Here is a 72,089-nt window from a genome sequence, read left to right as displayed (position 1 = left end):
AATGCCCACCCAGCTCACGTCCTGACCAACACTAAAACAAGGAAAACACACACAAACGATTGTCAGAACGTGACAATACTATTGTTTAACATGATTTTTGAATCCTATAACGCTGAAAGTAGCAGAGATCACAGTCTGGAACATAGGTATTGGTGTAAGTTATATTATGAGTTGAACCCCCTTTGGCACTTCGAACACCCTCAATTTGTCGGGGTATGGAATCTACAAGATGTCAATTGCGTTCCACAGGGATGCTGGCCCATGTTGACTCCAACGCTTCCCACAGTTGTGTCAAATGGTCTGGATGTCCTTTGGGTGGTGGATCATTCCTGAAACAAACAGGAAACTGTTGATCTTGAAAAGCCCAGCAGTGTTACAGCTCAAGACACACACAAACAAATGTGCCTGGCACCGCCTACGATACCCCGTTCAAAGGCACTTAAATATTTTGTCTTGCCCCCTCTAAACGTCACACATACACAATCCATGTCTCAATTGTCTCAAGGCTTAAAAATCATTCTTTAACCCGTCTCCTCTCCTTCATCTACACTGATTGATGTGAATTTAACAGGTGACATCAGTAAGGGACCATAGCTTTCACCTGGATTCACCTGATCATTCTATGTAATGACCTGAAAAAGTTCCTAATGTTTTGTACATTCAGAGTATTTCAGAAGTCCTTCCTCCAAAGGACCATTCTATGGAATATATTTAGTGAAAATCCCAAAGAGTTATGAACTTCTTTGGTTATAGTTTCATGAGGAATCACCCCAGTGCTTTGTCTGTCCACACAGGCCCACCAGTAGAGATACCAGTGTTTACTTTGGTTAGCGAGGGGAGGAGCATGGATGAAGCCCAGAAGTTCTGCAGGGAGTACTATGAGGAACTGGCCACCATCTTCAATGCTGAGGACCAGACAGCAGCTCTGAGAGCAGTGTCAGCACAGAGCCTCACTGACGCAGTCTGGGTCCACTCCCAATACCATGCCTTTTGGCCCCAACTGGCCTATTGGAATACACCAAATGCAAAGTGTGTTGTTCATGGACATAAAGCAAAAGTTTGGATTTTGAGATATTGCACAATTTCATGTCACTTTGTGTGCCAGAAAAGTAAGTTGATTTTGCATCCCTTCTCTCCCTTGTCTGATATTTGTAAACTACTACATCAAAGTAACGTTAATACTTTACTTGAAGGGGGTTATTCATTCTTAACACCTTGGTACAGTACATAGTACATTTCATATCATATCACCTTTATGAGTTACAGTATCCTTTGACAACCGTCTAGGTACATTTATTTAACATCAATGTCCATGTCTTTCAGGGCACTTTAAGGACAATTATGTATTTTCTGTCCTTAGGCACACATTTAAACTCAGAGCTTAAATACTACATGGGTCAAGGTTCATTGACGTGGGAGGAGGCACAGACGGCTTGCCGAGCCAGTGGAGATGACTTAGCGAGCATCCTCACCCAAGAAGATTACACAGCATTCCAAAGCATAACAGAGACACGGCAGTTTGAAATGTGGATTGGACTCTACTGGAAGACTTCTACCAGAATGTGGGAGTGGTCCAATGGGGACCCCTTTCCATACTGTGTGTCTGAGCCTCAACTAGGTGCTAGTAACTGCTGCTCCCTGACCCATAAGGGCCATTGGCAGACTGAAAATGTCACCCTGGAGAAGACAGACTGCTCTCTGAAGAGACCGTTCCTTTGCACTGGAAGTAAGACTGACATATTTTATTGAACAGATAGAGAGAGGAAAAGATAGACAGAGGTTGTGTCAAAGGTCACTAGGCTGGATTCAAACCTATTCTGACACCATAGACATGTGTGCCAGAGGCTGTGGCATTTCCACTAGACCAGCCAGGCCACAAGACTGCCATCTTATTGGGGTTACTATGGGTCGTAAGACAGGGACAGGGATGGCATTTTAGCCCCAATAGGGTCCCACTGCAGCAAACACTGTCACATGTCAGACACAGAGATGCTACATGTAGCCTACTCCATCCACCTCTCTCTCTCCACCTTTCAGATATATATGTGCTCATGTGGTTTCTATTATGAGATAATATTTCCATGCTGGTAAACATCGAACACAATGGCTTGCTACTACACAGTTCCAAAGAAATATAGAGCCTTTAAAAGAACATTGGAAGAAAAATGAATTATTTATTGTAAATAAGGTGAACCTCATTTGAGTGAATCATACCATTTCTATGTCCTTCTAGAAAGGAGAATCAAGCAGACCATTGTAAGGATGTCTCTGAAATCTAACACAGGAGCTGAACTCAATGACCCAGTGGTAAAGGAACAGATGTTGGAGCAGGTACAGTAGTCCTACATCTCCCACATCAGAAATCAATGTTATCCTCACTCATTTCACTGTTTTCAGGATTAGGAATAGAAACCTGACATCACATGGTATTACATTTATGATGCTCAATTAAAATGGGTGTTGCTGGCTTCATCTAGTTTGATCATATCTCATAGATAAGAAAGGAGTTTGTGAAGAATGGTAACTTCATCCAAGGCCTAAGTTGGAGAGAACTGCCGAATGGAGATGTTTTTCGCAAAACAGTTGAACTTGGAAGCCCTGATGAAGGTAAGCACTTTTTGGTGCTACAGTTATAAAAATGACCCTACTTTTGTTTAGTCTTGTGCAGAGTCCCTTGTACAGTGTGTTTTTAGGTTTTGCATCCCACTGACAGTTTGGAAATGAAGTAAGGTGTTCATGAACTATTTCTTTGTACTGTTGTGTTTGTTTTCTTAGGTCAGTGTGGTTCTGGATGAAGAGGACCAGTAAAGGCAATGCAGAAGGAGAGGCATGGAAGGTCCAAGGAAACCACATTATATATTATATACCTTATAATACGTAATACAATATTATTCTTGTTAATGTCATTCAAGTTATGATAGTTCGATTTGTCGTATGAAGGTAAAATTATGTAATTTACATTAGGATTGATTTAGACTTTACAATGTTTGACTAATATAACACCAAATTATAATCTAAGATATTTGTTGGTGTATGAATGTAATGTAATAATGTTTGTTGTACATCAGGGCAATTTGGTTAGTGAAGAGAAGAGGAATTTAAAGGACATTTCTGGTTTTTCAAGTCTGTTGTTAAGGACATTTCAGGCAGGGACTTGCATTGTAATGAGAAAAAGCATATTACACACAATTATGGATGTGACTGTTGACATTCTTCAATAAAAGATGTTTGATTAGTGACATCAGTATTACCATTATTTTCACTCTCCAGCAAGAATGGTGAGATGGAGGCAGTAATCACAACAGAGTTATGTAGAATTATGTGCCAACATGCAAGTGTCACGCCCTGGTCGAAGTATTTTGTGTTTATCTTCATTTATTTGGTCAGGCCAGGGTGTGGCATGGGTTTTTGTATGTGGTGTGTTGGGATTGTAGCTTAGTGGGGTGTTCTAGTTAAGTCTATGGCTGTCTGAAGTGGTTCTCAGAGGCAGGTGTTTATCGTTGTCTCTGATTGGGAACCATATTTAGGCAGCCATATTCTTTGAGTGTTTTGTGGGTGATTGTCCTTTGTGTCCTGATTCTGTGTTTATGTGCACCAGTATTAGGCTGTTTCAGTTTTTGTTACGTTTATTGTTTTGTAGTGTTTGTATTTAGATTCGTGTTGCTTCAGTTTAATAAACATGGATCGCAATCTACACGCCGCATTTTGGTCCGACTCTCTTTCAACCGAAGAAAGCCGTTACAGCAAGCAGTAACCTTCAGGGAACAGTACATACAGAGACACACACAGACAGACAGACTGTTGTGGGTGTGACAGAATGGCAGTATCCATGTCATGAAGCTAATCAACATTTGTATATCATTAGAGTTTTCCCTGGTGTCATGGTGTGTTGTGGCAGCTATTACAGTCAAACACAGGCTCATGGATAGCAGGGGAGGAGTGTGGGGGTCTTGTCCTTATTCGTGTAGTTGATGGCTGTTATACATGAATCAACTTGATAAAAGAAGCCATGTAGGCCTAGTTATTTAGAAAATGGTTTTATCCAAATTGACATAGACCAGGAAGTAAAACCACATCCAAACTACTTCTACCGTAGCACTAAACTCCAACCAACTAAGCTACAACGTGTTCATACCAGTAACTATGGGCTCTTGTATATCCAGAATTACATTGCACTTTATTTACAAAATTGGGGATTAGGCTGCCATAACCCTGCAGGTACCACATGAAAACAAACCTTAATTGAAACTTTATAAACTCACCTCTCTTTCCCCGGTCTCCCCATCTCACAACCAAACTCTGGGGAGGGAAGAGGACAGCTAACTGGGTAGGTGTGACATCATTTCAAGCTGCATTAAACATCTTGGATCAATTGAAAACATCAAATGAAGAAAAACCTGGTCACAAAAACCACAGAAAAGTATTAATCCGCCAGTCTCTGAATTGTTTATTGCAAGCAAAAATAGTTAACGGTGGGGTTGCAGTACCTACAACTTCCACTCGATGTCGCCAGTACTGGCATTTTCATTTGTTTAAATTCTTGGTGAAATGACAAATAGGCCCTTCCTGTCATCCAGTAAACAGGAAGAGACTTATGGGAGAGAGACAAAGGACCATGATTTCAAGAGTAGCTGCAATTGAATACAGATCGCCCAGTGATCAATTTGATCGATTATTAACGTTTACAAATACCTAAAGTTGGGTTACAAACGTAGTTTGAAGTGTTTTGTAAAAGTTTATAGGCAACTTTTTTAATAAAAAAAAATGACGTTGCGTTTTGGAACGGAGGTTTTCCATGATTCAGACGGGCTATATAAATTGCCATTTTGGGTATACATGGACGGATTTAAATCGGGAAAAAGACCCAATTGTGATGTTTATGGGACATATAGGAGTGCCAACAAAGAAGCTCGTCAAAGGTAATGAATGTTTTATATTTTATTTCTGCGTTTTGTGTAGCGCCGGCTACGCTAATTCTTTTGTTTACGTTCCCTTCAGGTATTTCGGGGTGTTGCATGCTATCAGATAATAGCTTCTCATGCTTTCGCCCGAAAAGCATTTAAAAAATCTGACATGTTGGCTAGATTCACAACGAGTGTAGCTTTAATTGAGTACCCTGCATGTGTGTTTTAATGGAAGTTTGAGTTTTATCGAGTACGATTAGCATTTGGCGTTGCGCATTTCCGCAGATTATTGGCCAGGAGAGTCTCTCTAGCCTTAAGAGGTTCTTTTAAGAGATACTCACATAACCTTTTGTAACTTTTTCGTACAGTATCTCCTTTAAATGATTTGAATGGAGCTCTTTGTTTAATATTCTGACTAGAGGTAAAATCTAATATTAAATCAAAGTTTTTTATATATATATGTATATTATGCATATCATAGACAATGTGGGAATCAATAGATTTAGAGATGAAAATATGTTGAAATTAAAGCTCCATCACATCTTTTACCTCGACTTGGATTCTAAATGTATTTGCTACTTTCAAAGTACATGTTCGGTTAATCGAAGTGTATACCATGTCAATCAATCAATCAAATGTATTTATAAAGTCTGTACTTATCCGCCGATCTGCACAGAAACGCAGCCTAAAACCCCAAACAGCAAGCAGTACTTGCAAATGGTGGTCCTGTTGTAATCACATAGCTGACACAACAATCACACAAGAAAACAAATGCAGATGTATAAGTGGAGTTGTGATGGTGAACTTCACCATTTTAGACCTTAAGCCTGCAGACAGTGGGAGCTACTGCTGCAGAGCAGAGATCTCTAGCGGGTTAAATAGTCCTTTAGAAGTCTACAGTCTGGGCGTAGTGAAAGGTATGTGTTGCACTTCATACTACTGGTTGTCAATGGATTTTGTTCAGTGCAGATGTCACCATACAGTAGAAAGGGACATGAAGGGTTGATCGGCTTGTGTGTATTGTGATGTGAACAAGCCAACTCTTTTCATGGTTAATGCTGTCTGTTCCTGAATCCTAACATTTTGTGTGTGTATTGAATGTTTGAGCATACCTACCACTTCCATCAAAAAGGCGAAAGTCAACCATTTGTGTCTTGATCTCTATGTATGAAAGTTACATTTATACATCACTATTGTGTTCTTTCCCTAACAAAGTCTGTAATGTTGTTTTGCTGGTGCCTAGTGATGCTTTATCCTGTGTCCCTTCTGACGGTCTGTGTGGTGAAATACTTCCATTATCTGGGGAACAATATTGAGAATCAGCCAATCGCAACCCAAAATGCAAGTCGGTGCAGGCAGGAATGCACCAATAATGACAAGTGCCAGTACTTTAAATTTAACTGGAATGAGACAGAAATTAGGTTGGAAATTTGGAAGGAGGTTGTGTTAGTTTCTCCATGGCCTTGACACGTGCTCTGCTGCTTTCATCAATTAAATCTACATTACTCTGCTATCAAACAGTATGTGTTGCCTATATTTTATAATCAATAGTGGAAGATGAAGATGGTCATGTTTGCCAGTCGACACAACAAGCAGTCTGATAAGCATTTTCCTCTGTATTTTAAACAGTCCCCTACTCAGTCAAGAAGTACAGCCTCGTCCCTGAGAAGAAAAACTGGACCGAGGCACACGAGTACTGCAGACAACACTACACAAACCTGTCCATCATACACACAGAACAGGATTGGAAGGCAATTCAATCCACTCTGAGTCATTTAAATGGTGATGTATGGATTGGGCTCCATAGAGATAAACCTGATCCAGATGAAGAGTGGAGGTGGTCTGATGGGGAGGAGTTGATGTTCTTAAACTGGGATGCTGACTTTGGCAGCCATCCCAACATTCACTGTGCCGTTTCAGTTTATTCTCGTTTTCAACAACAGTTGTGTGACACCTCATTTACCCTACATGTGTCAATACGGTATGGGCTCTCTCTTTCTATCTCTAAAACAACTATTGTTTCCACTTCAAATCACTGGATGTCGACCTCAAAATATCCCCTATAATTGACTTCCTGTATATTATTCTTATTAAGTGTCTCATGAATTCTGATAAATCACTTTTCACCTTTCTTCCCATAAGTTCGTCATGACAATGGAACAACAGAGAAGGTGTATAAGCTGATAACCAAACCAAAGAACTAGACGGAGGCTGTAACTATCAACAAGGAGAACCAGCCAGTATCTGTAACCAGAAAGAGCAGGATGCCTTTGATCAGGTGACTAAAGGGATCACCTGGATTGGACTAAAGAGTGAGAACAACACATGGAATTGGTCCAGTGGGGAACCATTTCAGAAATGGGACAATCCAATGTGTTTGGGAGATGGAAACTGTGTAAAGCTGAACTATTACAGAAAATAGACAGTAGAAAATTGTTCTAAGTCATTCTCTGTGCTATGGGGGTAAATTGAACCCTGTGAGAGTGTTGTCAAACTCGTGTTGACAGTCAATCATAATTTATGATTAGTTTGTATAGATCCTCCCAAATAATACAAATGTAAATGTTTTATATAGAGTACATTGTTTTAATTTCATTGATCAACATGACAGGAAACAGGCACTTATTTGCATGTGTTCTATTTAATTTTGACAGGTGAAGGTCAAAGTAACACCACTGGGGATGTGGCCAATCCTGCTACTCCTGAAACCACCACCTCTACTTCAACTGGATCTCCCTCTGCCAAGATGTCCACCTCACCACCTACCACTGCTAATGGACAGTCCACCATCTCACCACCTACCACTACTAATGGACAGTCTACCACCTCACCACCTAACACTACTACTGGACAGTCCACCACCTCACCACCTAACACTGCTAATGGACAGTCTACCACCTCACCACCTAACACTACTACTGGACAGTCCACCACCTCACCACCTACCACTACTAATGGACAGTCCACCACCTCACCACCTACCACTACTAATGGACAGTCCACCACCTCACCACCTACCACTACTAATGGACAGTCCACCATCTCACCACCTACCACTACTAATGGACAGTCCACCACCTCACCACCTACCACTACTAATGGACAGTCCACCACCTCACCACCTACCACTACTAATGGACAGTCTACCATCTCACCACCTACCACTACTAATGGACAGTCTACCACCTCACCACCTAACACTACTACTGGACAGTCCACCACCTCACCACCTAACACTGCTAATGGACAGTCCACCATCTCACCACCTACCACTACTAATGGACAGTCTACCACCTCACCACCTACCACTGCTAATGGACAGTCCACCACCTCACCACCTACCACTACTAATGGACAGTCTACCACCTCACCACCTAACACTACTACTGGACAGTCCACCACCTCACCACCTAACACTACTACTGGACAGTCCACCACCTCACCACCTACCACTACTAATGGACAGTCTACCACCTCACCACCTAACACTACTACTGGACAGTCACCTCACCACCTAACACTACTAATGGACAGTCTACCACCTCACCACCTAACACTACTACTGGACAGTCCACCACCTCACCACCTAACACTACTACTGGACAGTCCACCACCTCACCACCTAACACTACTACTGGACAGTCCACCACCTCACCACCTAACACTACTACTGGACAGTCCACCACCTCACCACCTAACACTACTACTGGACAGTCCACCACCTCACCACCTACCACTACTAATGGACAGTCCACCACCTCACCACCTACCACTACTAATGGACAGTCCAGCATGTCACCAACAACCACTACTATTGGACAGTCCACCACCTCACCACCTACCACTACTAATGGACAGTCCACCACCTCACCACCTACCACTACTAATGGACAGTCCACCATGTCACCAACAACCACTACTATTTTACAGTCCACCACACCACCAACCTCAACGTCCAGTGGACAACTGACCTCATTAGGTCCCACTTCCCCAGACAGGAAGCCCACATCCTCCCCCAGTATTACAACTTTTCCACTCAATCCCGGTGAGTGTCAAACATGGAACTACATTCTGCACAAAGGTGTACAAATGACAGTTGTTGGACATTTAATGGAAGATAAGACCTTGTCATACTTGAGTAAGAGTAAAGATACCTTAAAAGAAAATGACTCAAGTTAAAGTGAAAGTCACACAGTAATATACTACTTGAGTAAAAGTCTAAAAGTATTTGGTTCTAAATATACTTAAGTATCAAAAGTAAATGTTATTGTTAAAATACACTTAAGTATAAAATGTAAAAGTATGAATCGTTTCAAAATCCTTACATTTTCATATATTTTTAAATTACGGATAGTCAGGGGCACACTCCAACACTCATTTACAAATGAAGCATGTGTGTTTAGTGAGTCTGCCAGATCAGAACCAGTAGATGTTCTCTTGATAATTTGACAATTTTCCTGTCCTGCAAAGCATTCAAAATGTAACAAGTACTTACAGGTGTCAGGGAGAATGTAGGGAGTGAAATGTACTTGTCTTTAGGAATGTGGTGAAGTAAATAGTAAGTAATGTACAGATACTCAGATACTACTTCAACGAGTCCAAGAGCTGGATAAATGCCCTGAAGTTCTGTAAAAGTTGTGGCTCAGAGTCCAACCTGGTGCACATCACCAACCAGACCGTGCAGGCTGACTTGAGGGGGGGGGGGGGGGGGGGGGGTGGAGGATTGGTCTGGAGCGGTCCATCTTTGAGTGGAGCGCCCCCTGGCTGTGGACCAGTGGTGATGTTGATAAGGTGGTGAAGTACAGAGAGTGGCACAGCTGCTTCCCCCTCAACCCCATGAATTACCACTGTGGTAAGATAACTGAAGTGGCTGGATGCTTCCTGTCATCAGGAATTACCCTTCATCTGTCAAGGTGCATTGCTCAACTTTGGAACTCCTATTATGGGGCTTGTTCAGTGGGGTGGAACATTCAGAACGTTGCAGATATTACACAGAAGTGTCATGGTTTAATGCGGAATAGAGATTTACTGTCTTGACTCTCATGTCAGCTCTATGCAATGTATGATTTTATGTAAAGCTCTGATTATACCTCCCCATTGAAAAAGGCTCAACATACATCCCAGACACCCCCTCTCTACAGCTGGCTACTATCTGAATTGCTCTTTTCTCCATTTAACTCCCTCCCTTTTACACAGTCTAGACTCACTCTACTAGTAATAGTCCTTAGAATGAGCCAAAACATAATGACAAGGCCTGGTCGTATAAGATATTGTACATTGATGTCCTCTCGTCCAACAGATCTCCACTAGAGGGCTCTCCATGGCAGCCTGGACAGTCTGCAGACAGACACCACACTGATCTGCCAGAGAGACTACCACACTCAAGGTCTGGAAGGAACCTGCATTTCAAATAATTATAATTTTAAACCACTATTATTAATAGTATTACTACTATTATTTATATTATTACTACATTTACTTATTATCATCTCAATTACATGATGAGACTGTACTTACACATACTGACACATAAGAGTTGTTATTTGACCTGTAATTTACTTTAATGCTTCAATTGTAAAGAAAGGTAAAGTAAAAGTTATTAATTGAAAATATAGTGATAGGTACTGTTTCAGAACACTATTTAGTTAGAATGTAGTTATTGTTATTTTGAATTTCCTTTCATTTCTGTTTGATCAGTGTGGAATTTCATTCTTCATAGAAAGTGCATTGAGTGATGAATCAAAAGCTATTAAAATGGTCATAATGTACCCTTATTATTTGAGAGGTATTAAGTGGTGTCTAGTCTAAATCGACTTGCTCAATATTTCCAGCAAGACTGAAGGAGTCCATCTCAACTGTCAGCAACAATGAACCTGGTATCTCAGAAAACAACTTTTCATGGAGGCGAGATGTCTGTGACATCTGTAATGTTGACACACTATTGCACTGATGGGCTGTATTTATGCAACACTGCTCTCTAAACCATAAGCTCAAATCTATTTTTCCCAGATGCATTCCCTGACCTCTTCTTTAGCCAGCAGTCCTTGGATGAGTCCTTCAGTGACACCTGAGCGGTCGACCCATGTGAGTGTTTATGCTTATATACTGTATCCTTAATGCTTTAGTGGAAATCAATCTAATATTGTAAAATTGAGGACAGACAATCAGTCTCAACTGGGTGGTAGTAACTGCGACTCTCTGACCCGTAAGGGCCATGGAGAGACTGAACACTCCTCCCTGGACAATAGAGACTGAACACTCCTCCCTGGACAATAGAGACTGCTCTCTGAAGAGATCGTTCCTTTGCATTGGAAGTAAGACTATCATCTCTATTTATTTATTTATTTATTTATTCAAATTATTTTTATTTTAAGTATATATTTTCAATAAACAAATAGAAATAGAGTATGACAGTAGGGAAAGTTACACAGAGGTTGCATCAAAGTGCACTAGGCCAGATTCAAACCTACGACACCAAAGGCGTGTTCCAGAGACTGTGGCATTACCGCTAGACCACATACTCCCCAAGACTGGTATCTTATTGGGGTTATTGGGGTTATTTATATCTGTAAGACAGGTGCAGGGATAGCATTTTAGCACCAATAGGCTTCTACTTTAACAAGCACTGTCAGATGCAGGACACAGAGAGGCATTCATGTAGACTACACCACTATCAGATGGATTCATGTAGACTACAACACTGTCAGATGGATTCATGTAGACTACACCACTGTCAGATGCCACCTCTCTCCCAACACTCTCACTAAGGACTAATGCAAGTGTGTGTTCATGTGGTTTATCTTATGAGATAATATTCCCATACTGTTAAACAGAGTCTTGTTATTACATAGTTCCAATGTAATTTACAGCCTACAAAAGGACATTGAAGGAAAAGTGACTTATTTATTGTCCCTCTAGAAAAGAGAATCAAGCAGACCATTGTAAGGATGTCTCTGAAATCTAGAAAGGAGTTTGCTAAGAACGGGAACTTCATCCAAAATGACCCTCCTTATGTTTAGTCTGTTGTTCAGAGTCCCTTGTTCAGTGTGTTAGGTTTTGCATCCCGTTGAAACTATGGAAATTAAGTAAGGTGTTCATGAACTAATTCCAGTGAGAGTCTGTGTAGTGTTGTGTTTGTTTTCTAAGGTCAGTGTGGGTCTGGATGAAGAGGACCAGCCATGATGATGCAGCAGGAGAGGGATGGAGGGTCCAAAAAAATCACATGACATGTTATATACCTTATAATACATAATAGAATGTTATTTTACTTAATGTTATTCAAGTAAGTTATAATAGTTTGATTTGTCTGAAGAAAGTAAAACATAAAGCAAATTTATGAGGATAGATTTAAACGTTCCAATGATTTACTATTGTCATATCAAATTATAATCTAAACGTTTTGTAGGTGCATGAATGTAGTGTAATAATAATGTTTGTTGTACATAAGGGAAATTAGATTAGTGAAGTGAAGAGGAATAAAATTGACATTTCAGTGAGGAATTTGCAATGTATAATTCTTCATATGGATTGACTTGACATTCTCAAATAAAATATGTTTTAGTGACAACAGTATTACCATTATTTTCACCCTCCAGCAAGAATGGTGAGATGGGGGCACAAACCTCAGTCATTGGCTTCATCAATAAGTGCATCTACGACGTCATCCCCACAGTTCCCCTGCGAACATATCCAAACCAGAAGCCATGGATTACAGGCAAAATCCTCATAGAGCTAAAGGCTAGAGCTGCCGCTTTCAAAGAGTGGGATGCTAATAAGAAACGCTTATAAGAAATCCCGCTATGCCCTCAGACAAACCATCAAACAAGCAAAGCGTCAATACAGGATTAAGATTGAATCCTACTATACAGGCTTTGACGCCTGTCGGATGTGGCAGGGCTTGAAAACTAATATGGACTACAAAGGGAAACCCAAACACGAGCTTCCCAGTGACGCGAGCCTTCCAGACGAGCTAAATGCCTTTTATGCTCTCTTCCAGGCAAGCAACTCTGAAGCATGCATGAGAGCACCAGCTGTTTTGGACGACTGTGTTATAACACTCTCCGTAGCCGATGTGACCAAGACCTGACAAATATACCGGATCCGGGATGGGTAGTTCTAAGAGGTTTTAAACAGGTCAACATTCACAAAGCCGCAGGGCCAGACAGATTACCAGGACGTGTACTCAAAGCATGCGCGGACCAACTGGCAATTGTCTTCACTGCCATTTTCAACCTCTCCCTGAGTCTGTAATACCTACATGTTTCAAGCAGACCACCATAGTCCCTGTGCCCAAGGAAGTGAAGGTAATCTGACTAAATGATTACCGCCCCAGGGCACTCACGTCGGTAGCCATGAAGTGCTTTGAAAGGCTGGTCATGGATCACATCAACAGCATCGTCCCTGATACCCTGGACCCACTCCAATTTGCATTCCGCCCCAACAGATCCACAGCTGACGTAATCTCAATCGCACTCCACACTGCCCTTTCTCACCTGGACAAAAGGAACACCTACGTGAGAAAGCTGTTCATTGACTACAGCTCAGCATTCAGCATCATAGTGCCCACAAAGTTTATCACTAAGCTAAGGATCCTGAGACTAAACACCTCCCTCTGCAACTGGATCCTGGACTTCCTGACAGGCCACCACATGTGGTAAGGGTAGACAACAACACATATGCCACGCTGATCCTCAACACTGGGGCCCCTCAGGGGTGTGTGCTTAGTCCCCTCCTGTACTCCCTGTACAGGAGCGTGGTCAAACACAGCTGCGTGGCCAAACACAACTCCAACACCATCATTAAGTTTGCTGACAACACAACAGTGGTAGGCCTGATCACCCACAACAACGAGACAGCCTATAGGGAGTTAGTCAGAGACCTGGCACTGTGGTAGCAGGACAGCAACCTCTCCCTCAACCTCTCCCTCAAAGACAAAGGAGCTGATCGTGGACTACAGGAAAAGGCGGGGCGAACAGGCCCCCACTACCATCGACGGGGCTGTAGTGGAGCGGGTCGAGAGTTTCAAGTTCCTTGGTGTCCACATCACCAGCAAACTATCATGGTCCAAACACACCAAGACAGTCGTGAAGAGGGCACGACAACACCTTTTCCCCCCCAGGAGACTGAAAAGATGTGGCATGGGTCCCCAGATCCTCAAAAAGTTATACAGCTGCACCATCGAGAGCATCCAGACCAGTTGCATCACCGCCTGGTATGGCAACTGCTCGGCATCTGACCACAAGGCGCTACAGAGGGTAGTGCGTGCGGCTCAGTACATCACTGGGGCCAAGCTTCCTGCCATCCAGGACCATTATACTAGGCGGTGTCAGAGGAAAGATTAAAAAATTGTCAAAGACCCGAGTCACCCAAGTCAGACTGTTTTCTCTGCTACCGCACGGCAAGTGGTACCCGAGCGCCAAGTCTAGGACCAAAAGGCTCCTTAACAGCTTCTACCCCCAAGGCATAAGACTACTGAACAATTAATCAAATGGCGACCAAACTCTTTAGATAGACATTTTTACACTGCTGCTACGCTGTTTATTATCTATGCATAGTCACTTCACCCCTAGCTTTTTATTTTTTTATTTAACTAGACAAGTCATGTACAACTTACCTAAACTAACCTGTACATCTGCACATTGACTCGGTACCGGTACCCCCTGTATATAGCCCCGTTATTGTTATTTTATTGTGTTACTTTTGTTTATATGGTAAATATTTTTTTTTACTCTTTCTTGAACTATACTGTTGGTTAAGGGCTTGTAAGTAAGCATTTCATGGTAAGGTCTAAACATGTTGTATTTGGCACATGTGACAAATAAAGTTTGATTTGATTTGAAATCACATCAATGTAGAATGATGTGCCCACATCCAAGTGACAGCCTTCAGGGAACTGTAAGTATCGAGACAGACAGAGACCGTTGTGGGTGTGACAGTATGACAGTATCCATGTTATGAACCTAAGAAACATTTGGATATTATCATTTTCCCTGGTATCATGGTGTGTTGACTGTGGCAGCTATTACAGTCATAAACACAGGCTCATGGATAGCAGGGGAGGGGTGTGGGGTTCTTGTCCTTATTCATGTTGTTGATGGCTGTTGTACATGAATCAACTTCATAAACCAAGTCATGTAGGCCTAGTTATTTAGCAAATGGTTTTATCCAAATTGACATAGACCAGGAGGTAAAACCACATCCTAATGTATCTACTTGTACTGTAGCACTGAAATCCAACAAAATTACCCAACATGTCCATACCAGGAACTATGGGCTTTTGTACATACAGAAACACATTGAACTTTGTTTACACAATTGGGGATTAGGCTGCCAAAACTCTTAAGGTACCACATAGAAAACAGGACTTTATTTACAATGCATTGGGATCTCGGAAGGTTCCCTGCTTTGCCTGGAACTGGGAGAACTCACTGACACAGGTTACAATGATATATTTGGTGTTTTCTTTGTTTCTTTAACCACATATCTTCATGTCTCATCAATCAGAGGTCAGTGGATATTGTACTGAACCATGCACTTTAGTGAAGCCATTGTCCAGCGCCAATAATCATGAGTTGATTCCTATTTACCAAATGTACTGCAAATTATTGTCACAAATGTGAACTTGATACACTAACAGAAATTTACATTTGATCAAGCAACGTAGATGTACTGTATTTCTAACACTGTATAAAGTCCACTGTAATAACAGAGAAAATACATTGGGTCTATTGGTCAGTGTTTGTTTATGTGGAGGGAGGGGTTGGAGCTGAAGTTTCAGCATCTCCTGGGTGTGTTCACCTGGTCAGCAGAGAGGGAGGGGAGAAACTCTATAAACTCACCTCTCTTTCCCCGGTCTCCCCATCTCACAACCAAACTCTGGGGAGGGAAGAGGACAGCTAACTGGGTAGGTGTGTCATCATTTCAAGCTGCATTATACATCATTATCCTGATCTTATGCATATCATAGAAATTGTGGAAATCAGTAGATTTAGAGAGACTTGAGACACTTTTAAATCTCATCACATTTACCTCAAATTAGACTATATTTTTTACTTCTTTCAAAGTGCATGTTTGGTTACTCAAAGTTTATTCCATGTAATGTTTTCATAGAGTAACTGCAATGCTACTTTGGTAGTCAAATCACCTTAACATCACTTTGTCATTTTGTTTAACTGGAAAGGTACAACACTGCCTGTTAACTCTCAGAAGGAAACTGTGCACATTAGTTCAGACTTCAAATCAAACAAAGAGACAATTCCTTCTTAAATATTTTGTTCTACATTAAATCTTTCAAACAGGTCTGGATTGATAAATGATTGTGTTTTAACATTTGTTCACAACAACAAAGCTTCTCTTGAGTTGCAATATAAGGGTTGGGAGCATTAAACCATAATCTCTTCACAGTGGCCATGACACAGCCAGTACTTCTACTCCTGCTACTGGGTAAGAGATCAGATGGGATGAATATTCCTCTGTTGATATTATAGACCAACCTGCTATGACTTATCTAGTTGACCATGTATTCAAAGTAGTTGGGTAGAGTTTCAGAACCTGTCAACATCTATTTATGTACAATGAGCTTCAGTTTAAACAACATTTTAGATGACATCTACAGAACTCTCTCCTTGAGTTGACACATTCATATTTTAGTACAGTGATTATGAAGTTGAAATGCTAGTTCTAATGTTGATGTCGGTGTCACAATCTAAACAGAGAAAGAGATTGACCATCCTAAAAATAACATCTTTCTGATGTGACATTTATCCCCACAGCAGCCATGTCCTCACCAGTGTTTGGGACTGAGGTATCAGTACTAGAGGGAACCTCTGTTACCCTTGTCTGCACATACCTAGGGGATAAAAAGCTTGAGACATGCTGGGACAGAACTTGTGGAACTTTTCAGTGTACTGATACCATAATGGAAGATCAATCCAAATATAACATTAATGCTCAAGTTGGAACAGTGAATCTCACCATTTTAAAGCTACAGCCGACAGACCGTGGGAGCTACTGCTGCAGAGTCTATGTCCCTGGATCTGGATGGTTCAATGATCTTAAACAATTCTCCAGCCTGAGGGTAGTCAAAGGTAAGTGTTGCTCACATCAGACGATGGGTTAACAATGAGTTTTGCTCAGTGCCGATGTCACCTTACAGTAGGAAGGAACATGAAGGTTTAAAGTCTTCATCTCCATGTATGAATGTTGTATTAGTGCATCACTATTGTGTATCAGTTTGTTCTCTCGCTAACTGTTAGAGGAATTAAATTCCTATATGTTTAATACCCAATTAAATTAATACACTCAGCCCATTTCTAAGGATTTGTAAGAAACGTATTTGCATAAAATGGGCGGAGACCAGTCTCAAAATCAAGCACTAGCGTTTATTCTCGAGAGCACTGAACATGATACAATTTACAACAGGTTATAAACTGAAAATGACGTCATTAGGTTTCGAACTGTCCCGTGTCTCCTCCACTCCGGTACAATGGCAGTATAGTTCTCAAGCTTTCCTACATCGTCTCCCACCAATTTAGATAATTTATGACCAAGTCAAGGTCTTCCTGTGTAGATAAGCATTCTAGCCAGTCTGACGATAAGTTCATTCATTTCTACCAAGGAACAGACAGTCATTGTTCTAATTCTTGATTATAATTACACACATTATATTCAGTACTGGGATTAAAAGAAAATTCATACATCTATACAGTAACATAATAGTATTCTGATTAGTCAGTCCTGATTGAAATGTATACATAATTAGTCATTATTGATTAAAAAAATCCCTTAACACGAACAAAGTCTGCACTACTGGTAATATCCTTTTGCTGCCTAGTTTATCTTTATCCTGTGTCCCTTTCTGATGGTCTGTGTGGTGAAATACAGTATGTCTTGGTTACAGGTTGTGTGAGGGACCTACTGGACAAAGTCCATTTTCTGGGGAACAATATTGCGAATCAGCCATTTACAACCGAAAATGCAAGTCAGTGCAGGCAGGAATGCACCAGAAATGACACATGCCAGTACTTCACATTTGTTGATGAAAACGCAGGAACAATAGTCCACAGGTACATGCTCAAAAATTATATTTTTTATGCTTGGGCAAATAAAGGCAGCAATATCATTTTTGAATCAGCACCATTCTGGTAACTACTACCACATTTTTTGGGATATTTATCCCACAGAAACAAATGTTTCCTGAAGGCCTCAACTGGTGATACGCCTGAAATTACAATACAGCACCTCCAACATGGAACCTCAGGCTACTCTCTGAGAAACTGCAGTGGTAAAGGTGAGTACACACAATGACATGACTTGATTCATCATTTGTTTTGGCCATTGAATATCTAGCCAATATCTAATAATCACAGAGGTAAACTTTGTTAATAGGCCCTCTTCAACAGGATAACATAGACATGGATATCAAACTCTGTCATGTTGTGTTTCTGTTGATTCCATCATCTCTGTTGAAGGTGTAACTTATTGAACGTCATCAATCAAGCATCAGAGCTCTTTGAAGAGAGCCGTTTCAGACCAATGATGTGTAAACTCTATAGAATACTATCACTACTATGTACTCACTTTCAGTCATTGATGCACAGGACACGTCCATATTCATAAAACAAATTGGTTGGAGGATTGAATGAGTCTGCAAATGTATGAATTTGCCTCTGTCATGTCTTTTTTACTCTGCTATAAAACAGTATGTGTTTCCTATATTTTAGAATAGTGGAAGCTGAAGATGGTCACGTTTGCCAATCAACACAACAAGCAGTCTGATAAGCATTTCCTCTGTATTTCAAACAGTCACCTACTCAGTCAAGAAGTACAGCCTCGTCCCTGAGAAGAAAAACCGGACCGAAGCACAAAAATACTGCAGACAACACTACACAAACCTTGCCATCATACGCACAGAAGAGGATTGGAAGGCAATTCAATCCTCTTTGGGTGATTTCAGTGGTGATGTGTGGATTGGGCTCCATAGGTCTGGTCCAACTGAAAAGTGGAAGTGGTCTGATGGAGAGGACTTCATGTTCTTTAACTGGAAAGAAGGTTTTGGTGTCCATGCTGAGGGTCATGACTGTGTCTTGTCTATTTCATCTCATTGGCAACCAGTGACTTGTGCAGCTCAAAGACAGTATATGTGTCAAAGAAGTAAGGACTGACTAACTCACTCACTGTCTCTTTCTTTCAATGGAAAATCCAACTTGTCATTTAACAAATGGGATTGACTGATTGATTTAACAACCCCTACCCTAATACTGTATTCTTCATCTAATCAGATCTCAAACACTTTATTAATTAGGTTATCACCTGTAACTTCCAAGTTAATTTCTTATTGTGTTTAGTCATTAACTGTCTCATGAAATCTGATGTGTCACTTTTCACCTTCCCTCCTGTAAGTTCGTCATGGTAATGGAACAACAGAGAAGGTGTATGAGCTGATGCAGGAGCCAAAGACGCAACAGGATGCTGTGACAGACTGCAGGAAAATAAACGGCAGAGAACTGGCGAGCATCTGTAACCAGAAAGAACAGGAAGCCTTTGATGAGTTGACTCCAGAAGCCACCTGGATTGGACTTAAGCACAACAATAAACTATGGGAATGGTCAAACAGAGAACCATTTCAGGAAAGCGAACCTACCTGGGTAGTTGGAAACTGTCAACAGCTGAACTCAGACAGAAAATGTACTCCAAAAGATTGCTCTAATCAAAGTGCTTTCTTTTGCTATGGAGGTGAGTTCAACATTGTAAGAGCGTTTTCAAACTTTTCAAACAGTCAGTGATATGACTAAGTTGTATATAATCTCCACAAAGAAAATCCTAGTTTACTAGAAGTACATTGTTTTTGTATCAATGATCAAAATGACAGGAAACTTCAAATGTACTTAAATGTATATGTATTCTACTTCATTGTGACAGATGAACATCCACTTAACACCACTGGGGATTCAACCACTCCTGTTACCCCTGAAACCACCAGCCCTACTTCAACTGGACCTCCCTCTATCAAGACGTCCACCACAACAACTAACACTTTACTACCTACCACCACTAATGGACAGTCCACCACCTCACCAACTACCACTACTATTGGACAGTCCACCACCACACCAACTACCACTACTATTGGACAGTCCACCACCACACCAACTACCACTACTATTGGACAGTCCACCACCTCAACATCCAGTGGACAACTGACCTCATTAGGTCCCACCTCCCCAGACAGGAAGTCCACATCCTCCCCCAGTAGTACAACTTCTCCACTCCATCCTGGTGAGTGTCAGACATGGAGCTACATTCTGTACCAATCTGCACAAATGTGTACACGTGACAGTTGTTGGGCTTTTAATGGCAGACAAGTCCTTGAGAGAACTTGTGGTTTTGTGTTAGTGCACTTCCATTAACATTTGTGCAATTTCATGTTTGTTTCTTGTCCATGCAGATTACCTGACCTACTTCAACGAGTCCAAGAGCTGGATCAATGCCCTGGAGTTCTGTAAAAGTCGTCGCTCCAACCTGGTGCACATCACCAACCAGACTGTGCAGACTGACTTGACCCAGCTCCTGGCCAATGTGGAGCTGCCATGTGGGGGGGTGTGGATTGGTCTGGAGCGGTCCATCTTTGAGTGGAGCGCCCCCTGGCTGTGGACCAGTGGTGATGTTGATAAGGTGGTGAAGTACAGAGAGTGGCACAGCTGCTTCCCCCTCAACCCCATGAATTACCACTGTGGTAAGATGGTCCGGGTTGGTAACAGAGAACTGAAGTGGCTGGATGCTTCCTGTCATCAGGAATTACCCTTCATCTGTCAAGGTGCATTGCTCAACTTTGGAACTCCTATTTTGCGGCTTGTTCAGTGGGGTGGAACATTCAGAACTTTGCATATAGACAATTATTACTTAGAAGTGTCATGGTTTACTGCAGAATAGAGATTTACTGTCTCGACTCTCATGTCAGATTTATGCATTGAATTACGTTATGCAATGCTCTGATTATACCTCCCTATTGAGGCTCAACATACATCCCAGACACAACCTCTCCACAGCTGGCTACTATCTGAATTGCTCTTTTCTCCCTTTAACTCTCTCCTTTTTACAGTCTAGACTTACTCTACTAGTAATAGTCTTTAGAATGAGCCAAAACATAATGGCTTCAAGGCCTGGTCATATAAGATACTGTACATTGATGTGCTCTAATCTTGTGTATGATGTTTCAACAGATCTCCACTAGAGGGAACTCCATGTCATTATGGACAGTCTGCAGACAGACCACACTGATCTGCAAGAGAGACTACCACACTCATGGTCTGGAAGGAACCTGCATTTCAATTCATTATATTATTACACTACGATTATTAATATTACTACTACATTAACTTATTATTATAATCTCTATTACATGATATTGCATAATGATCCTCTACTTACATATACAAACTTATAAGCATTGTTATTTGACCTGTAATGTACTGTAATACTTTAACTGTTTAAAAACAGAGATAAGAAAGGTAAAGTAAAAGATATTAACTGAAAATATAGTATAACTCCTGTGTGATCTGTACGGTTTGAGAACGTGATTTAGTTAGAATGTAATTGTTATTTTTGTACTTTCTGCATAAACATCCATTTAGAGTTTGATCAGTGTGGAATTTTATTCTTCGTAGAAAGTGCATTAAGTGATGAATCAAAAGCAATTCAAATGGTCATAATGTATCCTTATTATTTGAGAGGTATTAAGTGGTGTCTAGTCTAAATCGACTTGCTCAATATTTCCAGCAGGACTGAAGGAGTCCATCTCAACTGTCAGCAACAATGAACCTGGTATCTCAGAAAACAACTTTTCATGGAGGCGAGATGTCTGTGACATCTGTAATGTTGACACACTATTGCACTGATGGGCTGTATTTATGCAACACTGCTCTCTAAACCATAAGCTCAAATCTATTTTTCCCAGATGCATTCCCTGACCTCTTCTTTAGCCAGCAGTCCTTGGATGAGTCCTTCAGTGACACCTGAGCGGTCGACCCATGTGAGTGTTTATGCTTATATACTGTATCCTTAATGCTTTAGTGGAAATCAATCTAATATTGTAAAATTGAGGACAGACAATCAGTCTCAACTGGGTGGTAGTAACTGCGACTCTCTGACCCGTAAGGGCCATGGAGAGACTGAACACTCCTCTCTGGACAATAGAGACTGAACACTCCTCTCTGGACAATAGAGACTGCTCTCTGAAGAGATTGTTCCTTTGCACGTCCTTTGCAAACAGAAAAAGAGGAGGACAGTAGGGAAAGAGACAGAGCTTGCGTCTAAGGGGCACTATGCCAGATTCAAATCTACACTGGCACCATAGATATGTGTGTCAGAGGCTGTGGCATTACCACTAGATGGACCAGTCAACAAGACTGCTATCTTATTGGTGTTAATATCTGTAAGACACCTGAAGGGGTGGCATTTTAGACCCAATAGGGTCCCACTTTAACAAGCACTGTCAGATGCCGCACAGTAATGTAGCCTAATCCACTCTAAAATGCCACCTCTCTCTCCCCACTCTCACTAGGGATTAATGCAAATATGTGTTCATGTGGTTTCTAATATGAGATAATAGTTCCATTCTGGGTAACATAGAATACAGAGGCTTGCTACTACACAGTTCCACAGTAATTTGCAGCTGTATTCATCGACCTGGCCAAGGCTTTCGGCTCTGTCAATCACCACATTCTTATTGGCAGACTCAACAGCCTTGGTTTCTCAAATGATTGCCTCTTCTGGTTCACCAACTACTTCTCCGATAGAGCTCTGTGTGTCAAATTTGAGGGCCTGTTGTCCGGACCTCTGCCAGTCTCTATGGGGGTGCCACAGGGTTCAATTCTCGGGCCGACTCTCTTCTCTGTATACATCAATGATGTAGCTCTTGCTGCTGGTGATTCTCTGATCCAACTCTACGCAGACGACACCATTCTGTTTACTTCTGGCCCTTCTTTGGACACTGTGTTAACTAACCTCCAGACGAGCTTCAATGCCATACAACTCTCCTTCCGTGGCCTCCAACTGCTCTTAAATGCAAATAAAACTAAATGCATGCTATTCAACCGATCATTGCCCGCACCTGCCCGCCCATCCAGCATCACTACTCTGGACGGCTCTGACTTAGAATACGCGGATAACTACAAATACCTAGGTGTGTGGCTAGACTGTAAACTCTCCTTCCAGACTCACATTAAGCATCTCCAATCAAAAATTAAATCTAGAATTGGCTTCCTATTTTGCAACTAAGCTTCCTTCACTCATGCTGCCAACATACCCTCGTAAAACTGACCATCCTACCGATCCTTGACTTCGGCGATGTCATCTATAAAATAGCCTCCAACACTCTACTCAGCAAACTGGATGTCGTCTATCACAGTGCCATACGTTTTGCCACCAAAGCCCCATACACTACTCACCACTGCGACCTATACGCTCTCGTTGGCTGGCCCTCGCTTCATACTCGTCGCCAAACCCACTGGCTACAGGTTATCTACAAGTCTCTGCTAGGTAAAGCCCCGCCCTATCTCAGCTCGCTGGTCACCATAGCAGCACCCACTCGTAGCACGCGCTCCAGCAGGTATATCTCACTGGTCACCCCCAAAGCCAATTCCTCCGTTGGTCGCCTTTCCTTCCAGTTCTCTGCTGCCACTGACTGGAACGAACTGCAAAAATCACTGAAGCTGGAGATTCCCATCTCCCTCACTAGCATTAAGAACCGGCTGTCAGAGCAGCTCACAGATCACTGCACCTGTTCATAGCCCATCTGTATACAGCCCATCTATCTACCTCATCCTCATACTGTATTTATTTATTTTTGCTCCTATTTATTTTGCTCCTTTTGCACCACAGTATCTCTACTTGCACATGTAACAGCTTTCTTCCTGGGAAAGAGAGGACCAAAGTGCAGCGTGGTGAGTGTTCATCTTCTTTACTAATAAATCCCAAATGAACACTTCAAATTACAAAACAACAAATGTGAAAACCGAAAACAGTCCTATCTGGTGCATAGACAAAGACAGGAAACAATCACCCACCCACCAACCCCAACACAAAACAAGCTACCTAAATATGGTTCCCAATCAGAGACAATGACTAACACCTGCCTCTGATTGAGAACCATATCAGGCCAAACACAGAAACAGACAAACTAGACACACAACATAGAATGCCCACCCAGCTCACGTCCTGACCAACACTAAAACAAGGAAAACACACAATAACTATGGTCAACGTGACAGCACATCTACCATTCCAGTGTTTAATTGCCATATTGTAATTACTTCGCCACCATGGCCTATTTATTGCCTTAACTCCCTTATTTGACCTAATTTGCACTCACTGTATATAGAATTTGTTTTCTTTTTTTCTACTGTATTATTGAATGTATATGTTTTGTTCATTCCATGTGTAACTCTGTGTTGTTGTATGTGTCGAACTGCTATGCTTTATCTTGGCCAGGTCGCAGTTGCAAATGAGAACTTGTTCTCAATTAGCTGACCTGGTTAAATAAAGGTGAAATTTAAAAAAATAAAAAATGTACAGTCTTCAAAGGATATTTACTGTAAATAAGCTGAATCTCATTTGAGTGTCTGTTACCATTTCTATGTCCATCTAGAAAAGAGAATCAAGCAGACTATTGTAAGGATGTCTCTGAAATCTAATACAGGACGTGACCTCAATGACCCAGTGGTAAAGGAACAGATGTAGGAGCAGGTACAGTAGTCCTACATCTCCCACATCAGCAATCAATGTCAAGGTCACTCATTTCACTCTTCTCGGGATCAGGAATAGAAACCTGACATCACATAGTATTACATTTAGAATGCTCAATTAAAATGCGTGTTTCTGGCATTATCTAGTTTGATCATATCTCATAGACCAGAAAGGAGTTAGCCAAGAACAGGAACTCCATCCAAGGCCTACGCTGGAGAGAGCTGCCGAACGGAGACACTTTTCGCAAGACAGTTGGAAGTCTTGGAAGCCCTGAAGAAGGTCAAATGTTTTTGCGTCACAGTTATGAAAATGTCCCTCCTTCTGTTTAGTCTATTGCTTAGAGTCCCTTGTTCAGTGTGCTGTTAGGTTTTGCATCCCATTGACAGTATGGAAATTAAGTAAGGTGTTCATACACTAATTCCAGTGAGAGTCTTTGTACTGCTGTGTTTGTTTTCTTAGTGTAATCCTCTCACCAGACTCGAATTTGACTCTCAGGATATTACCTTACTTAGAATATCTGAACAGCTTGGGACATTAGGTGAGAAGGACATCTCCAATAAGAATCCTTATTGTAAACTCGCTAGGGTGATGACAACTAGGGTATTAACTAACTTCAGATTGAATGATTATAGATGTGTTATTATATAAGGATATGCTTTTCTATGCATTAAATGAAACTGAAACAGTAAATCACTCCGATGCAACAGACATAAGGTTCAAGATCTGTATTATCAAATCTTCAATGTACCACGTTAAAATAAATAACAAATAATAAACCCAAATGAGTCGTGCACAACCCATGTCCAAATGACTTGCAAGCTTGCTTAAACCCGTTGGCGAACGTTGGAGCTAAAAACAAAATGACGACAAAGTCCCGAAGCACCCCACCGTTGTAGTTACTCACTACTCATAGATATCTCCTCAGCGAAGTATAGCAGTTTCGTGCAGGTGTCCTCACGAGATCCACAGCAAGCACAGTTATCAATGCAGACAGTACTCCTTAGCAGCAACAGATATCCCACGGAAACATGAACTCGTTAATCTTCCACAAGCAATTCTCTCCAGGTCTCGCACAATGCTAGGCTAACCTCGAGGCTGTCAAATACCTCCACGATGAGACGGTAGCTTCAGTCTCTACTAAGTCGTCTCTTATAAAATAAAATCAGTATTTCCCTTCAAAACTCGGTAGGTATAGGTTTTGCTCTATTTTTAGTCTTCTTTCAACATTTTTCTTCACCAACACTGATAAGGTCTCTCCATCTTTCTTTCTTTCCAACCCCTCTTTTTTTTGCCCAGGCCTCCTGTTAACCAGGTCAACTCGCCCTTTGGCCAAAACTTAACAAGCTACCTCATTGGTCAAACTTAAACTTAAAAGTAAACCAACCTATTCACTTGTACATTAAATACATTTTTCTTCAAAATCAAAATGCATTAAGGACATTACAATTCAGGAGCAATTCAATCACCTTTTAAATCTAAAACCAATTAATAATGTAATGACCTGACTAGATCGTAAAGGAACAATGGTTTATTAACTCAACTTTACACAGGCTACTGTTTGGCCGTAGCCCACGCCAAATAAATGAAAGATACCCCACAAACCAACCGTGACCTTCTCTTGTGAAGTCCAGACGTAAGAGAGAGAACAATGGCTAAACCTGGTCTTAACTTCCAATGCTCCATCCCCCTGCCCAACCCCCCTCCACGCCACTCCGCCAACCGCCAGGATGCCCGGCATCAGAACATTCCAGGCATTCCCTTGATTGGCAGATAGCAGGTTGATTGGCATGTCGGACCCCGCGAACACTGGTAAGTACAACACAACCCACTAATATCCTAACACATAACACACAGCTGTCTGTGCGGGTTGCTACAATAATAACAAATCAACTCTATACTTGGTTTTAACAAGGGTATTACATTAGGTTAGTGTGGGTCTGACTGAGGACCAGTTATACTGATGCAGCAGGAGAGGGATGGAAGGTCCAAGAAAACTAAAATAGTCCATTATAAATAACATATGAAATAAGATTATTAAATAATATTTTGCTTACATTATTCCCGTTTTGAAAGTTAATTTTCTCTTATGAAATATGAAAGAATTAGGTTAGATTTAGATTTACAAATGTTTTACAAATGCAACATAAAATTATAATCTTTATTTTTTATTGGTGTTTGGCTGTATTGTGATAATATAGCTTGTTGTACATAAGGACAATTTGATTAGTGAGGAGACAAGGATTTTCAAGTTTGTATATAAAACATGTGTGGTGACAACTTTCAGTGAGGGATTTTCAGAGGGTAAAATTCTTCATAATAATGTTACTTATGGATGTAACTGTCAACATTCTTAAATAAAATATGTTTGATTAGTGACAACGGTATTATTATTATTTTCACCTTGCAGCAGGAATGGTGAGATGGAGGCAGTAGTCACAACAATGTCCACTTCCAGGTGGCATCGTTCAGAGAACTGTAAAGATGGAGACTGACAGACTGTTGTGGGTGTGACAGAATGACAGTATCCATGTTATGAACCTAAGAAACATTTGGATATTATCATTTTCCCTGGTATCATGGTGTGTTGACAGTGTCAGCTATAACAGTCATAAACACATGGTCATGGATAGCAGGGGAGGGGTGTGGGGTTCTTGCCCTTATTCATGTTGTTGATGGCTGTTATACATTAATCAACTTGATTAACCAAACACCATCAATCATGTCGTTATTTAGCATTTATCCAAATCGACAAAAAGACAGGGAAGTAAAACCACAGCTTTTGTACATCCAGAATTACTCTGCACTTTGTTAACACAACTAGGGATTGGCTGGCAGAGCCCTGTAGGTACCACATATAAAACAGTACTTTATTTACAATCACTGGAAGGTCTGTGATACTCATATATTCAATCTAGCCAAAAGGCATATGCAGGGGTTAGTTGTTAATATACTGCAGTATGCTCTTATTGTAGCATGTACAGGCTAGTTCTGCTGGCTAATTTTGAAAGATCTTGATCATCTGACCTCAGATGTTGAACTCCCTCTAGTGGAGAATTAAAGAACGGGTAAATATATTTTCAGACTGATTGATTGGTCTTGCTGGGGTCCCTACAGTATGCTTCCCCTCACCTAGATGCTCTGAACACTGAGGTTTGAGTTATGATTGTAATGTAATATGTGGTTATCATATTGTTTAATATGTGTGTCCATGGCCTTAAAATGCAAATGACAATATAACAGAGTCACCAAAGGAAACCTAGTTTAGAGGGCCCACAAAAACTATACCTCTCCCAGAAAGACAGATTTAGGGTTAATACCATGATAGGGGGAGAATTGACATGAACATTTTCAACTGAAATTCACCTATCATTTCCCAGAGCGCAAAGTCTTGATTTACCAATCACATGAAGAGCAGGACATATCAGGTTGTCTAAAGTGAGAGGACAAAACATTAGGAACCGCATCCTAATATTGAGTTGCAGTTCTTGACACACTCAAACCGGTGTGCCTGGCACCCACTACTATACCCCGTTCAAACTCACTTAAATCTTTTGTCTTTCCCATTCACCTTCTGAATGGCACACACATACAATCCATGTAAAAATCCTTCTTTAAACTGTCTCCTCACCTTTATCTACACTGATTGAAGTGGATTTACAAGTGACATTAATAAGGGATCATAGCATTCACCTGGATTCACTTGGTGTCTATGTCATGGAAAGATCAGGTGTCCTTACTGTTTTGTAAACTCAGTGTATATCACCATGGTGACTTGATCTCTAGTCTTGGTCATATGCCAACCAAAAAAATGAGTTTGTAATTTGATGACGTCGACCATAAATTGTTATCTTTATGTAAAGTATTTAGGAAATGTTGGAATTTTTCAAATGTGTTGGCTCCTACCAGATCTTAAAACATATTTAAAGATGAACAATAAATCAAGAATATTATTGCATACTATGCTACAACATACTTGTTAAATATAATTTACTCAATGTGCATAAGTGGAGTCTCCCTTTCAGGTTGCTTGATTTACAATATAGGAACATAAACACAGTCTTGGTGGGTCCCCTCTTTCTAGAAGGATCTTTCAGCAAGACAACAGAGAGGAGGCTTGATGAGGTTCACTGACACAAGGGCGTGTTCAAAGAAGGAGGAGATCAGATCCTCTTTCTAAACACTCCAGCTACAGTACTTCTCCACCTGTCTGCTCATCAAAGCCAAACCATCCTTGGAGAGGGAGAGAAGGATTCAAAGAGGTACGTTTCATTTTACTTTTACTGATGAGATATTACAAGCACTTTATTACTGTATGTTAATCTTACATCATGACTGATATTTTGGTGTCAAAAAGCATTATTTTAATGTTGTTATCTAGTAAATATGCCTAGTGACTCTCATAATGGGATATTTCTCAAGCAGAAAATATGTCAGAAAATGTGTTTTGTTGTAAGGTGATTATGTACTGACATAAAGTACTGCAATAGCATACCAGCTATCATTTTATCATATCACTCAGCACTTGATCAATGACATAGAGTACTGCTTGTTTCTAATCAATATGAGTCAAGTAAAAAAAAGAAGGGATTCTCCCCGTAAAATATGTTGTTTTACTTAAATAGTCAACAGAGCATTCATTTCTGATCCTTAGCCAGCTTAGGTGGAATTGAACTCATAAATCACTGATCAGGCCTGGGTCCTAAATAACTTTTTTCTCACACGGTCTGCAGCTAAACCCACTACAATGACACACAAAATGATGTATCACTTTGTCAAATATTGGCATTAATAGATTGATGCCTCATTACAGAATACTTGTTCCAGAGGATTCAGAGGAAGAATTTGAGCAAAAAATAACTTCATCAACTTTTTGGAGGGCAGAAGGGGTAGGGGAAAGGTTGAATCAAGCTGCTTTAGTCACTCTGTCCTTGTCAAATGAGCCAGAATATCATACTGTATTTGCCTAGTTAAATCCACTGGCTATTTTACATAGCTTTTACATTAATCTCTGCACCCAGAACAAAATCAGCTACTCAATGTTAAGGCTGTCACGAAATACTTCTTTTCCATAACAGTTTGCATTAAATATCAATTTTTTCTATCACAAAATCTTGTTTCTTATACATCTCCATAAAAGGTTTTCTAAAACAGACAAACACCTTTACCCTTTTACATCTTTTCAGTGGCAATGCGGCTCCCAACAGCGGTGGTACTGTTTCTGGGTAAGAATTGTATTCCCTTTTCCCCAACATCTTTAAACTAAAAACATCCCTTCACCTTGAACACTGACCACAGTATGTTGATGAAGTTACCCTTGCTCTACTGTGACACATATCCATGTTTTATATCTCACTATCTATGTAGTAACAGATACAACATACACATTGCTTTTTGTGACCTTTCTTGTTACATTTACAGTATAGGAATGTTTAGACTGTTTTCTTTGCCCAGGTGCAGCACCTGATCTCTTCTTCAGCCAGCAGTCCTTGGATGAGTCCTTCAGTGACACCCGAGAAGTCGAACCATGTGAGTGTATATGTTTGTATGCTATATAAGACATATCCTTCATGGTTTAGTGTAAATCAATCGAATATTGTAATATAAAGCATTACCATGTCACTTTTGTGGTAGTTTATATTTTAATAATTTACTTGTAATCTAATTGAAAACCACATTTGCCCTTATTCAACAGCTCACAGCTCAGAGCAATTTGTGGTTGACAAAGACTTTTTCGGGAACGACATTCTGAAGGTGTATGAACGGGGCCTACATCATTGCCAGCTTGCCTGCACTCAGAACCCTGGGTTTTCCTACTTCAGCTACGTGGTTAAAGAGTATAACCTATTTGAGTGTCTGGGTTGTCTGTTTGAGTGGAGTTCACACTACTTCTTTTGGTAATTAGTTGAAGGATGGGGTTAGAGAAATGTCACCGCTCACAAATGCAGAGCTATGGATTCATGCACTGACTATGCATGAGATCAAAATGATACACAGTATTTGTTAACAAGTACATTGATTACATTGATTACATTTATTTTTGTGTTAAACAGAAATGACACAGGAAGTGCATCTGTCATGACTTCCGCCGAAGTCGGTCCCTCTTCTTGTTCGGGCGGCGTTCGGCGGTCGACCTCACCGGCCTTCTAGCCATCGCCGATCCACTTTTAATTTTCCATTTGTTTTGTCTTTGGTTTACACACCTGGTTTCAATTCCCCAACTACATGTTAATTATTTAACCCTCTGTTTTCACCATGATTTTTGTGAGTGATTGTAAGTTCGGTCCGTTGTTTGTGGGCTTGGTATTTCTTCATGTATTTGGACATTTTGAATAAAGTTAATTGTGTTACTCATCTCTGCTGTCCTGTGCCTGACTCCTCTGCACCAGCAACACCCAGAACCTTACAGCATCGGTATTGTCTTTAACTTTCAAAACAGATTCCACTGCTATCAAAAGTATTCAGATGGTCAACCAACTATTATAATCTATCCAGGAGTCATATCTGGTTACTCTATGAAGGGCTGCAGTAAAGGTATAGGATAATCTAACCTACTGTACGAATAGTACTTACAACTCTTAATAAATATGTTCTAATATGTTCTAATAAGCTCTAAATTGAGATGACGGAGTGATCTAGCCCAACAACATTAGTACGTACTTCAAATAACTTCAGTTCCTTTATAAAGCCAATGTAGTTTAATATAAAACATATAAACCATAATATAAACCATGAATATCAGTTCGTAGGGGATTTCTACCAGAACAAGACAAAAATATTTCATCCATAGAAGAGTCCTTTGGAGGAAGGATTGTTGAAATAAACAGTAGTTGACATTTATACCTTAAAGCATAATTGAGAAATATCTAACTAACGTTGGAATATTTTGGCCTTACTCAGGCTTCTTTTAAGACTCCAAGTGGAATTATGTTATCAATTTTTTTTAAACAAATTAATAAACAATATAAACATTTATGTCTGGAGTCAATAAATATTCAAACACTTTGTTTTGGCAAGCCTAAATAAGTTCAGGAGCAAAAATGGCATTAACAAGTTACATAATAAGTTGCATGGACTCACACGTTACGCAATCATATCATATAAAAATGTAATCCCATAACGCTAAAAGTAGCAGAGATCACTGTCTGGAACTTTGATATGGACGTAGAGTATATTATGAGTCGCACCCCTTTTGCCCTCAGAACAGCCTAAATTCGTCAGGCCGATTGGTCAGGGACTCTACAAGGTGTCAAAGCATTCCACAAGGATGCTGGCCCATGTTGACTCCAATGCTTCCCACAGTTGTGTAAAGTTGGCTGGATGTCCGTTGGGTGATACACATTGTTGATACACACAGAAACTGTTGAGTTTGAAAAACCCCAGCAGCTTTGCAGCTATTGACACACTCAAACAGGTGTGCCAGGCACCTACTACCATAGGTTACTTTGTATTATCTTCTACCAGTTCTAATGTGTTATATTCTCCTACATTCATTTCACATTTCCACAAACATCAAAGTTTTTCCTTTGAAATGGTATCAAGAATATGCATATCCTTGCTTCAGGTCCTGAGCTACAGGCAGTTAGATTTGGGTATGTCATTTTAGGCGAAAATTGAAAAAAAGGGGTGGATCACTCAGTCCATGGGTGATTGCTCACAAAACTAGAACAAGAAATGTCATCCATATAGAAGGGTCATTTGGAGGAAGGATTGTTGACATATATTTGACATTTCTACCTTAAAGCCTACTTCAGAAACTGAAGTTGGAATATTTGTGACATTTTATGCCTCACCCAGGGCTCCTTTCGGACTCCATACTTTCATCTGTAGGCGCTACAAAGTAAATGTTGGTGTCATATGAAGCTTTACCGCTTGCTCTGTTATATGAGTAGTATTTTGATCAAATTTCTTACATACATTTATGCATATTGAAAAATATGACCATGAATATTAAAAAAAACTTTTGTTTAGATCTGGCACATTTTTCAATATATGATCCCTTCATCCATCCCATAAAACTAATTCTAGTAGAGATTCCACTCTGGAAATTTGATATGGATGTAGAATACAGATGCTTCAGAAAGTATTCACACTACTTGACTTTGTCAAAATGTTGTTGTTTTATAGCATGATTATAAAATGGATTAAAAATAGATTGCTTTGTCACCAGCCTATACACTATACCCCAAAATATCAAAGTGGAATAATGTTTCTATAAATTTTTACAAACTAATTAAAAATGAAAAGCTGAGATGTCTTGAGTCAATAAATATTCAAACACTTTGTCATGGCAAACCTAAATAGGTTCAGCAGTAAAAATGTCTTTAAAATAAGTTGCATGGACTCTTTGGGAAATAATATTGTTTAACATGATTTTTGAATCCTATAACGCTGAAAGTAGCAGAGATCACAGTCTGGAACATAGGTATTGGTGTAAGGTATATTATGAGTTGAACCCCCTTTGGCACTTCGAACAACCTCAATTTGTCGGGGTATGGAATCTACAAGATGTCAAGGGATGCTGGCCCATGTTGACTCCAACGCTTCCCAAATTGTCTCAAATGGTCTGGATGTCCTTTGGGTGGTGGATCATTCCTGAAACACACAGGAAACTGTTGATCTTGAAAAGCCCAGCAGTGTTACAGCTCAAGACACACACAAATAAATGTGCCTGGCACCGCCTACGAAACCCCGTTCAAAGGCACTTAAATATTTTGTCTTGCCCATTCACCCTCTAAACGTCACACATACACAATCCATGTCTCAATTGTCTCAAGGCTTAAAAATCATTCTTTAACCCGTCTCCTCTCCTTCATCTACACTGATTGATGTGAATTTACCAGGTGACATCAGTAAGGGACCATAGTTTTCACCTGGATTCACCTGATCATTCTATGTAATGACCTGAAAAAGTTCCTAATGTTTTGTACATTGAGTATTTCAGAAGTCCTTCCTCCAAAGGACCATTCTATGGAATATGTTTAGTGAAAATCCCAAAGAGTTATGAACTTCTTTGGTTATAGTTTCATGAGGAATCACCCCAGTGCTTTGTCTGTCCACACAGGCCCACCAGTAGAGCTACCAGTGTTTACTTTGGTTAGCGAGGAGAGGAGCATGGCTGAAGCCCAGAAGTTTTGCAGGGAGTACTACGATGAACAGGCCACCATCTTCAATGCTGAGGACCAGACAGCAGCTCTGAGAGCAGTGTCAGCACAGATTCTCACTGACGCTGTCTGGGTTCACTCCCAATACCGTGCCTTTTGCCCAAACTGGGCTATTGGAATACACCAAATGCAAAGTGTGTTGTTCATGGACTTGTAAAATAAACTATGGGGTTTGAGAGAATGCACAAGTTCATGTCACTTTGTGTGCCAGAAAAGTAAGTTTATTTTGCATCCCTTCTCCCTACTGCTCCAAAGTAATGAAAACACTTTACTTGAAGGAGGGTAGTCATTCTAAACATCTTGGGAAAGTACACAGTACATTTCAAATAACATCACCTTTATGAGTTAATGTATCCTTTCACAACCGTCTAGGTGCATTTATTTAACATCAATGTCCATGTCTTTTCGGGCTTTTTGAAGACAATTATGTATTTTCTGTCCTTAGGCACACAATTAAACTTAGAGCTAAAATACTACATGGGTCAAGGTTCATTGACGTGGGAGGGGGCACAGACGGCTTGCCGAGCCAGTGGAGATGACTTAGCGAGCATCCTCACCCAAGAAGATTACACAGCATTCCAAAGCATAACAGAGACACGGCAGTTTGAAATGTAGATTGGACTCTACTGGAAGACTTCTACCAGAATGTGGGAGTGGTCCAATGGGGACCCCTTTCCATACTGTGTGTCTGAGCCTCAACTGGGTGCTAGTAACTGCTGCTCCCTGACCCGTAAGGGCCATGGACAGACTGAACACATCACCCTGGAGAAGACAGACTGCTCTCTGAAAGGACCATTTCTTTGCACTGGAAGTAAGACTGACATCTTTTATTGAACACATAGAGAGGAAAAGGCAGGATTCTAACCGATTCTGACAAACCTATAGACACTTGTGCCGGAGCCTGTGGCATTACCGCTAGACCAGCCAGGCCACAAGACTGCCATCTTATTGGGGTTACTATGGGTCGTAAGACAGGGACAGGGATGGCATTTTATCCCGAATAGGGTCCCACTGCAGCAAACACTGTCACATGTCAGACACAGAGATGCTACATGTAGCCTACTCCATCCACCTCTCTCTCCCCACCTTTCAGATATATATGTGGTTTCTATTATGAAATAATATTTCCATACTGGTAACCTTAGAACACAGAGGCTTGCTACTACACAGTTCCAAAGTCATTTACAGCCTTTAAAGGACATTGGAAGAAATATTTATAATTTATTGTAAATAAGGTGAACCTAATTTGAGTGGCTGTCTAATCTAACCATTTCTAAGTCCCTCTAGAAAAGAGAATCAAGCAGACCATTGTAAGGATGTCTCTGAAATCTAACACAGGAGCTGACCTCAATGACCCAGTGGTAAAGGAACAGATGTTGGAGCAGGTACAGTAGTCCTACATGTCCCACATCAGAAATCAATGTCATGCTCACTTATTTCACTATTCTCACATGATCTCAAGTTTCTATACCTATTGGTCATGTTAATAAACTCTGATGCTTGATGAAAACGATGAGTACTGCAGGCTTCATCTGGTTTGATCATATCTCATAGATCAGAAAGGAGTTTGCTAAGAATGGGAACTTCATCCAAAATGACCCTCCTTATGCTTAGTCTGTTGTTCAGAGTCCATTGTACAGTGTGCTGTTAGGTTTTGCATCCCGTTGAAACTATGGAAATGATGTAAGGTGTTTATGGACTAATTCCAGTGTAAGTCTTTGTTCTGTTGTGTTCAGTGTAGGTCTGGATGAAGAGGACCAGCTACGATGATGCAGCAGGAGAGGGATGGAAGGTCCAAGAAAATCTAGTGACATATTATATACAGTTGAAGTCGGAAGGTTACATACACCTTAGCCAAATATAATTTAACTCAGTTTTTCACATTCCTGACATTTAATCCAAGTCAAAATTCCCTGTCTTATGTCAGTTAGGATCACCACTTTTTAGAATGTGTAAATGTCAGAATAAGAGTAGAGAGAATGGGGCCTCCCGGGTGGCGCAGTGGTTAAGGGCGCTGTACTGCAGCGCCAGCTGTGCCACCAGAGGCTCTGGGTTAGCGCCCAGGCTCTGTTGGCCTAGCGTCGTCCGGGTTAGGGAGGGCTTGGCCGGTAGGGATATCTTTGTCTCATCGCACACCAGCGACTCCTGTGGCGGGCCGGGCGCTGTGTGCGCTAACCAAGGTTGCCAGGTGCGCGCTGTGTTTTAAGAAGCAGTGCGGCTTGGTTGGGTTGTGTATCGGAGGACGCATGACTTTCAACCTTCGTCTCTCCCGAGCCTGTACGGGAGTTGTAGCGATGAGACAAGATAGTAGCTACTAAAAAACAATTGGATACCACGAAATTGGGGAGAAAAAGGGGTAAAATTCAACAACAACAAAAAAGGCTGGTCATGGCTCACATCAACAGCATCCTCCTGGATACCCTAGACCCACTCCAATTTGCATACCTCCCCAACAGATCCAAAGTGGAAGCAATCTCAATTGCACTCCACACTGCCTTTTCTCATATGTGAGAATGCTGTTCATTGACTATAGCTCAGCATTCAACACCATAGTGCCCACAAAGTGTATCACTAAGCTAAGGACCATGGGACTAACATCTCCCTCTGCAACTGGATCCTGGACTTCCTGACAGGCCGCCCTAGGTGATAAGAGTAGGAAACATGCCACGCTGATCCTCAACACTTGGGCCCCTCAGGGGTGTGTTCTTAGTCCCCTCCTGTATTTCCTGTTCACCGACGGCTGCGTGGCCAAACACGACTCCAACACCATCATTAAGTTTGCTGACAACCAAACAGTGGTAGGCCTGATCACCCACAACAATGAGACAGTCTATAGTGAGGTCAGAGACCTGGCAGTGTGGTACCAGGACAACAACTCTCTCTCTGCCGAACAGGCCCCCACTACCATCGACAGGGCTGTAGTGGAGCAGGTCGAGAGTTTCAAGTTCCTTGGTGTCTACATCACCAACAAACTATCATGGTCCAAACACACCAAGACAGTCGTGAAGAGGGCAGGACAACACCTTTTCCCCCTCAGGAGACTGAAAATATTTTGCATGGGTCCCCAGATCCTCAAAAAGTTCTACAGCTGCTCCATCGAGAGCATCCAGAACGATTGCATCACCGCCTGGTATGGCAACTGCTCGGCATCTGACCATAAGACACTAGAGGGTAGTGCGTACGGCCCAGTACATCACTGGGGCCAAGCTTCCTACTATCCAGGACCATTATACTAGGCGGTGTCATAGGAAAGTCCAAAAAATTGTCAAAGACCCGAGTCACCCAAGTCATAGACTGTTTTCTCTGCTACCGCACAGCAAGCTGTACCGGAGCGCCAAGTCTAGGACCAAAAGGCTCCTTAACAGCTTCTACCCCCAAGGCATAAGACTGCAGAACAATTAACCAAATGGCCACCCATCTATTTAGATAGACATTTTTACGCTGCTGCTACGCTGCTGCTACGCTGTTTATTATCTATGCATAGTCACTTCACCCCTACCTTTTTATTTTTTTATTTAACTAGGCAAGTCATGTACAAATTACCTCGACTAACCTGTACATCCGCACATTGACTCGGTACTGGTACCCCCTGTATATAGCCTCGTTATTGTTATATTATTGTGTTTCTTGTCATTCTTTTTTACTTTATTTGGTAAATATTTTCTTCACTCTTTATTGAACTGCACTGTTGGTTAAGGTCTAAACATGTTGTATTCGGCGCATGTGACAAATAAAGTTTGATTTGAAATCACAACAATGTAGAATTATGTGCCCACATCCAAGTGGCAGCCTTTATGGAACTGATAGTATCGAGACAGACAGACAGACAGACAGTTGTGGGTGTGACTTCATGACAGTATCAATGTTATGAACCTAAACAACATTTGGATGTCATTTGAATTTTCCCTGGTATCATGGTGTGTTGACTGTGGCAGCTATTTCAGTCATAAACACAGGCTCATGGATAGCAGGGGAGGGGTGTGGGGTTCTTGTCCTTATTCATGTTGTTGATGGCTGTTATACATGAATCAACTTCATAAAGAAGTCATCATGTAGGCCTAGCAAACATGATTATCCACATCAACATAGAGACAAGGAAGTAAAACCACATCCTAATGTATCTACTTGTACTGTAGCACTGAAATCCAACAAAATTACCCGTATGGACTACAACATGTCCATACCAGGAACTATGGGCTTTTGTACATACAGAAACACATTGAACTTTGTTTACACAATTGGGGATTAGGCTGCCAAAACTCTTAAGGTACCACATAGAAAACAGGACTTTCTTTACAATGCATTGGGATCTCGGAAGGTTCCCTGCTTTGCCTGGAACTGGGAGAACTCACTGACACAGGTTACAATGATATATTTGGTATTTTCTTTGTTACTTTAACCACATATCTTCATGTCTCATTAATCAGAGTAATAATGGATTGATTCCTATTTACCAAATGTACTGCAAATTATTGTCACAAATGTGAATTTGATACACTAACAGAAATGTATATTTGATCAAGCAACGGAGATGTACTGTATTTCTAACACTGTATAAAGTCCACTGTAATAACAGAGAAAATACATTGGGTCTATTGGTCAGTGTTTGTTTATGTGGAGGGAGGGGTTGGAGCTGAAGTTTCAGCATCTCCTGGGTGTGTTCACCTGGTCAGCAGAGAGGGAGGAGAGAAACTCTATAAACTCACCTCTCTTTCCCCGGTCTCCGCATCTCACAACCAAACTCTGGGGAGGGAAGAGGACAGCTAACTGGGTAGGTGTGTCATCATTTCAAGCTGCATTATACATTATTATCCTGATAAATTGAAACATTGTGCTTTTCTATGAAGAGGTAATCATTCAGATATGTTTGCTTAGTATTCTGTGTACTTTGATGAAGTTGAGACTGACTACACTCGTAAAGTGCCCAAAATGCCAGATGGGCTGGTCCACTTTTAGCCAAGTGAGCCATTCTACCTTGTTTTTTTGATCACTATCTGGCTAATAATCTGGCTAATAATCGGGGCCTCAAGGTAGAAACAAATGGGCCGGTGTTGGGTCATCACAAAGAAAAAAAATGGGCCAGTGTTTTAGAAATGAATATTGGTCCCGGTCCGTTCCTGCACTCTTAGAAAAAAAGGGTTCCAAAGGGGTTCTGCAGCTGTCCTCATAGGAGAACCTTTTGAATAACCTTTTTTGTTCATAGAATAATATTTTCCTCTGTGAAATGGTTCCACATGGAACCCATATGGCTTATTCAAAGGGTTCTCCTATGGGAACAGTCAAAGAAAACCTTTCAGGTCGAAGTCAAATCTAATTTGATAACAAATGTTTGATAACAATGTGAGTCAAACATATCTTATGCATATCATAGAAATTGTGGAAATCAGTAGATTTAGAGAGACTTCAGACGCTTTTAAATCTCATCACATTTACCTGAAATTAGACTATATTTTTTACTTCTTTCAAAGTGCATGTTTGGTTACTCAAAGTTTATTCCATGTAATGTTTTCATAGAGTAACTGCAATGCTACTTTGGTAGTCAAATCACCTTAACATCACTTTGTCATTTTGTTTAACTGGAAAGGTACAACACTGCCTGTTAACTCTCAGAAGGAAATTGTGCACATTAGTTCAGACTTCAAATCAAACAAAGAGACAATTCCTTCTTAAATATTTTCTTCTACATGAAATCTTTCAAACAGGTCTGGATTGATAAATGATTGTGTTTTAATATTTGTTCACAACAACAATGCTTCTCTTGAGTTGCAATATAAGGGTTGGGAGCATTAAACCATAATCTCTTCACAGTGGCCATGACACAGCCAGTACTTCTACTCCTGCTACTGGGTAAGAGATCAGATGGGATGAATATTCCTCTTTTGGTATTATAGACCAACCTGCTATGACTTATCTAGTTGACCATGTATTCAAAGTAGTTGGGTAGAGTTTCAGAACCTGTCAACATCTATTTATGTACAATGAGCTTCAGTTTAACCAACATTTAAGATGACATCTACAGAATTCTCTCCTTGAGTTGACACATTCATATTTTAGTACAGTGATTATGAAGTTGAAATGCTAGTTCTAAGGTTGATGTCGGTGTCACAATCTAAACAGAGAAAGAGATTGACCATCCCAAAAAATAACACCTTTCTGATGTGACATTTATCCCCACAGCAGCCATGTCCTCACCAGTGTTTGGGACTGAGATATCAGTACTAGAGGGAACCTCTGTTACCCTTGTCTGCACATATCTAGGTGATAAAAAGCTTAAGACATGCTGGGGCAGAGGTTGTGGATTTGTTAAGTGTACTGATCCCATAATGGAAGATAAATCCAAATATAAAATTAACGCTGAAGTTGGAAGAGTGAATCTCACCATTTTAAAGCTACAGCCAACAGACCGTGGGAGCTACTGCTGCAGAGTCGATGTCCCTGGATTTTTCAATGATCTTAAACAATTCTACAGCCTGAGGGTAGTCAAAGGTAAGTGTTGCTCACATCAGACGATGGGTTAACAATGGGTTTTGCTCAGTGCAGATGTCACCTTACAGTAGGAAGGAACATGAAGGTTTAAAGTCTTCATCTCCATGTATGAATGTTGTATTAGTGCATCACTATTGTGTATCAGTTTGTTCTCTCGCTAACAAAGTCTGCACTACTGGTAATATCCTTTTGCTGCCTAGTTTATCTTTATCCTGTGTCCCTTTCTGATGGTCTGTGTGGTGAAATACAGTATTTCTTGGTTACAGGTTGTGTGAGGGACCTACTGGACGAAGTCCATTTTCTGGGGAACAATATTGCGAATCAGCCATTTACAACCGAAAATGCAAGTCAGTGCAGGCAGGAATGCACCAAAAATTACACATGCCAGTACTTCACATTTGTTGATGAAAACGCAGGAAAAATAGTCCACAGGTACATGCTCAAAAATTATATATTTTTTATGCTTGGGCAAATAAAGGCAGCAAAATCATTTTTGAATCAGCACCATTCTGATAACTACTACCACATTCATTGTGATATTTATCCCACAGAAACAAATGTTTCCTGAAGGCCTCAACTGGTCATACGCCTGAAATTACAATACAGCACCTCCAACATGGAACCTCAGGCTACTCTCTGAGAAACTGCAGTGGTAAAGGTGAGTACAGGTGGTAAAGGTGAGTACATGACTTGATTCATCATTTGTTTTGGCCATTGAATATCTAGCCAATATCTAATAATCACAGAGGTAGACTTTGTTAATAGGCCCTCTTCAACAGGATAACATAGACATGGATATCAAACTCTGTCATGTTGTGTTTCTGTTGATTCCATCATCTCTGTTGAAGGTGTAACTTATTGAACGTCATCAATCAAGCATCAGAGCTCTTTGAAGAGAGCCGTTTCAGACCAATGATGTGTAAAGTCTATAGAATTCTATCACTACTATGTATTCACTTTTAATAATTGATGCACAGGACACGTCCATATTCATAAAACAAATTGGTTGGAGGATTGAATGAGTTTTCAAATGTATGAATTTGCCTCTGTCATGTCTTTTTTACTCTGCTCTCAAACATTATGTGTTCCCTTAATTTAGAATAGATAATGGAAGCTAAAGATGGTCATGTTTTCCAATCAACACAACAAGCAGTCTGATAAGCATTTCCTCTGTATTTCAAACAGTCACCCACTCAGCCAAAAAGTACAGCCTCGTCCCTGAGAAGAAAAACTGGACCGAAGCACAAGAATACTGCAGACAACACTACACAAACCTTGCCATCATACGCACAGAAGAGGATTGGAAGGCAATTCAATCCTCTTTGGGTGATTTCAGTGGTGATGTGTGGATTGGGCTCCATAGGTCTGGTCCAACTGAAAAGTGGAAGTGGTCTGATGGAGAGGACTTCATGTTCTTTAACTGGAAAGAAGGTTTTGGTGTCCATGCTGAGGGTCATGACTGTGTCTTGTCTATTTCATCTCATTGGCAACCAGTGACTTGTGCAGCCCTAAGTCAGTATATGTGTCAACGAGGTAAGGACTGACTAACTCACTCACTGTCTCTTTCTTTCAATGGAAAATCCAACTTGTCATTTAACAAATGGGATTGACTGATTGATTTAACAACCCCTACCCTAATACTGTATTCTTCATCTAATCAGATCTCAAACACTTTATTAATTTGGTTATCATCTGTAAACCAAGTTTATTTCTTATTGTGTTTAGTCATTAACTGCCTCATGAAATCTGATGTGTCACTTTTCACCTTCCCTCCTGTAAGTTCATCATGGTAATGGAACAACAGAGAAGGTGTATGAGCTGATGCAGGAGCCAAAGACGCAACAGGATGCTGTGACAGACTGCAGGAAAATAAACGGCGGAGAACTGGCGAGCATCTGTAACCAGAAAGAACAGGAAGCCTTTGATGAGGTTACTACAGGGAAAACCTGGATTGGACTTCAGCAGAAGAACAAACTATGGAATTGGTCCAACGGAGAACCATTTCAGCAATGGGAACATACCATGGGAGGTGGAAACTGTGTACAGCTGAACTCAGACAGAAAATGGACACCAAAAGATTGCTCTAGTCAAAGTATTTTCCTTTGCTATGGAGGTAAGTTGAACCACGTGAGAGTGTTATCAAACTAAAGTGTTTTAGTCAGTCAATCAATGACTAAATTGTACAGAATCTACACCAAGAAAATCCTAGTTTTAATATAATATCAATTAGAAAAATGTGCCTAAATGTATATGTATTCTACTTCATTGTGACAGATGAACACCCACTTAACACCACAGGGGATTTGACCATTCCTGTTACCCCTGAATCCACCAGCCCTATTTCCACCACAACACCTACCACTTTACTACCTACTGCTACTAATGGACAGTCCACCACCTCACCAACTACAACCACTAATGGACAGTCCACCACCTCACCAACTACCACTGCTAATGGACAGTCCACCACCTCACCAACTACCACTACCAATGGACAGTCCACCACCTCACCAACTACCACTACTAATGGACAGTCCACCACCTCACCAACTACCACGACTAATGGACAGTCCACCACCTCACCAACTACCACGACTAATGGACAGTCCACCACCTCACCAACTACCACTACTAATGGACAGTCCACCACCTCACCAACTACCACTACTATTGGACAGTCCACCACCTCACCAACTACCACTGCTATTGGACAGTCCACCACCTCACCACCCACCACGACTAATGGACAGTCCACCACCTCACCAACTACCACTACTAATGGAGAGTCGACAACACCACCAACATCAACTTCCAGTGGACAACTGACCTCATCGTGTCCCACCTCCCCAGACTGGAATCCTACATCCTCACCCAGTAGTACAACTTCTCTACTCCATCCTGGTGAGACATGGAGCTACATTCTGTACCAATCTGTACAAAGGTGTACAAGTGACAAATGTTGGGCTTTTTATTTGTGGTTTTGTGTTCATGAACTTGCACTTACATGTGTACAATTTTATGTTTTTGTCTTGTCCATGCAGATTACCTGCACTACGTCAACGAGTCCAAGAGCTGGATCAATGCCCTGGAGTTCTGTAAAAGTCGTGGCTCCAAGTCCAACCTGGTGCACATCACCAACCAGACCGTACAGGCTGACGTGACCCAGCTCCTGGCTAATGTGGAGCTGCCATGTGTGGGGGTATGGATTGGTCTGGAGCGGTCCATCTTTGAGTGGAGCGCCCCCTGGCTGTGGACCAGTGGTGATGTTGATAAGGTGGTGAAGTACAGTGGGTGGCACAGCTGCTTCCCCCTCAATCCCATCAATTATCACTGTGGTAAGATGGTCCGGGTTGACAACGGAGAACTGAAGTGGCTGGATGCTTCCTGTCATCAGGAATTACCCTTTATCTGTCAAGGTGTGTTGCTTTTCTTTTGATCTTCTATTTTAGGGCTTGTTAATAAGTGGGGTGGAACATTCAGAACGTTGCAGATAGACACATATTACATAGAAGTGTCATGGTTTACTGCGGAAAAGAGATGTACTGTCTTGACTGTCATGTCAGCTCTATGGAATGTGTTACTTAATGCAATGCTCTGATCATACCTCCCTATTGAATAAGGCTCAATCTACATCCCAGACACCCCCTCTCTACAGTTGGCTACTATCTGAATTGCTCTGAGGGGCTCAGAGTCTATACTCACTACACTCTGTGGTATACTGTAGCTTAATAATCTAAAACCAAATGCAAGGCCTGGCAATATAAGATACATTGATGACCTCTCCTCCATGTCCACTCCTACTGTCCATGATGTTTCAACAGATCTCCAACAGAGGGCTCACCATGGCAGCCTGGACAGTCTGCAGACAGACACTATGTAACAGCATAGCTGATCTAATCTACCAAAGAGACTACCACACTCAAGGTCTGGAAGGAACCTGCATTTCAATTCATTATATTGTTACACTACTATTACTATTATTCATATTATTACTGTTTATATTACTATTATTACAACTTTTTATTACTTTTATTTATAATTTTCACTATTACATTATATTACTTAATGATACTTACTTCATTCATAACCATTGCTATTTGACTGTTATTAACTGTACTAATTTGATTGTTTAAAAATATAGTTGATGAAAAGTAAAGAAGATTAATAAAATGAAAATGTAGTATTTCACTTTTGTGTGATCACTGTAGCCTACTGTAGAAAATGGCTAGTTAGCCTAGTGGTTAGAGCGTTGGACTGGGGCTGATATCTGTTGTTCTGCCCCTGAACAAGGCAGTTAACCCACTGTTTCTAGGCCGTCATTGAAAATAAGAATATGTTCTTAACTGACTTGCCTAGTTAAATAAAAGGTCAAATTAAAATAAATAATTCCACTTAGTATTGTGTTAAGATGTATGCATTTCATGCGACAACTGTGACTTCCGTGAAATTGACACCGCTGCTATATTGATGCAACAATGTGCCATAAACTCTAAGCTGTGCAAAAACATGCATTTTGGAGACATAAAAAAAGGGAAATTATAAGGTTTACATAGGCTATGGGTAATAATATTATTTGCAGGAGCCTATCCTAATAGATGAATGAGAGGAATCGCTCCCCTATCTCATCCCCCCCCCCCTTCCGCGCCGCAACCCCCATATCTGAGACATCGTCTATTACCAGCTCTATCTCTCTACTTACACTACCCCCTTCTCAGAAATATCGAGAGAGATAGAGAGAGAGAGAACAAGTGAGAGAGAGAGCGAGGCGGCCAGCAGCTCCCCTCTGTGCACCAGTTACCGCGGATTGTGCAGACAGAGCTGTCAGTCCAGTCCTAAAAAACTTGTTCACTGTAAAAATGTCGGCCAGATCAGGCTACTATCGGCAGGAGCTGAACAAGACTGTATGGGAAGTTCCCGAGCGGTACCAGAACCTGACTCCCGTGGGCTCTGGGGCCTACGGCTCGGTATGGTGAGTAGGCTATATGAAAGAGGGAGGGGCGAGGCTGTCCATACACACAATACAATGCAGATGAAAAACATAATTTAGCCTTATGATTTGTATTATGAATATACATTATTGGATAATATTGGAAAAGCAACAAGCCTATTTATAGCCTATTCTCATTATTATTGTGCAATTGCCAGCCTATTGTCATTATTATTTCTGAGGATGTTTTTATTGTTATTAGGCAGTTATTTGGCCTATTTAAATTCAAATATAATCCATGTTCATGTAGCCTAGTTATTTTAGTTGTTATGCACGAGAAAATCCTCAATGTTCTTTTCATGTTTGTTATTAAATGTCGATTTACTAGACTACTATATTGGTATCAATGTGATGCTGTCATATAGGCTACGTTTCCAATTGTATTGGTTTATCTGTCGTTGACACCATTCCCAAATACTGGGCGTCATCAGTCCAACGGCAGACTGTCTACAGTTGTTGCCTCTCGATGCGGCGTTAAACACCTTAAGCTTCGCATGTACATTAGCTGATTCAGTCTGCCCCATACGATTCCCGCACCGAAAGGAAACGAGGAGTTATCGCGTGCAACCACGCGCTACGGAAGATCCTCTGAATCGTGACAGTTCTCAATAGAATTTCTATAAGGCTTTTTGGGCTACTGATAACAGGGACAGCACTTCGGCGGGATCTGCACTGAACAACTTAAGGATGCATGACACATCTATATAGTCATGGGTATGTGTAGGGTTTACCTCAGTGTTGCTGACTGCGAATATCTTGTATTTTTGTATTTTTTTCAGACATTTGTGCTGTTATGGACTTTTATCTTTGATATGTGTATGTTCACTTCAGATAGTGAAGAGGGTCCTAGGGAAGAAATCTCAACATTGTATTCATGACCACCAAGTCTGTTGACCTAACAACAGACATCAATTTCACAACCTGATCTCCTCCCCATACAGTAAATACAAGCTCTCTCTTTCTTTCTCACACACACACACACACACACACACACACACACACACACACACACACACACACACACACACACACACACACACACACACACACACACACACACACACACACACACACACACACACACACACACACACACACACACACACAGCTGTCTAGCCCATTGAGGTGCTTCTTATAGGCTACATTTCCACATGAACGAGTTCCTCTTTTCTCACAAGTGGGTTGGGCAATATTTCCTTGTTTTAATTTTGGAACACTCTTTGTCTGTTGCGGGAGAATAGACACCGTTGCCATGGCGAGGTGTCATGGTGATGTGTGCACCTCGATTTGAGTGTCATACATGCAATCCATATTGATCCATGCATGGGAAGGGAAATTAAGTGCTTGCCGGTTTCAATATCAACTTTTACTGTAACAGCACTGGTAGATAGATTAGATTGACATTGTAGGCAGAGCTTTCTTTGTTGTTTATATGCTGGTAAAACAGCCAACCATGGCCTTTCAATCCAATGCTTTTTCATCTCCTAGGACAGAGGGATGTGAGGATGTGATCGTCTTGAGTATCAGCCCAGGGAGACAGACAACAGACATCTGTGATGCAGCAGACATGGAAGAGAAGGGAGGCACAGAAACTACATGTTAGCCCAAGCAATATCTAAGCCTTTATTGGTCCATTAGATTTCATGGAAGCTTAGCCTAGCTGATTGATGGGAAGAACTGCAGTGTTTTACTACTCCACTGGGAAATCATGGTGAAATCGGCACAGTTATGTCTGTTTGATTTGATGAAGACCTTGGAAGCTGAGTAGATAGACATGGTAGCATTGCTCTAGCAACAATTCAAACAAAAGACTATCCCTGTGTCTGCTTCTTTTGCCGAATACAATTCTCGAACAGTTAAAAACAAAACTCATTACTTATGTGGATTCATAAACACATCTAATACACCATCAACCAAGATGCAGAGCAATGCAGTCATATGATCTGCTACACCTACAAAATGGCACCACTGCTCATAGTACCAGTCTAGCCAGCAAGGACACTCACATTCTTGCACACAATCTCCCATCTCTTTAACTTTTTTTCTTTCTCTCTCTCTGAGCCCTGCATTGTTCAGGCTGAGCTCCACCCATTGTCACAATCTTCTCCATGGCAGAGCTGATTGATTAGCAGAGGGGTGGGGGTTTGGGAATTGGGGAGGTATTTTATAGGGGGTTGGGACTGGGAGAGCCTTGGGAGTCCATGGACATTATTTCTGAGGATACAGAGGAGAATATCATTATATTGATCCTTGGTGCTCCTCAATTTCCCTGCAAAGCCTCCTGAGATTGTTTGCCCGAGGTCAATGATCTGATCAGAAAGGCTCATATAATGAATATCAGATCAAATCAAAAATGTCACATGTGCCTAATACAGATGTAGACTTTACTGAGAAATGCTTACTTACGAGCCCTTTCCCAACAATGCAGAGTTAAAAAGTAAGAAAAATATATACAAGGAGCACCAGTACTGAGTCATTGAGCAGGGGTACAAGGTAGTTGAGGTAATACAGTATGTAGATGTAGGTAGGGGTAAAGGCAACTAGGCAATCATGATAGATGATAAACAGAGTAGCATCAGCGTATGTGAAGAGTGTGAAAGTGTGTCTATCCGTGAGTGTATGTGTGTGTGTGTGTGTTGGAGTGTCAGAGTGTAGTATGTGTAAGTGTGTGGTAGAGTCCAGTGAGTGTGCATAGAGCCGGGATACATAAAATGGGGATCAATGCAAATAGCAGTGGTGGAAAAAGTACCCAATTGTTATACTTTGAGTAAAAGTAAAGATACCTTAATAGAAAATGACTGAAGTAAAATACTACTTGAGCAAAAGACTAAACATATTTGGTTTTAAATATACTTCAGTATCAAAAGTAAATGTAGTTGCTAAATAATATTTAAGTATCAAAATTAGATGTATAAATCATTTAAAATTCATTATATTAAGCAAACCAGATGACACTATTTTCTTTTTTTAAATTTACGGATAGCCAGGGTCACACTCGGCAACAACATCTCCACCCCGCTGATCCTCAAAACTGGGGCCCCACAAGGGTGCGTTCTGAGCCCTCTCCTGTACTCCCTGTTCACCCACGACTGCGTGGCCACGCACGCCTCCAACTCAATCCTCAAGTTTGCGGACGACACAACAGTGGTAGGCTTGATTACCAACAACGACGAGACGGCCTACAGGGAGGAGGTGAGGGCCCTCAGAGTGTGGTGTCAGGAAAATAACCTCACACTCAATGTCAACAAAACTAAGGAGATGATTGTGGACTTCAGGAAACAGCAGAGGGAACACCCCCCTATCCACATCGATGGAACAGTAGTGGAGAGGGTAGTAAGTTTTAAGTTCCTCGGCATACACATCACAGACAAACTGAATTGGTCCACCCACACAGACAGCATCGTGAAGAAGGCGCAGCAGCGCCTCTTCAACCTCAGGAGGCTGAAGAAATTCGGCTTGTCACCAAAAGCACTCACAAACTTCTACAGATGCGCAATCGAGAGCATCCTGTCGGGCTGTATCACCGCCTGGTACGGTAACTGCTCCGCCCACAACCGTAAGGCTCTCCAGAGGGTAGTGAGGTCTGCACAACGCATCACCGGGGGCAAACTACCTGCCCTCCAGGACACCTACGCCACCCGATGTCACAGGAAGGCCTGGAAGATCATCAAGGAAAACAACCACCCGAGCCACTGCCTGTTCACCCCGCTATCATCCAGAAGGCGAGGTCAGTACAGGTGCATCAAAGCCGGGACCGAGAGACTGAAAAACAGCTTCTATCTCAAGGCCATCAGACTGTTAAACAGCCACCACTAACATTGAGTGGCTGCTGCCAACACACTGACTCAACTCCAGCCACTTTAATAATGGGAATTGATGGGAAATGATGTAAAATATATCACTAGCCACTTTAAACAATGCTACCTAATATAATGCTTACATACCCTACATTATTCATCTCATATGTATACGTATATACTGTACTCTATATCATCTACTGCATCTTTATGTAATACATGTATTACTAGCCACTTTAACTATGCCACTTTGTTTACATACTCATCTCATATGTATATACTGCACTCAATACCATCTACTGTATCTTGCCTATGCCGCTCTGTACCATCACTCATTCATATATCTTTTAAGTACATATTCTTTATCCCCTTACACTTGCGGTAGTAGTAGTAAGGTAGTAGTTTTGGAATTGTTAGCTAGATTACTTGTTGGTTATTACTGCATTGTCGGAACTAGAAGCACAAGCATTTCGCTACACTCGCATTAACATCTGCTAACCATGTGTATGTGACAAATAAAATTTGATTTGATTTGACACTCCAACAGACATAATTTACAAATAAAGCATTTATTTGTCCACCAGATCAGATGCAGCAGGGATGACCAGGGATGTTCTCTTGATAAGTGTGTGAATTGGACAATGTTCTGTCCTGCTAAGCATTCAAAATGTAAAAGTACTTTTGGTGTCAGGGAAAATGTATGTAAAAAGTAAAAAGTACATACTTTTCTTTAGGAATGGAATGGAGTGAAGTAAAAGTAAAAGTTGTCAAACATATAAATAGTAAAGTAAAGTACAGATACCCCAGTACTCTAAAGTATTTTACACCACTGTAGCCATTTGATTAACTGTTCAGCAATCTTATGGCTTGGGGGTAGAAGCTGTTCAGGAGCCCTTGGTGCTCCGGTACCGCTTGCCCTCCGGTAGCAGAGAGAACAGTCTATAACTTGGGTGGCTGGAATCTTTGGCAACTTTTAGGGCCTTCCTACTACACCACCTGGTATAGAGGTTCTGGATGGCAGTGAGCTTGGCCCCAGTGATGTACTGGGCCATACACACTACCATCTGTAGCACCTTATGGTCGGATACCAAGCAGCTGCCATACCAAGCGGTGATGCAGCCAGCCAAGCTGCTCTCAATGGCGTAGCCATCAGACAGAGGTATTATCGTACCTGCACTAAAGCAGACTCATATCACACATTCACTGTATACCATGCAGAACATCACATATACACATGTATTAGTTTTCCATCATTACACCAGCAGACATCAAAAATCATATATGAATGTGCACATTTAAAATGCACTGGAATGGCTGAGATTTTCACAAATGTGGTTGCTACTTCAAATAGACTTTATTCCAATAACTGGAAAGCTTTTCATAGACTGCAAAACACCAGTCACGCGTAATGACAATAGTTGTCATTCTTGAGACATCGTACTGCCACTTCCCTTCGCTTTCTCAAGTCGGATCATTTCTCATTTCCCGCTCAGCATGCAGACTGCAAACCCCTAATTCAATCTCAATGGTTACTTTTCCTTCCATCGGTCTCCTGAAAGGAAGTTGGAACGTCTTGGCCAGTAATATAACTAATTCGTTCTGACTGATGGGTTTAGAACTTGTCCATGATACTGAACATATTCTTCACAATGGAACTGGGAAACTCTTTGTTGGTGTAACGTTATGTAACAGTAATATAGCGTTGTGCAAATGTTTGTGCTTGCACCATGAATGTTTCATTTAGTCAACGAACTCATTTCCATGTGCCTATTTCAACTGTTGCAGCAACACTATGCAAATCATGGCTACTGTGAGTGTGTGGTATTTGTCAGCACATTGTGTAACTTTGTAGATGGCATATCCATATGCTTTTGTTTGTTTGGGCTTGGCTGCTTAAAGTGCTATTATCATGTCACTTCGGTGCCATTTAGCCGACGCTGTTGTGCAGAGTTTGTTTACAACGTGAGAGGACAAGCGATGGCCGCCAAAGCTCTCGGATGAACGCACACATGAAATAGAATCTCAAGTACATGAACTGTCTATCGGGATTAACATGCAAGCTGCTGTGGGGAGCAAGATGCTGGAGAATAAAAGCAAGCAACCTTCATTTTGAATTCTATGTGCAAACAAGATGCTCTGGCAGATGCTTTCATGTTTGCCCCACTATTTCCTTTGAATGATTGTATATGCATAAGACTAAAGTCAATATAGATAGCTAGATGGAGAGAGAGAGAGAGGGAGAGAGAGAGAGAGAGAAAGCCAAATGACTTTGCATCAGATATTACGTTGCCTTTGACGCCACCCTTCCCCCTCACCCACTCTTTCTGTTTTTGAAACCTGAGGTGCATTAATGTAACAGCTGATCAAACATTCTGAGATGGAAGACAGAGTCAGTTGCAGAAATCGATGCATAGACTGCTTGTGGAGTTGTTGGCAGTGAGGTAGACAGCCATGTATGGAAGATGAGATGGCAGAGGACTGGTGTGTGTGTGTGTGTGTGTGTGTGTGTGTGTGTGTGTGTGTGTGTGTGTGTGTGTGTGTGTGTGAGAGAGACGGAGATGTCTGGCTTGTGTCATGGAAAGATGATGGTGTGCTAGCTGCCTGTTTGGCAAACATATAACGGGCATCTAGCAGCAGGTGCTTCTGTGGCTGTGAATGAAATGAATGCACTTTGCGTTGTCTGAAGGTGATGCGGTCTGATTATGGTGTGTACATGACCTTTTGTTGTACACATGGCAGGCCCCAGGTAAGGACATAGTAATGGTGTAGCGCTCCTCACAGGCTGGTTAAAGGGGTTAGCGGTCAGGTTGATAATGACAGTGATTTACATTAATGCTGTTTTAGCTTCTTCTGGAGTTGTGGCTCTGTGCTGCCTCTCCTTCCTCTGTTCTTCACACTTCCTCTTTATCATCTCCTTTACTGCTTCTTCTTTCCTTCAGTCTAGTTTCTTTTGATTTCTCAAACACTTACAGTGCCTTGCGAAAGTATTCGGCCCCCTTGAACTTTGCGACCTTTTGCCACATTTCAGGCTTCAAACATAAAGATATAAAACTGTATTTTTTTGTGAAGAATCAACAACAAGTGGGACACAATCATGAAGTGGAACGACATATATTGGATATTTCAAACTTTTTTAACAAATCAAAAACTGAAAAATTGGGCGTGCAAAATTATTCAGACCCCTTAAGTTAATACTTTGTAGCGCCACCTTTTGCTGCGATTACAGCTGTAAGTCGCTTGTGGTATGTCTCTATCAGTTTTGCACATCGAGAGACTGACATTTTTTCCCATTCCTCCTTGCAAAACAGCTCGAGCTCAGTGAGGTTGGATGGAGAGCATTTGTGAACAGCAGTTTTCAGTTCTTTCCACAGATTCTCGATTGGATTCAGGTCTGGACTTTGACTTGGCCATTCTAACACCTGGATATGTTTATTTTTGAACCATTCTATTGTAGATTTTGCTTTATGTTTTGGATCATTGTCTTGTTGGAAGACAAATCTCCGTCCCAGTCTCAGGTCTTTTGCAGACTCCATCAGGTTTTGTTCCAGAATGGTCCTGTATTTGGTTCCATCCATCTTCCCATCAATTTTAACCATCTTCCCTGTCCCTGCTGAAGAAAAGCAGGCCCAAACCATGATGCTGCCACCACCATGTTTGACAGTGGGGATGGTGTGTTCAGCTGTGTTGCTTTTACGCCAAACATAACGTTTTGCATTGTTGCCAAAAAGTTCAATTTTGGTTTCATCTGACCAGAGCACCTTCTTCCACATGTTTGGTGTGTCTCCCAGGTGGCTTGTGGCAAACTTTAAACAACACTTTTTATGGATATCTTTAAGAAATGGCTTTCTTCTTACCACTCTTCCATAAAGGCCAGATTTGTGCAATATACGACTGATTGTTGTCCTATGGACAGAGTCTCCCACCTCAGCTGTAGATCTCTGCAGTTCATCCAGAGTGATCATGGGCCTCTTGGCTGCATCTCTGATCAGTCTTCTCCTTGTATGAGCTGAAAGTTTAGAGGGACGGCCAGGTCTTGGTAGATTTGCAGTGGTCTGATACTCCTTCCATTTCAATATTATCGCTTGCACAGTGCTCCTTGTGATGTTTAAAGCTTGGGAAATCTTTTTGTATCCAAATCCGGCTTTAAACTTCTTCACAACAGTATCTCGGCCCTGCCTGGTGTGTTCCTTGTTCTTCATGATGCTCTCTGCGCTTTTAACGGACCTCTGATACTATCACAGTGCAGGTGCATTTATACGGAGACTTGATTACACACAGGTGGATTGTATTTATCATCATTAGTCATTTAGGTCAACATTGGATCATTCAGAGATCCTCACTGAACTTCTGGAGAGAGTTTGCTGCACTGAAAGTAAAGGGGCTGAATAATTTTGCACACCCAATTTTTCAGTTTTTGATTTGTTAAAAAAGTTTGAAATATCCAATAAATGTCATTCCACTTCATGATTGTGTCCCACTTGTTGTTGATTTTTCACAAAAAAATACAGTTTTATATCTTTATGTTTGAAGCCTGAAATGTGGCAAAAGGTCGCAAAGTTCAAGGGGGCCGAATACTTTCACAAAGGCACTGTATTTCCTGTCTGGTACTTCCTGTCCCCTCCCTCATCTCTTGCTCTCCCTCAATCTCTCTCTGACCTCTACTCTTTCTACACTCCTTTGTCTCTTCATTCCTCTATAATGGTATTGCCTAGTATCTTTTTCATTTCCCCTAACACTCCTTCTCTCTGTGCAACATCGCAATTGAGTAAGATGTTGCTCCAAATGCTGCCGAAGTAGAAATAACACTGTCACAACCAAGACGTCAGTGTAACACCAGTACACTACTCAGACATACATTTGCACTAATAAGGAATCTAATAATTTAACGAGCAACATGTTTAGAAGCTATGCATTTAATTTTGTAAGCTACTCTCTCTCTCTCTCTCTCCTTTGCTCCCCACAGCTCAGCATATGACGTGCGGCTACGACAGAAGGTGGCGGTGAAGAAGCTGTCTCGGCCTTTCCAGTCCCTTATCCACAGTAGGCGCTCATACCGCGAGCTCCGGCTACTCAAGCACATGAAACACGAGAACGTGAGTAAGGAGTGGTTGAAGCCCTCCCGTGTTGGCTAGTTGACCTAAATTGCCTTGATAATGCACAATAGAGTTGTAACTCTTTGGCATCAACCTTCTCCCTCAACAGGTAATAGGACTACTGGATGTATTCTCCCCTGCTGCATCGCTAGAGGACTTCCATGAAGTGTGAGTGACTACTGAACGAGCACCAGGATGTCCAACATACCCCATACAGTGATTATACTGTCATGATTATTCTGATGATGACATATTGCATTTAAAATAGAGCTTTTCACCAGGATTCAAGGCATGTACTGTCTAACTGAATTGGAACATCTCCATGCACTGTTCTAAAAGTCCCCTCCTCCTCCTCCCTCCTCCTCCTCTTTCCAGCTACCTGGTAACCAACTTGATGGGGGCAGACCTGAACAACATAGTCAAATTCCAGCGTCTCTCTGATGAGCATGTGCAGTTTCTTATTTACCAGCTGCTCAGGGGCCTCAAGGTAGTTAACCCCCCAACGCATCATGTTTAGACATATTTTTTTTACATACTATCCCATACACTCACAGTACAAAGCAACCTTCCCTGATTATAATTGTTTTTAGTCACAAAGACAACAGTTACGTATTTCAAGATGCCACAAGTAAACCTCAAACACCATCATCATGATCCTTTTTATACTATAAAACTACTGGCTATAATTTACTAGAATATCCCTTAACATCCTCTGAAATGGTATATATACTGCCCCTTCACATTTGATTACAAACTCAGATATACTGCTAAGTTTGAAATCTACATTATGCCTGCCTCACTAGGCAACACAGTTCAGAGGGGACTAACCATCCAGCCTAGTAGCTAGCAAACCTAGTTACCAAGGAATGAACAAAAAATGTAGACCCTTTTAGACAGGGGCCAATGTTAGAATACACTGTTGACCTCTCTCTCTCTCTCTCTCTCTCTCTCTCTCGCTCACACTCCATTCTTTCCTTGCTCCTCCCACTCCTCCCCCCATCCCGCTGCCATGTCCCTTTTCCGTCTCCCCCTGAACAGTACATCCATTCAGCAGGACTGATCCACAGAGTGAGTGGTGGCGTTCCTCTTTTCTTCTCTTCTTGCCCACTCTTTTCATTTTTCCTCATCCCCTCATTTCATAAAGGCAGTCTTCTGGAGAGCAATTACCTCTCCTGAGTGCTTTGTTGTCGTTAAAGGCAATTCTGTATTTAGAATGTACCAGTATGTGTGTAAGTAGATATCATATTGTGTGAGTGTGTTAGAGAGAGATTGTGTGCTGAGAGCTTCTTGTTGCATGTGCCTGTAGGCCTAGCACCCAGCTTATAAAACCCAGTATATGTTTCAACCTGTCTGTCTGTCTGTCTGTCTGTCTATCTATCTATCTATCTGTCTGTCTGTGTTCATGGCTTTCTCCCTTTCTTTTCCCCTGTCCTTCAGACAGTCTTTGTGTTGACCGGTCTGTCTTTTCATGTGTCTGTCTCACAGGACCTGAAACCAAGTAACGTGGCAGTGAACGAGGACTGCGAGCTGAGGGTAAGACCAGTGACCCAGCCGCCCAACTCCTCAACGCCTCAGACTATCACAACCTTCCCCAACTCGGAAATGGCTATCACCATGACAACCTGTGTCTCTCTCGCTCTCCCCCAGATCCTTGACTTTGGATTGGCCAGACAGACGGATGATGAGATGACGGGGTACGTGGCGACTCGCTGGTATCGAGCGCCAGAGATCATGCTTAACTGGATGCACTACAATCAGACAGGTACAGATCCACACTCACACAACCCAAGAATGATCATAAACCCAAGATCCTCATTTCACACCACATATTACCAGACACCTGATATTACAACCAAACACATACTCTATCATCAAACAGTTCTATCCAGAAAGAAAAAGTATCTAGCTATATCTGTGACGTTATGGCTAATCATAAAATCCTGTTGTTATGACGACTGAATGTTAACGCCTCTGTTACAGTGGATATCTGGTCAGTGGGATGCATCATGGGAGAGCTGCTGAAGGGGAAGGTCCTGTTTCCCGGCAACGACTGTATCCTTCACTAACACAGACATGACTTGATACGGAGTGCACTACACTCCCCAACCGCTCTCCAGCGCTGTTACCGCCAATACTGCTCTGTGGACACATATCAGCTCCTCCCAGATTTGCATCACAATCCCATCTAGAGATATAGCCTTTCTGTCTGAAGGGGAGGTGTATTGAGAGTGACTGAAAGGAAAGGAAGTTCACAATGGACTGAATTGTATTGACTGTCACTGTACAGAGTCAAAGACTGAAACAAATAGGAATGTGATTTACTGCTTTGTGTGTATGTATTGGGTCCTGAAATGTAGGAGTATGCTGTCTGCATAAAACTAACACCAGAACACTGTTCTAGCAAAGTCAAGTATGCCTAACCTCAGTCAGTTGTTCTACCTAAAGAATTGGTCCTGCCAACCAAATGACTTTTTCACGATCATGATGGCCCTTAATTAACCCCTCCTGATCTAAGATATCGACCAGCTAAAGAGGATTATGGAGGTGGTGGGCACCCCGACCCCTGACCTTCTACAGAAGATCTCCTCTGAACATGTGAGAAGATGGAGAAATAGAGGGAGAGATGGGAAAGTTGAATGGATCATTCGCTATATCAATGCAAATTGCTTTAATGATACTGATTATCCCGACATCCATTGATAGGTGTAATTGATTGACTAATTTGATGATCGATTATTCAATATTTTGCTTGTAGCATGATTGATTTCTCAATTGGCCCTGCAATGTACTGTACACATTGTCACGTGTGTATACATTGCTTCCTATTCATAGGCTCAGAAATATATCCAGTCTCTACCCTTCATGCCCCAGCAGGACTTAGAGAAGATATTCAGAGGAGCCAACCCAATGGGTGAGACTGAGTCATACCGGATAACTGAATTTGCTGGAGGCTAATTTTAACCCAAGACTATAGTCACCCAAGGCTATGGATTACATAATGCAGCTTTGTTAGTATTTTTCACTTTGCGCCTACATCTTAATCTCGGTCTCCATCTTTCTCTCTGCAACTCCATTCTTCTCTCTCCCTCCCTCCCTCAGCTGTGGATCTACTGAAGCGCATGCTGGTTCTGGACTGTGACGGGCGTGTCTCGGCCAGTGAGGCTCTCTCCCACCCTTATTTCTCCCAGTACCACGACCCGGACGACGAACCAGAGGCCCTGCCCTACGACCAGACGCTGGAGAGCAAGGACCGCACGCTAGAGGAGTGGAAAGGTCAGAGAGGGAGATGGAGGGTGGCTGGAGTGGAGGAGGTTAAGAGGGATTCTCTTTTTTATAGATTCAACATTTATTTTCTGCTATGTTCTTGACCAGAACTAAACGTTCTCTCTTGCTCCTCACCTTTTGTTCATCCCTCTTTCTTCACCTCATCTTCTTTCTCTTTCGCTCTCACTCTCTCTCCCCCTATACAGAGCTGGTGTTCGAGGAGATGAATGGAATCAAAGCGCCTGTCAGCGAAACGAGCAGTCTACAGGTGGAACAGTGAAAGACAAACCTTGCCTCCTTCTGCTCGGTCTGTCCCGTCAGCTGAGGAAGGACCGCCGTCTTGTCTCCGTCTGTCTGCCGGCGTTGTGGAGGCGGGAGGATCCGAAAGAAAGAGAGACTGTGGGCCAATCAGAGACAACGCTGTGTCCCCTAAAGGCATGACACCCCTCCCCTTGCTCACTGTGACTGGCTATTTGACTGCCTGTCATGAGTTTTGTAAAAGGGGAGCAGGGAGAGGGGAGGTCTGGTTGAACTGATAGGGATGAGAATACGCACATTACGACGATTACAGGGAGCATGTTTTGATAGGTATATGTTTACAGTCTGTTGAAGAGAGGCAGAGAGAGAAAGTAGCACTAGGGTTTTCAAACCTACCCAAGGGTCCAACTGATAAATAGGCATTGGCTACAGGTCACTGGAAGTCTTTGTCATAAAGACATTTTATAAGCACTCATAATGGATGTCAGTTTAAGTCTGCTTTTAACACCTGTTATGTCATTGTAATGACAGAGGGTTCTAGTGAATTGTTGTCAAGAATTTCACGCATTTCGCTGTCTCAGGCGCCGCTCCAGAATCTCCCGTAAGTGTTCAGTTGGGTTTAGATCTGGGGACTGAGACGGCCATGGCATATGGTTTACATCGTTTTCATACACATCAAACCATTCAGTGACCATTCGTGCCCTGTCGATGGGGGCATTGTTATCCTATGGGGGCATAGCCATGGTGGCCAAAATAATGGCCAGCCCAGAATTTTTATACATGACCCTAAATGTCACGTTCGTTTAGAGATGGATTAGACCAAGGTGCAGCGTGGTAGGCGTAAATCTTTCTTTAATTGATGACACCGAAAAAACAGCAAATACAAAAACGAAACGCACAGTTCTGTAGGGCTGGAAAGCAATAGTACAAAAACAAGATCCCACAAACTCAGGTGGAAAACAGGCTGCCTAAGTATGATCCCCAATCAGAGACAACGATAGACAGCTGCCTCTGATTGGGAACCATACCCAACCAACAAAGAAAGAGAACACATAGACTTCCCACCCTAGTCACACCCTGACCTAACCAAAATAGAGAATAAAAAGGATCTCTAAGGTCAGGGCGTGACACTAAACATGTTGGGATTTTAACAAATTAACTCAGAAACCACACCTGTGTGGAAGCACCTGCTTTCAATAAGATTTGTATCTCTTATTAACTCAAGTCTTTCCATTATTTTGGCAGTTACCTGTATGTAGGCTATGCATTTGTTGCTAGTATCACCCATTTCAGATTCCACTGGCTCTAGTCCAACAGGTTTTACTAGTCCCTGGCTCTGTAGAGAAACCCAAACCTATAGCTGAAGTTTACATCTGAACATTCAGCAGATACCATTACCCACAGTGACTCCCACAGATACCATTACCCACAGTGACTCCCAGATGCATGCAGTTTAAATTGGATTTACAGGTCTGAATGTTGTAGTTTCAGAGGTCTAATATTCAGCATGTTTTAAAGGGGCGTACAGATGTGAACGAATTACAGGGGAATAAAATAATTCAATTTTCCTGGAATTGCAACATATACTAGCCCAAGAACTACAACAACAATCATATACACAATGCCTCAATTACAGTAGAGATAATCTGAAATACTCTATCTCGGTTGATGTTTGACTATTTACGGTCCTGTATGTGTCATGTACAATTGTTGATATTGGAAACTTGTTGGATTTAAATAGAACTGCAAAAAAGATGAATGTATACAAAACTGTATGTTTTTTTTAAAAAAAGTGTCTTTTCATTCTATGGTGGCATGAATTTGAACTGTACAATTTCTGCCGTATGCATTTCCAATCAATAACCGAATGTCAACTCTGTGTCATAATGCCATGACAACTCATGACAGTTGATGTCAACCAACTCAACTCTATTACAACAGTTATAACACCACTATGCAGCATGAACAAGTAAACATTTGGTTACACATATTCAGAATAAATCAAATCGATTGAGTCCCTGTCTTGGTAACGTCATGAATGCGTGCATCAATCCAGTCTTGTTTTCTCCCAAAAATGATTAAGTCTATGGAAGTTACACTCCTTTATGTTTCCCAAGTATCACGCAGCCTATCGGCCGGTATGCAGCACTATGTCAGTGGTGAGAATCTGTCATGGGCATAGCATGTTGTGGCATTATGAAAGACCACTTTACTCCAGAGTTACGGCCTACTCATTCCTCCTCCGCATGGCCAAAGTTCCATCAATACTCCCAGCCCACACACACAGTAGCTTTCCAGTGCTTTATGGGTTCCAAGTCTTAAGTATACATGGTCTTTTTGTGTGTGTGTGTCAATTTGCCTTCAAGTTCCATTCTTGTATGTTTCCAACAAACATGCTTGCAGGCATCGAACTATGTCATAATCTCTCAGCCACAGAACAGAAACAGTATTATAAGAGACCACCCTTCTGATCATCATGACGACGCATGCATCCTCTTCTTCCTCTTGTCATCAATAAACGCTCAATTCATCACCAGTTATCTTACTGTGTGTGTCATGGACTTATATAATAATTGTGTGTGTGTGTGGCCTACATGTACATTTTTACTTTTGAGACTGCATAAAAACAGCATCAAAGCAGAAAGGATGTGTAACCAAGGGAGGCCAGGAAAATACTAAAATAACTTTCAGCCCTATTTTTAGGCTAGGCTAGCTCTCTTTGCTATCTCATGACAACAGACAGAATTTTGGCAACATTCCTTGTGACTTGATTGTAAGACAATAAGGAGCCAGGGCGGCAGGTTGCCTAGCTGTTAAGAGTGTTGCTGGTTCGAATCAAATCAAATCAAATCAAATTTTATTTGTCACATACACATGGTTAGCAGATGTTAGTGCGAGTGTAGCGAAATGCTTGTGCTTCTAGTTCCGACAATGCAGTAATAACAAGTAATCTAACTAACAATTCCAAAACTACTGTCTTGTACACAGTGTAAGGGGATAAAGAATATGTACATAAGGATATATGAATGAGTGATGGTACAGAGCAGCATAGGCAAGATACAGTAGATGGTATCGAGTACAGTATGTACAAATGAGATGAGTATGTAAACAAAGTGGCATAGTATAGTATAAAGTGGCTAGTGATACATGTATTACATAAGGATACCGTCGATGATATAGAGTACAATATATACGTATGCATATGAGATGAATAATGTAGGGTAAGTAACATTTATATAAGGTAGCATTGTTTAAAGTGGCTAGTGATATATTTACGTCATTTCCCATCAATTCCCATTATTAAAGTGGCTGGAGTTGAGTCAGTGTCAGTGTTAGTGGTGGCTGTTTAACAGTCTGATGGCCTTGAGATAGAAGCTGTTTTTCAGTCTCTCGGTCCCAGCTTTGATGCACCTGTACTGACCTCGCCTTCTGGATGATAGCGGGGTGAACAGGCAGTGGCTCGGGTGGTTGATGTCCTTGATGATCTTTATGGCCTTCCTGTGACATCGGGTGGTGTAGGTGTCCTGGAGGGCAGGTAGTTTGCCCCCGGTGATGCGTTGTGCAGACCTCACTACCCTCTGGAGAGCCTTACGGTTGAGGGCGGTGCAGTTGCCATACCAGGCGGTGATACAGCCCGCCAGGATGCTCTCGATTGTGCATCTGTAGAAGTTTGTGAGTGCTTTTGGTGACAAGCCGAATTTCTTCAGCCTCCTGAGGTTGAAGAGGCGCTGCTGCGCCTTCTTCACGATGCTGTCTGTGTGAGTGGACCAATTCAGTTTGTCTGTGATGTGTATGCCGAGGAATTTAAAACTTGCTACCCTCTCCACTACTGTTCCATCGATGTGGATAGGGGGGTGTTCCCTCTGCTGTTTCCTGAAGTCCACAATCATCTCCTTAGTTTTGTTGACGTTGAGTGTGAGGTTATTTTCCTGAATCCCTGAGTCGACTATGTGAAAAAAATATGCCAATGTGCAATGGAGCAAGGCTCTTAACCTTAATCTGGATGAAGAGCATCTGCTAAATTACTAAAATGTAAAAATGAGTCTGGACAAAGACACACCCAATAATAGCACAGGGCGACTCTAGTGTTTACCTTTTTCCCGACAAAAGCCAGAGAGGTCATGCCACCACCAGCGTTCACCAGCGATACCATTGAGGTATAAAAAACGAGTGAGACCAGTCACTGGTTACGGTTATTTAGTCGTGTCACTGGAGACCACTGTCGGGCAACAGAACGCATTGCGCATTTGCTGAGTGATAGAGAGTGTGTAGGTAGGTGGTGGCTGCTACACGAGAGCAAGTGAACGAAGTGTCTCGTGCACAACAACGGGTCATTATCCCTGAATTAAGATTTAGCTGGGGATACATTGACCCCCATATCGAATTGGATATGTCGGTTCGCACGCGGACAGGATTTTACCGTCAGGAGGTAAACAAAACGGCATGGGAGGTTCCAGAGCGTTACCGCGAGCTAAAGCAGGTGGGGACTGGCGCCTATGGGACAGTATGGTGAGTTTTATACGAGTTTAATCATCAAACATGGGTAGACTACTCTTCGTAAATGTCGAATTTGGAGTTTGGCAATACAAACCAAGCCACAACAAGACGTGACTCGTTCCTAAAATAACCATCGCTTTTTTTTTTTAGGAACTGTTCATCTCATTCATTCTTCATGTGGTTATATCAAAAGGAAGTTTTGTGCAGTGACGCGCTGGATTGTGTCCGAATTAAATCATCAACAAACATCGGTGCTATTTGATGAATAGTGAAGACTTAACTGTTATATTATGCGGTTTATGTTTCATTCCTAAGCATAGCTTAAACGGTAGGGATTTTGGGGTTTTGTGAAGTCGGGAAAAGCATAACAAAGAACCCCCGTTGGCCTCATTGTCTGCTGGATTTTAGTGAGCAAGAGAAGATTTAAGTGCATCGGCCTACAAGGCTACATCTGTTCTGGGTCTTTGCGCAATGTTTCTTGGGATATGCCTACCAAATGTTTCTACTTGAATTCCAGAAATACCCAAGAATGTCATTGTAGTTGGCCTAACCACTCGATTATAAAACATGATATTTGGAAGTGAATTATTTTAAATAATGAATCAAGCATTTAATCAAACATAAGAGTTGGGTCCTTCTTCAGTAGGCTACCACCAATGGCCTACATTGCTAAAATGTCTTCTCCCCTGTACCTACATGTCTTGCTGCAGCTCCGCCCAGGACCGCAGGACTGGGGTGAGGGTGGCCATCAAGAAGCTCCACAGACCCTTCCAGTCAAAGCTCTTCGCCAAGAGGGCCTACAGAGAGCTCCGGCTCCTCAAGCACATGAAGCACGAAAATGTGAGGGTCTTTCCTCAAATATGCACCTTGTGGTTAATGAACATAAATAGAAAATGTGTCTGTTTCACGCTGCTAATTAGGCAGTGTCTAAAAAGGAAATGGCGCAACTCTACAGTACTGCATTTAGAATGCACTTTTAACCACAGCAAACTGTTCAAATCCTTATGGCCTAGGCTGCGTGCAGAGAGCAGTGACAGTTTATTTTTTTGCACACAGTGAGACAAACACAGGTGTTCCTTATGATTGGCAATTAGTCAGTAGCAGAGTAGTCAGAAATATCACATTGTAATTGTCACATCACAACCCATAATATGAAATAGAAACACATCATATCAAGATTCTAGAGCTGTTCGTTTGAAGCAGGCACAGGTTCTGAGTCTTGATTTGAGAAGTTGAATCGGGCATTCAACTTGGGGCGGCAGGTAGCCTAGCGGGTACAGCGTTGGGCCAGTAACTGAAAGGTTTCTGGATTCAATCCCCAAGGTAAAAATCGGTTGTTCTGCCCCTGAACAAGGCAGTTAACCCACTGTTCCCCCATAGGCTGTCATTGTAAATAATAATTTGTTCTTAACTGACTTGCTTAGTTAAATAAAAAAAAATATATCTTTTTTAACACGTACCAGTTGTAGCTCTCCTGGGCCAGGGTTGTACTTGGTGACCACTGCTTTCAGCGGTCTACTGGGTATACAGGGAGGAGGTCGAGATTAATAAGGAAAGTCTGAGAAGGAAGCCAATCCATGTTGTGGAAAAATTGCCTCATAGCAACATCTACTTTAGTCAGTGGCTCACACTAGAATGACAGAGAGACACCCCATATCACAAGTGTATGTGTGTAACTTCAAGTGGGAATAATTTCCTGATAATGTAATTGAGCTACATGATGCGCACAAAAAAATTCTCCAGTTAATCTACAATTGAGCTGTTCTATTTATTTTCTGTTATTCTTGGATTGGCTTGGATTAGGTGATTGGACTGCTGGATGTGTTCACTTCTGAGATCTCATTGGACAGGTTTCATGACTTGTAAGTACCTCTTTGTCCAATATCCTTCCTGTTCATATATTGAATGTTTTTGTTCATCATAAAGTATTTTTTTCCCCTTTTCCCCCTGTCATTCTCAGTTACCTGGTAATGCCATTCATGGGTACTGATCTGGGGAAACTGATGAAGATGGAGAGATTGTCACAGGACAGGGTGCAATTCCTTGTCTATCAAATCCTGAAAGGACTCAAGGTTAGAGTTGCATACATACACATGCACACACAAAAAAAGATATACTTAGAAATGCTAATTTTATCGCCAACATTCAAATATGATACAAAGTTAAGGCGGTTTATACAGAAGGTTTAAATGTTTCCCAGAATATACTTGAATACCAACCTCTTTTTCTAATTTTATGACTTTCTCCTTTCATGGTCTTTCGTGTCTCCCCACAGTATATCCACTCTGCAGGGATCATCCACAGGGTGTGTAACCCTTGACCTTTCAACTATGTGCATTGGGGTTGGGGCCCTTGCTCTTTTTCACGCCCACTGCTATTCATGCCATTTTCCATCTCATAAGCTCTTTGTGTGTGTGCTTGCGTGTGTTTGCGTCTATCTGGCAGCATGATAATGTAATTTTTCTAAATACCAACAGGATCTCAAACCTGGAAATTTGTCTGTCAACGAAGACTGTGAGCTGAAGGTACTACATATACGTATTGCTACCAGACCTGTGATAAGCACTGTGCTCTCCCTGTTCAGTCTCACTCTCTCTCGATTTAACTGAAAATCACTTTATTGCAATGGAGGCTGCTGAGGGGGGGACAGCTCATACTAATGGCTGGAACGGAGCAAATAGAATGGCAAACACCTGGAAACCATGGATTTGATACCATTCTAGTACCACGAGCCCGTCATCCCAAATTAAGGTGCCACCAACCTGTGCTTTATTGTCATGAAAGGGACAATCCAGTGTAGCCAAACCAATTCTCTCTCTCTGTCTGTCTCAGATCCTTGACTTCGGGCTGGCTCGGCAGACGGACACAGAGATGACTGGGTACGTCGTCACTCGCTGGTACAGAGCCCCCGAGGTAATCCTCAATTGGATGCACTATACCCAGACTGGTGAGTCTCTCTCATACACTTATTCGTGGCTGCCTTCTTTGTCCACATGATGGCAGTACTTTCTAATGTCAAAAACAGTGTTGTCGCCATGATTAATCATGCTATTGTATACAGAAAATATCCTAAAGTATGAGGTCCTATGGAGATCTATCTCTTTGTACAATTTGTGTACAATATCTTTGTAACTGAACTCACTGGTATGGTAGCAGTTTGGTAGCAATGTGGTACTGAAAGACCATTCAATCCTATATATGTCTGTCCTCCTCGATCATCAGTGGATATCTGGTCGGTGGGCTGCATCATGGCGGAGATGCTGCTGGGGAAGCCGCTGTTCAAAGGAAATGACCGTATCCTTTTTCAGTGTTTATTACTCTCTGTCTTCACCCCACACACCTACTGCAGAGAGAGAGACACTAGTCTTTGTACTTATAATGATCCTGCCAGGCAAGTCAGCGGGTGCATTAGTCATAATTATCGACTAGTCAGACTATATATGGCTAAGCATATATAGTATGAGCAGCATGTGAATGTGACTTCCTGTACCACATGAGCTATGACACTTGACCCCTGGGTGAGCACAGACCTGGACCAACTGAAAGAGATCATGAAGATTACTGGTACACCCACTGCAGACTTTGTTACGAAGCTACAAAGCCAAGATGTAAGTCATGTGGGCACTCAAAATACAGTTGAAGTCGGACGTTTACATACACCTTAGCCAAATACATTTAAACTCAGTTTTTCACAATTCCTGACATTTAATCCTAGTAAAAAATACCCTGCCTTATGTCAGTTGGGAACACCACTTTATTTTAAGAATATAAAATGTCAGTATAATAGTAGAGAGAATGATTTATTTCAGATGTTCTTTATTTCATCACATTTCCAGTGTGTCAGAAGTTTATATATACTCAATTAGTATTTGGTAGCATTGCCTTTAAATTGGTTATCTTGGGCCAAACGTTTCAGATAGCCTTCCACAAGCTTCCCTCAATAAGTTGGGTGAATTTTGGCCCATTCCTCCTGACAGAGCTGGTGTAACTGAGTCAGGTTTGCAGGACTCCTTGCTAGCACATGCTTTTTCAGTTCTGCCCACAAATTTTCTATGGGATTGACGTCAGGGTTTTGTGATGACCACTCCAATATCTTGACTTTATTGTCCTTAAGCCATTTTGCCACAACTTTGGTAGTATACTTGGGGCTATTGTCCATTTGGAAGACCCATTTGCGACCAAGCTTTAACTTCCTGACTGATGTCTTGAGATGTTACTTCAATATATCCACATAATTTTCCATCCTCATGATGCCATCTATGATGTCAAGCAAAGAGGCACTGAGTTTGAAGGTAGGCCTTGAAATGCATCCACAGGTGCACCTCCAATTGACTGAAATTATGTCAATTAGCCTATCACTTCACTTCTAAAGCCATAACCTCATTTTCTGGAATTTTCCAAGCTGTTTAAAGGCACAGTCAACTTAGTGTATGTAAACTTCTGACCGACTGGAATTGTGATACAGTGAAATAATCTGTCTGGAAACAATTGTTGGAAAAATGACTTGTGTCATGAACAAAGTAGATGTCCTAAACAACTTGCCAAAACTATAGTTTGTTAACAAGAAATTTGTGAAGTGGTTTAAAAATGAGTTTTAATGAATCCAACCTAAGTGTATGTAAACGGCCGACTTCAACTGTACATTGAGATGGTACACATTCAAAGCAAACACAGCCTACTGGCATACATACCAACAGAATACCATATACACTCCCATGTAAATCTGCTCCTCTTCCAACAGGCCAAAAACTACATACGGAGCCTTCCCAAAGTACCAAAGAAAGATTTGCACTTTATTTTTTCCAAAGCTAGCTCAGACGGTGAGCTGACAGTCGTCTATTACTAAAGGATCATAAACAGTGGTTTACAAAACAGCTACTGTTTCTAACTATTGTCAGGAGTGTCCTTCTGACCATAACACCACTAAAGGCAATGTGTTCCTCTGTGTGTGGCAGCGGTGTGTGTGCTGGAGCGCATGCTGTTGCTGGACCCTGAGAGGCGGGTGAGTGCATCGGAGGCGCTGGCCATGCCCTTTTTCAGCGAGTTCAGAGAACCAGAGGAGGAGACTGAGGCCCAGTCCTACGATCACTCCATGGACAACACAGACCTGCCCCTGGAACAGTGGAAACGTGAGAGATGGATGGATGGAGGGAGGCTGAAGAAAGAGATAGAGAGCACGGGGAGGGAAGAGAGGGGGGGGAGAGAGATTTAGGGGGAGCTTGGGAGCAGGAAGGGAGAGAGAGAGATACGGGCAGAGATTGAGGATGGTGTGGCAGGTAGCCTAGACGTTAAAACCGTTGGGCATGTAACTGAAAGGTTGCTGGTTTGAATCCCCAAGCTGGCTAGTTAGGAAATTATGCAATTCTGCCCTTGTGCAAGGCAACAACTGCTCCCTGGGTGCCAATGACATGGAAGTCGATTAAGGCAGCCCCCTGCAACGCTCTAATTAAGACGGGTTGGGTTAAATGGAGAAGATGCATTTCGGTTGAATGCATTCAGTTGTGCAACTGACTAGGTATCCCTTTCCCTAGGAAGAGGATTTAAGGAAAAGCATTCCTTTTCTCATTCCACATGATAAAGGGAGAGAAAGATGACAAGGAAGAGATGAGGAAGATGGATGTGTGATAACACATTTAGCTTGAGAGAAAGAAAGAGGAAGAAAAAGCTATAGAGTCTACAGAGTAACTAATTAGTCATTTCTTGTGATAATATCTCCTACAGGTCACACATTCACAGAGATCCTGTCCTTCAGGCCTGCAGCAACAGAGACCAAGGACCCCAAAGAGACATCACTCTGAGAGTACACCCATACCTGTCAATGATTATTGTATTGTATAGATAGATGTAATGCGAATGCAATGTACAGAATGTAGTTTATTGATTATAAAAAGATTTTCTGCCAAATAAACATTTTCAAAGATATTGTCAATCTTGTGTAATTGTGGAACTACTGTAACAGCCTCCTACTGGCCCTCCAACACCACTTCCAGCTGCATCTGGTCTCCCATCCAGGGAGTGACCAGGACCAACCCTGCTTAGTTTCAGAAGCAAGCAAGCAGTGGTATGCAGGGTGGTATGCTGCTGGCTATAAATGATGAAACAGCATGATCATTACACAAATGCACCTTGTGCTTAGGACAATAAAAGGCCATTTTAAAATATGCAGTTTTGTCACACAACACAATGCCACAGATGTCTCAAGTTTTGAGGGAGAGTGCAATTGGCATGCTGACTGCAGGAATGTCTGCCAGTGCTGTTGCCAGATAATGTTATGTTAATTGCTCTACCATAAGCCACCTCCAACGTCGTTTTAGAGAATTTAGCAGTACGTCCAACCGGCCTCACAACCGCAGACCACGTGTAACCACGTCAGCCCCTGACCTCCACATCCGGCTTCTTCACCTGCCAGATAGTCTGAGACCAGCCACCCAGACAGCTGATGAAACTGCGGAGTATTTCTGTCTGTAATAAAGCCCTTTTGTGCGGAAAAACCAATTCTGATTTGCTTCGCCCCCGCCCAATGATGTGAAATTCATAGATTAGGGCCTAATGGATTTATTTCAATTAGCTGATTTCCTTATATGAATTGTAACTCAGGAAAAATGTTGAAATTGTTGCATGTTGCGTTTATACGTTTGTTCAGTATAACATAAATTGACTGCAATATTTTTAGACTGCAATACACCTGCTCAAACCCTGAGATTACCCATGAATGTGGCCTAAGCACCAGCAAGGACAGAGATCTTGTCTGTCTATAAATGGAGCATCAACCTTGCTGATTTTTGTTTGGGCCCCTCACAAGCCATGAGCCATAAAGAGAGTCAACGTCTTTATCCACACGTCTTATGTGACATGTGAGGTTGAGGATTAAAGCCTGAGCATATATGTAGCAGAGTAACTCAAAATGTTGACTTAATATTTAAAAAAGAAGGAGGTGCTGATTACTCCAGTAATCAATTCAGTTTTTATTGTGCCCTTATTTGTGTGTTGCAGACCTCTGCTGGCAGAACAGCTAATTGCCCCTCAGGACAATCCATCTCTCGCATAGTGAGGTGATTCCTTGCAGGCCTTACAACCAATCTTCTGCAAAACCTCATCTTTTTACATCTGAAGTCTGCACTGACTCACAAGCACAGATTTCCAAATCAAAGTGTGTTTTCTGCTGCTGCAGTGCTGAGTTAACCCTCACCCAAACCCTGTCAAGCTGTTGAATATCAACAGAAGAAATTAAACTCTGGTTTAAGTCTGTATTTTGGATTTAGGTCATTGCAATTGAATTCCGGACAAAATTTGTTGGGCGACAATAAAACCTTCAACCTGAATACATGTTTGTTTTCGTATACATGTAACTATTCATTTGTGCATTGTAATGTATTTATTCAATTTTAGTGAGCATCACAACAAACATGAAGACCGTCTCTGGGACTTTGGGTGCAAAGCCAGGTTGGACTCAGCAACTAACTGCTTCACATCTTCCCACGTAAATGACTTCGACAAACCTTTCAACTACCAATGCCCAAGCCACCAGGTCATCACAGGGATGAACAGCTATCATGAGAACAGGCATGAGAACAGAACGTGAGATAAAGCCATTGCTTTTGAAGGTACATTCCCTTTTTCTGTCAATGGCAGCTGAGCTGTAGGAGAGTCCTGGGTTGGTGTTATTACATGGGTTGGTGTTATTACATGGGTTGGTGTTATTACATTGGTTGGTGTTATTACATGGGTTGGTGTTATTACATGGGTTGGTGTTATTACATTGGTTGGTGTTATTACATGGGTTGGTGTTATTACATTGGTTGGTGTTATTACATGGGTTGGTGTTATTACATGGGTTGGTGTTATTACATTGGTTGGTGTTATTACATGGGTTGGTGTTATTACATTGGTTGGTGTTATTACATGGGTTGGTGTTATTACATGGGTTGGTTGAAACAGTGTTCATAACTCAACATGTGATTTGATTTGTATATTGAAATGTATGACCTCATCATAAATGTTTTTTTTTTATGTACACAAACACCTACATGTGCCTTAATGGTGCACTTTAGCGGTTTGCAATACAAAAAATTGGCATTGAAATTGTAATGCAGAACATAAACATGATTAAAAAGAGAACAGATCATTAAAGATCTTCATATGTTGTTCATCCATGTCAGCATCACTAAACATCCAGATTAGGATATTTTTTTGGTTTGGGCGTATTCCTTTTCTGTTTTGGCTATGCACAATATGGACGGAGAAGCTTCAAGATGTTGCTACTGGTTCGTTCCACCAATTCAGTGCCTTTTGAGAAGTGTAACTTAGTCAAAACAAACATTTAATTTCACTTCATTTGTACATACTGTCATGAAGAGCACGTGTTCAACTTCATAAAAAAACAAGTTTTCCCATTCCAAGAGGTTCAATTGAATGAATGAAAGTAAGGGCTTGTTAAATGCCAAATGAAGTAACAGGGCTGATAATTTCTTCTTAAATCAGCCATAAATCCCCTTGTGACAGGGGGAATGGAAACTTTTAGGGAGTGGCATTTGAATGCAGGCTTCACAAAAAAAACAGGAATTGTTAAAACATTCTAGCCTGTCTATCTTTAGGTAACAGGGTTGATGTGTTATTCTCAACCCACTCAGTTTTCCACTACAAAACACCAGAAAAGGGCCAAAAAGAGTAGAACCAGCTCACCTGCTTTTATTCCATGATTTGACTATTAGATGTTCAATGTATCTTTTGAAAAATAAAAGTTCAGTTCGTGTAACAGGGTTGACCTTAAAATGAGGCACAGATGTAAATGAATCATTAATCACAATGAAATAAATAGTAATCTTCAGGAAATGACTTTGTCAAATCAAACAAAAATAACCAGGGCTTTACAATGATGTTGACACTTGGAGACATTCGGGGATTAAATGGTATGAAATGACACAGAAGGGACCCAGGGTTGACGGAGGAACTGTTTTTGTGGAACAACCCTAATATAATGTGAATTGCAAGGTCAATACAAAAAAAATCTATCATAATTCAAACCTCATTTTCACCATTGTACAGATGGAAGTTCACCTGCTGAGGAGCCAGCAACTTCTGTACTGATTCCTGCCAGTGGACCAACTACGTAAACTGGTTTGATGAGGCCTTCACTTTTAATGTCCCACCAAATTCCTACCTCATTGCAGTTGAAAGCGTCCATGAAAACAAGCATGAGTGAGTATGATTATTCATTTGGTATTGTAGGCTAATGTAGCAGATTCCAAGTATATCGGCAAAGGATGAATTGATAACGAAACTAACAAGAACAGAGTGTCAGTTTGTCTTGTGTACTTTCAGAGATCTTCGCTGGAAATACCAATACTGGGCTGAAAGGTCATGCTGAATCTATAACTGATTCTACCTACAATCAGATTATTTTATCCGTTGTTGCCTTTTGATAATCTTGAAAGAAATTCATGATTAAAGATACTTGCATCTAATTATTGTGTTTCATTTCACTGCACTAACATTTAAATGACTGATTATGCTTGTTTCTGGTCAAGATATAAACTCTATACAGTACTGTAATGGACGGCAAATGGTTATCTCAGACAATAATTACTAAAACATTGGGTCACACTTTATTTAGATAGTCCCCTATAGAGGATCTATAGCGGCTCAAACCATCAACAGACTATCAACTGCAAGTCCAACAGTACTTAGGCTTACTGACGTTGAGGGAGAGGTTGTTGTCCCGGCACCACACTGCCAGGTTTCTGACCTTCTCCGTGTAGTCTGTCTCGTTGTTGCCGGTGATCAGGCCTACAACCGTTGTGTTGTCAGCAAACTTAATGATGGTGTTGGAGACGTGCGTGGCAACGCAGTCGCGAGTGAACAGGAAGCACAGGAGGGGAATAAGCATGCACCCCTGCGGG

At 41.5% G+C, this 72,089-nt stretch overlaps 5 protein-coding genes across 7 annotated transcripts; all 5 read left to right on the top strand.

Annotated features, from left to right (window-relative positions):
• The first annotated feature begins 844 nt into the window (after positions 1-844).
• On the top strand, positions 845-2,340 carry LOC110501034 (lymphocyte antigen 75-like). Its single transcript, XM_036958471.1, has 4 exons — positions 845-961; positions 1,106-1,109; positions 1,361-1,726; positions 2,234-2,340. The coding sequence occupies exons 1-4, from the start codon at positions 845-847 to the stop codon at positions 2,338-2,340; spliced, it is 594 nt and encodes a 197-aa protein (XP_036814366.1).
• A 13,377-nt stretch (positions 2,341-15,717) lies between these two features.
• LOC110500092 lies at positions 15,718-21,542 on the top strand. The gene is made up of 10 exons (XM_021577255.2): positions 15,718-15,807; positions 16,308-16,346; positions 16,676-16,990; positions 17,803-17,968; positions 18,086-18,192; positions 18,708-19,055; positions 19,305-19,637; positions 19,824-20,180; positions 20,350-20,718; positions 21,125-21,542. Exons 2-10 carry the CDS (start codon positions 16,313-16,315, stop codon positions 21,133-21,135), a joined length of 2,040 nt encoding a protein of 679 aa, XP_021432930.2. The 5' UTR covers positions 15,718-15,807; positions 16,308-16,312; the 3' UTR covers positions 21,136-21,542.
• A 16,970-nt stretch (positions 21,543-38,512) lies between these two features.
• On the top strand, positions 38,513-44,174 carry LOC110500089 (C-type mannose receptor 2). The gene is made up of 11 exons (XM_036958470.1): positions 38,513-38,579; positions 39,617-39,655; positions 39,986-40,294; positions 40,561-40,726; positions 40,846-40,952; positions 41,480-41,827; positions 42,075-42,407; positions 42,569-42,767; positions 43,236-43,243; positions 43,336-43,629; positions 44,116-44,174. The coding sequence occupies exons 2-11, from the start codon at positions 39,622-39,624 to the stop codon at positions 44,172-44,174; spliced, it is 1,857 nt and encodes a 618-aa protein (XP_036814365.1). The 5' UTR covers positions 38,513-38,579; positions 39,617-39,621.
• An 836-nt stretch (positions 44,175-45,010) lies between these two features.
• LOC110500091 (mitogen-activated protein kinase 11) lies at positions 45,011-60,227 on the top strand. The gene is made up of 12 exons (XM_021577254.2): positions 45,011-45,263; positions 54,042-54,171; positions 54,281-54,339; positions 54,547-54,658; positions 55,210-55,239; positions 55,657-55,704; positions 55,819-55,933; positions 56,152-56,223; positions 56,687-56,766; positions 57,004-57,082; positions 57,271-57,444; positions 57,642-60,227. Exons 1-12 carry the CDS (start codon positions 45,151-45,153, stop codon positions 57,713-57,715), a joined length of 1,086 nt encoding a protein of 361 aa, XP_021432929.1. The 5' UTR covers positions 45,011-45,150; the 3' UTR covers positions 57,716-60,227.
• A 1,573-nt stretch (positions 60,228-61,800) lies between these two features.
• LOC110500090 (mitogen-activated protein kinase 12) lies at positions 61,801-68,113 on the top strand. 3 transcript variants are annotated; one of them, XM_021577250.2, is made up of 12 exons: positions 61,801-62,202; positions 62,901-63,030; positions 63,994-64,052; positions 64,151-64,262; positions 64,466-64,495; positions 64,668-64,715; positions 65,023-65,137; positions 65,413-65,484; positions 65,719-65,798; positions 66,932-67,010; positions 67,146-67,319; positions 67,912-68,113. In XM_021577250.2, exons 1-12 carry the CDS (start codon positions 62,084-62,086, stop codon positions 67,986-67,988), a joined length of 1,095 nt encoding a protein of 364 aa, XP_021432925.1. In that variant the 5' UTR covers positions 61,801-62,083; the 3' UTR covers positions 67,989-68,113. The 3 variants fall into 3 exon arrangements, with proteins under 3 accessions (XP_021432925.1, XP_021432927.1, XP_036813261.1); XM_036957366.1 differs by lacking the exon at positions 61,801-62,202 and adding an exon at positions 62,378-62,518; XM_021577252.2 differs by lacking the exon at positions 64,466-64,495 and having other exon boundaries at positions 61,855-62,202.
• The last annotated feature ends 3,976 nt before the right edge of the window (positions 68,114-72,089 follow it).

Source organism: Oncorhynchus mykiss, chromosome 21, assembly GCF_013265735.2.
Source record: "Oncorhynchus mykiss isolate Arlee chromosome 21, USDA_OmykA_1.1, whole genome shotgun sequence".
Lineage (NCBI taxonomy): Eukaryota > Metazoa > Chordata > Actinopteri > Salmoniformes > Salmonidae > Oncorhynchus > Oncorhynchus mykiss.
Note: the sequence above shows the minus strand (reverse complement) of the source record. Positions and strands in the feature narration are given on the sequence as shown.

Coding starts and splice junctions, on each gene's coding strand:
- LOC110501034 (XM_036958471.1), top strand. CDS start 845: ATGGATGAAGCCCAGAAGTTCTGCAGGGAGTACTATGAGGAACTGGCC. Junction 1,727..2,233: donor ACCGTTCCTTTGCACTGGAA/GTAAGACTGACA, acceptor ATGTCCTTCTAG/AAAGGAGAATCAAGCAGACC.
- LOC110500092 (XM_021577255.2), top strand. CDS start 16,313: ATGACACAGCCAGTACTTCTACTCCTGCTACTGG. Junction 18,193..18,707: donor GAGAAACTGCAGTGGTAAAG/GTGAGTACACAC, acceptor TATTTCAAACAG/TCACCTACTCAGTCAAGAAG. Junction 19,638..19,823: donor TGCTTTCTTTTGCTATGGAG/GTGAGTTCAACA, acceptor TCATTGTGACAG/ATGAACATCCACTTAACACC.
- LOC110500089 (XM_036958470.1), top strand. CDS start 39,622: ATGACACAGCCAGTACTTCTACTCCTGCTACTGG. Junction 40,727..40,845: donor GCAGGAAAAATAGTCCACAG/GTACATGCTCAA, acceptor TTTATCCCACAG/AAACAAATGTTTCCTGAAGG. Junction 43,630..44,115: donor TCCCATCAATTATCACTGTG/GTAAGATGGTCC, acceptor ATGTTTCAACAG/ATCTCCAACAGAGGGCTCAC.
- LOC110500091 (XM_021577254.2), top strand. CDS start 45,151: ATGTCGGCCAGATCAGGCTACTATCGGCAGGAGCTGAACAAGACTGTA. Junction 56,767..57,003: donor AGAAGATCTCCTCTGAACAT/GTGAGAAGATGG, acceptor TCCTATTCATAG/GCTCAGAAATATATCCAGTC. Junction 57,083..57,270: donor CAGAGGAGCCAACCCAATGG/GTGAGACTGAGT, acceptor TCCCTCCCTCAG/CTGTGGATCTACTGAAGCGC.
- LOC110500090 (XM_021577250.2), top strand. CDS start 62,084: ATGTCGGTTCGCACGCGGACAGGATTTTACCGTCAGGAGGTAAACAAA. Junction 62,203..62,900: donor GGCGCCTATGGGACAGTATG/GTGAGTTTTATA, acceptor GTCTTGCTGCAG/CTCCGCCCAGGACCGCAGGA. Junction 65,485..65,718: donor GCTGTTCAAAGGAAATGACC/GTATCCTTTTTC, acceptor GGGTGAGCACAG/ACCTGGACCAACTGAAAGAG.